Here is a 72,089-nt window from a genome sequence, read left to right as displayed (position 1 = left end):
ATCAAAAGCGGGATTTTTGAAAACCATATAAATGTGAATTGTGAACAATAAAGTTTGCTATTGCCGCTTGAACCTTGGAGTGTCATGTTGTGTCCATCTCTACTACTACATATGGTGACCCCGACGTGATAGGTAATAGCCAGACTCATGGAGAGCAGCGGAGACAGAGCCCAGCGGAGAAGGGCATCCTGGAGACCTGCAAGCAGTGTGGAGATCTGCAAAAGTCCTGACGTGTAAATAAGAAAGGTGAGCCACTGGGAACATGGGAGCCCAAGTCTCAACTGAAGAAAAAGCTATAGTGAATGTATGGACCCTTATATTGAGCAAACGAGGGATAAAATATGATGAACAGGCACTGTAAACTTTATTGCTGTGGTGCAAGAGCCAAGGAGAAGATGCCACCACAGAAGTCGCATTTAGTATGAAAAGCTGGGAATGGGCTGATTAATTGATTTTTGAGTTGGCCTCTTGGGGTAATGAGACTGCTAAAAATATTATGACTACCTGGAGGCTGATGCTGGATACCTTGAAACTGCTGAAAGCTGAGCAGAATGCAAAAGCAGCAGCTGAGGCACCGCGGGCACCACGTGCCAAAACACCCAGTGGCAGCAGAGGCGGCGGAGGGAAGGGTGGAGAGCACATGGCAAAGCTGCACCATGCTGTTGAGCACATGGCACAGCCAGGGGACCACGACAAACACCATGCCGGTGACACAGCGGGTCTGGCGGGATGCATGAGGCTCTCAGGATCTGGGCAGTGACATGATGACCCAGGCAGCCTGGCAGCACCAGCAAGGGCAGTGCTGCATGCCCGCTCCCCCTACGCAGCAGGCTTTGCTCGGGGAGGTGAGGCTGCCATCTTGTGCACCTGCAGAGCCTTGCGAGTTGCCTCAGCGCAGGCCCCGACCTGCGCTTCTCCCACTGCAGCCAGGGGTCCCATCTTGTGAGCTGATACTGTGCTTGAGAAGACCTGGGTAGATGGGTAACCCCTTTCTTCAGGGGAGCTGCAGCATTTGCATCAGCATGTGCAGGGGCGACTGCAAGCTGGGCATGTACTTCCTGCAGTTGGTCCGTGGAACTCTCCTGTTTTTACTATTCAGATGGCGATTGCTGCACGATCTTGGGGGAGGTTGGTACTGTTGCTGTGCCTATGCTTCCACTATCCTGGACCCTATCTCAAAATTGCTTTTTTAACACACCCTCGCCTTGTTCTAATTGCTTTTTGTTGTGGTTGCTCCTATAATAATCCTAAATTATAAGATATCCTTTCAAATGGAAATTACCTGATATATTTTTTCAAAGTATCCTTTTCCTACTTAAACAGAAAGAACAGCACCCACCTTGCAACTTCCCTGATGTAGAAATGGTTACCACTGGAATAAAAAACCGTAACCCTCTCATCCTGCAGCAACTTCTGACTCAAAGCTTGTTATCTTTTGAAACCAGTTAAGGAGTTAACATTAATATAATTGTAATATTTTGGACCTACATTTATATTTCCTCTGTGAAGGAAAATTGGTCAATTTAGGTATTGTTAAGTGACTTTTTGCTCTTGTTAAAAACTAACTTTATATTTTTCACTAAGCTGTAGATTTTGACATGATTGTTTATTAGAGAAATTAAGGGTTAGCTGTGTAATTGTAGTATATTTCTGGATCCAGATAGCATTAATACATAGTTTTTGTAAAGGGGTTTAACTGTAAGATAATTATTTGATGCTATATTAATAAAGGTTTGCTTGAAGGTATTTTAGGGAAACCCTCCCAGTCAAAGCTTGGGCCCTGGCTAAGCCCTGGTCCTGGCTGGTTGGGGAAGTATACCATCACACCCAGGTGTTTCTGCATTACAAGTGTAAACAAGCCATTTTGACTTGCTGATTTGGTCATACAAAACCTAGATTCCCTTTTAAAGTAAACTTGGAAATCTTGTCCAGAAAAGGTTCTCCAAGTCCTCACTGTGAAATGGGACTACCCAGCAATTGCAGGCTCTGGGTGATGGTAAAGTATTTAGGTAGCGGAAGGTGTTGCCTTGCTTATTTTTGCTCGGTATGTGCTTGCTGTTTTATTAGATATGTTGCTTTGCTGTTTGTAATAAGAGAAGTACATGTTATGTTATACATTTTCCTGAATTTAATAGGTTGAAATATTTATATTACAGTTGTTAAAACAAAAAAAGGGGGGGTGCAGATGATGCCTTAAGTTTTAAAATTATCATTCTGGTACAACAAGAATATTTTGAAAGGTGCTTTGCAAATTGCACAGCACTACAAAGTGCCTTACGAAACTTTGCAGGGCAAATTACCTATCACCTACCCAGTCACAAATTGTTGCAACTAAGTGGGACCACTGCATTGTCTTTTAAACCACTAAACAATTGCCCATCCTTGAAAGGTCTCACTGTTTTTACTGATGGGTCTGGGAAAACAGGGAAAGCCATCATGACCTGGAAAGATGACAATGGATGGCAAACACTAGAGGGTCACTTCAGTTAGTAGTGTTACATGCTGTAACCATGGCTTTTCAGCATTTCCCTCATGTTTTCTTAAATACTGTAACTGATTCTGCTTATGTTGCAGGCATCACACAACGACTGGACTGAGCACTGTTAAAAGAAACTGATAATGCTGCACTATTTGAATTGTTAAAAATTTTGTGGCATACAATCCAACCCAGAACTTGTCCCTATAATGTGCTGCATGTTTGGAGGCATACAAATTTGCCTAGCTTTATGGCAGAAGGTAATGTCTGAACTGATTGGTTAGCCAGCCCTGCCTAGACAGCACCCCAGCCAGACATGCTGGCACAAGCAAGACCATCACATGCCTTTTTTCACCAAGGTGTTTGAGCCCTACAAGACAAGTTTTGTTAACAAATATGGAGGCCTGCAATGTTGTTAATACTTGTTCTGATTGTCAAGGCCACACTGCGCCACTGCAGCTGGGTGTTAACCCCCATGGTCTGCGAACCTTACAAGTTTGGCAGACAGATGTCACACACATTTCTAAATTTGGTAGTCTAAAGTATGTACATGTTTCAGTGGACACCTTTTCATCTGCTATATGGGCCTCAGTTCATGCAGGAGAAAAAAGTCATGATGTTATAGCACATTGGCGACTAGCCTTTGTTGTCCCAGGCATTCACCATACTGTAGAAACTGATAATGGCCCTGCATATGTCTCGCAGAACACTCAACAGTTTATGCAACTCTGGGATGTGCCGCACCTCACTGGTATTCCTCATTCCCCTATGTTATAAATGCCAATACAGTAGTCCAATTAGAAATATAATTTTGGTTTATTAAAAAGGATCAAATTACAGAATTTCGGCAACCCCCCCCCCCAGTGGAGTTACACTGACGATTGACCTGGGGAATCGTCAAGGATGAACTGGGACGCAGCATCTGGCACACTGCTGTCCCCCCAGAGTTCACACATTGGCCTTGTTCAGGACTTAGATTTTATACACTTTATTCCACCTCTGGCAAAAATTCCCTCATAGTCCTTTTGTTTCCAGGCTGGTTATTCGAATTCATAGTCATTTCCTGCTTAGCTGAAAAGAGTTTCCTCCTCTGTTGTAAGATGTCCATTTCTGGTTTCCCGTGAGTGAATAGACACCAAAGTTTATGAATGGAAAGAGTTCATCTCCGGATATTTTGACGATGATGGCACTCTGATGATTCTACTGGTGTTCTGATGTCGGTGCTCTGATGGCTCTGCCACCCATGGAGGAAAGACTGATAGCTTATCTTAATGTGTCCTTCTTTCTGATGCCAAAGAGAAGGCCAGGGTTTCCCGTAAATCCTTTGTCTCCTTTCTAAATGGAAATTCCAGAGTGGTGCCTGCCTCTGTCTCAGTGAATTCCAAGACAGACTGAAACTAAAGCTATATTCTCATATAACATATATACAGTGGTTTTTATAATTTTTTAACATGCCATAACCTATAAGAACACGAATTAACATCTTACATTTTTCACACCCTACAGGCCAAGCCATTGTTCAGCTTGCCCATGGCACTTTGAAGTGCATCCTTGAAAAACAAAAAAAGGGAATGTGAGGTACAACCCCGCAAAGTAGGGTGGCCAAATCTCTGTATACGCTGAATCATCTTGTGGTATTGCCAAATTCCCAAAATCCTCTTATTTAAAATCATTTTTTGTCCTTGCAGTCTTCTAGTGACATCTAGCTGCCCAAGCCTAATGTATTAGTACAGGACTTCATTACCAATAAGTGGAAAGATCCTTGGGACCTTGTCACTTGGGAGTGTGGGAATACTTGTGTTTCTACAGATGCTGGCATTTGATGGGTAGCTGCCCGGTGTATGCACCCTGCTCTACGCTCTGCTCTGGATCACAACCAGCAATGCCTCCCTGATGGCCCTTCAGGTGACACCGTGGAACAGTAACAATGTTTGGGTATCATTGCTCCATGCATTGAATCAGACGCGATTTTTTATGTCTACGGCACAAGCAGAACAACCTTTTCGCACCTGCTTAGTGGCAGTACCCTTGAATGGCATGCAAAATATACAAGTAACACAAAATGTCAAAATGCGATGCCCTTCCCAGAACAATTGTAATACCACAACTCACTGTATGGAACTATGTCATCTTTGGGATGACAATTTACCAGTTGCTTCACTTGAACCCCAAGAGTAAGACATTTTAGAGACATTATCAGCAAAAGGATGTCTATTTTTTAAATTATACGCTGGGACATGATATGTGAGACCAAATAGAAAAAGGAAAGCAAAATGTTATGTTGTTATGGATTTCAGACAGCACAGAAATAACAACATGACTCTATGATGGCAAAGATGAGAGCAAACTTTATTCTTCTAAATTCTACTTTTATAGAGTAGTTTGGTACAAAGAACATGATTGGTTATTCAGCATCTACACCGTTTAGTAAACATTTCTTTCCAGTAAACATGTTGGAAAAACATCACCTGAGGATGGTTTCTCGCTTCCCAAGGCTTGTTTGAATTCCTCCTTTAGATTTCTCAGGCTAACATGAGAAAGTTGCTCACTTGCCTTTCACACAGACACTGACAGAGCCTGAAGCCTAAATTCAGATCAATGTCAAGCCCAGAATGTTACCCCTGATGAAAAGAACAGGGCATATGCCTTTATTAATATTCAGCTCTTTATTAAAGAGATTAGCTCATTATTAAAGTCATCCGCAGGATTGCAGAGTCCGATCGGAGCTTTCCATGCTGCTGCAGCCATCTGAAGGAGCAGGTGCTGTCCCAGTTCATCGTTCCACTGCAAACAGTAGAGGCTGAGTCCTTGTTCCCATAAGAACAGCTAGGAGTTCTCTCTGGTCAACCATCAGAAAGCAGGGCGGTGAGCAGTCTGCCACTGGCGTGCAAAGTCAGCTCTTTGCCCTCAGGGAAAACCTTCGAGAGTTTCCCGTTGTCTGAATCAGTCAGCTCAGCTGGCCAGTTCCCATTCCATTCAGGCTCCTCACAGGTCATGGTGAATCTTCAAACCAGGCCAGGGGGTGCATCCACCCCCCGCAAGGCCAGGGCACTATCCAATTCTCCTCTGACGAATCCAGCTCCCTGTCCCGGGGTGCAGTTTCCCCAAAAAACCCTCCCAGGATCCACCGGGGCGGCCCTATCTGCATATACAAATGCATATGCATTGGTCCTGGTCACAGCAGAGGCACTCCCGCTGAAGGAGGTAGTTACAAAGAACAATAACCGGGCAATCAAGGCCGGAGCCGCTCCTTTTCACTTTTTAATGAGGGAGGAAAGTGTTGCCAGGCAACTCCTCTTCAGGGCAGCTTCCCTCCCCACTCAAACTGGCTGGGGTGTGGGGGTTAAACAGGAAAAACCCCCATTCCTCCAAAAGGCTGGGCAACGGCACAAACCAGGAGGAGGGGGGCTGCACTCCCAGAGCTCTCCCAACATGCCAATGCGTGCTCCATGTTCTCCCCCAAGGGGAACGGAGCTGTCCCGCCACGGGGCTAGGACAGGGACAGCCCAGCTTTTTTTTTTTGACTGGGAAACTTGTTCATAACACTGATAGCTTCTGAATTAAATAAATTGGTTTGTTTGGTAGCAAAAAAAGATAGATGAAACTTCCTTAATTTTGAGTGCTTTGGCTATAGATGTAGAAAGCATGCAGCATGCTACCTTGCAAAATCATTCTGCTATTGATTTTCTCTGGTTAGCTCATGGACATGGCTGTAAAAATTTGATGGCATGTGTTGTATGAAAGATTTTCTGGGATAGATCACTGGCTGGAAGGGTTATCAAAATTATTTTGCTCATTGTGCCGTGTTTGTCATGCTGTCTGCAAAGGGCCCTGCAAAGGATGATAAAGACTGCCTTTGTAGTCAAAAAACAAAAAGAGGGAATTGTGACAGCTAACCGCTGGCCTGAAGGCCTCACAAACACAAGTAACCCTGACCTTGACTTGATCAGTCTGTACTTATGAGAAAAGGAAGTAAACACGTTTAAGGAAGAAAGCACTGAAAAGTGGAAGGACTTAACTGCAAGGAACGGATGCTGGCCAATCTTTGGCGAGCACATACACAAGCAGCTATTAGCCAGTGAAGTGGATGATAACAAGTTGTTAGCCAATTGGGATTGAACGTGCGATTTTTGAAAACCATATAAACGTGAGTTGTGAACAATAAAGTTTGCTATTGGCGCTTGAACCTTGGAGCATCATGTTGTGTCCATCTCTACTGTGACAAATCCCCACATACAAAATTCCTTTCTGGAGCCAAATGTTACAACAAACTGTAGAGTTCTTTTGTATAAATTGCCTAAGGTTTGGCTGCATCTTCTTCTCTTACTTTGATAAAACACTGATATGATGTTTACAAATGATAAATTTACCAGGAAAAGGATATGCACTTCATTAAGAGTGATTGCCTAGTCCTAATCCTTAAAAAGAATAGAAGCACTAGCACATTTCAGGATGTTTTACTTGTAAGGTTTGGGTCCTGTAAGAAGTTGTGCACATGCTCGCCTTCCTTTCTGCCAAGTGTTAGGAACTTAATGGATTAACTTAAATGTGTGTGTAGAATTTGACCGCTGCTCTTAAAAATCTCAAGCAAGTTTAGCAAACAAAGCCAAACAAAGATTAACATTTATTCTGACCAGTACAATATAAATTTGGTTGTGCTACAATGACAGAAAAAAAAATTGTGTAGAAGTCTTCAACAAAATTTAGTTATTGTCTTTAAAGCCCTATGTAGTTTTTAACAATGCAAATGTCATTCTTCTGAAGAAGAGGGAACACAGAGGATGTGAGGACACTTTAGTTTCTAGGATGTTGTGCTACTTATTTTGCATAATACATAATATTGAAAAAATGTCCCAATGGCCTCTTCTTTTGTTAGTGTGTCACTGTCGCCATGCTGAAATGACCACATGGACACTTGGAACTTTGCAGAGATCAGAGCAGGGGCCAAAAATCCCTGATTTGTTTATTTCATTCCATTATATACTTGTAGAAAGGTGGATTGGAGGGTGGAATTCCCACTTCTCAACCACATTGGTCAAAAGGACTGTCAATCAACACTCTCCTCCCATCAAGAAGAATGCAAAACAATGAAAGTGTTCACAAAATACAATCTCTTGTTTGCGTGAACAGAGCATGAGAAGTGAAAACTTCTACTTTAATATGAAAGCTCAGAAAACTAGAAAACTCATGGCGACATTAGTGTTTCTTTGTTTATTCTTGAAACCCCATAAACTGAACATATACTTGATAAATGAAGCCATTTCCTATAAATCATCATATCCAGGCTTAGTTGTTCTCTTTACCTCTCTCTGCAGTTTGTTAAAGGATTAATGCTGAGAGATATATGAAACAATCTTAAAGATCAAGCAAGGAATTAACAAGCTGAACTTTAATAAGATTCATATTTATACATTTTGATGTCAGTAATGTAATTGCACTTCATTTAGTAAAACATAGTCCTTAGCCCAACAGAAAAAATTAAACAGTTGGAATTTTAAAAAAGTTTTACTACTATAAATTATTTTTAAAACATTGACAGAAATTGTACACTCACAGTGAGATTAAGATTTTAGTACTTCCCTGCAGCTTTGCTGAAACAAAAGCAATCAGAAAATAAAAGCTACTCATTTTAAAACAGTAAGGTGTCTGAGAATTACCTTATTAAAAATAGTAATACATAAATAAAATAACAGAGCTTTGTGAAACTTTCACTGAAGTCTTTCATCATTCAGTTTTATCTTCTGTCTTCCAAATGACATAGAAGTTAGCTGAAAAATACCAGCTAAGTGGCTGCTCTTCCCTTAGCTTGTTACATGTCTGTGTAAAATCACACTTTCTTCCTATAAAGTGCCACAGATCTATGTAAAAAATGCCATAAAAAACTGCACAGAACAGAGCAATTGATGAAGGCACAGTCATATCCTACTAGTTGGTTCTTAGCTGCTAGTTGAAGCAGTGATGGTGTGACTTCCTGGTGTAGCATGGGCAGTGGCTGGAAACTTGTGGAGCAGGATTGACCTCCAGTGGTGGCAAAAAGTCTGAAGGAAACATGTCCCCTGGCTTCAAAAGAACCCCAACAAACCCGGTGGTTGCTATAGCAACAACGGCAAACAGCCCATTGGAGTTCCCTGCTTTCCCAAGGTCCTCAAGAATCCAGAGAGAACAAAAGACACCTTGTTGCGTGTCTGTTCCCTGTTTTTAAAGGGATCCAGCATGCCTTTCCTTCTGTGAACTGAGGTCAAACACAGAGGCTCTGCTTCTGACTTTGGGTCTTAAAGAGGCAGTAAACAAAATGCAAGGATTGACATAAAGAAGATATGGAATATATGATATTTTGGGTCACCTAGGACAACAGTCTGCAGTTGTTGCTTCTGACAATTCAGAATATTAATCTTCCCCTGAAGGGTCTTCCTGTGCAAGGACCAGTAGTTTCCTCTTCACTGGAACACCCTAAGAAAGAGAATATTGTAGCTAAATTAGCCCCTGTATTTCAGTTAAAAAAGACAGATTTGTGTCAATGTATGATGTTGGAGTCCATGTTTCCATGGATCCTCCGCAGAGAGTGAGAAGTACAGAGATAGAATTAAAACCTTTAGAAAAATTAGAATATATAAAGCTTTAGATGCATAAAGTAGAAATCTAACCCTCAGCTTTAAGTTTTACATGCTCTAAGTCCTAGTTGTTAGTGTACAAGGACAGAGCTTTAGGCCTAGTGATAGAGTATAAACACAACAAAAATAGAGTACTGTTTATAATTTTTAGTATGAATTTTACGTACAACAAGGTAGAACTTTATGCTAGTAAGACAGAGTTTTGTGTTAATAGATATGCTATGTGCGTAGGTTTTGACGCTGTTTTTCGTAGTTTTATGAACTTTAGAATTGTATCTAGATTGGCTAGTGTGTAGATAAAAAATATGAATATGCATTTTGTAATTTGGGATAAAAAGCCTCTGTGTCGGGCGGTCGATTGATCAATCCGATCTATCGATCCAACCTCCACCTCCTGCAGCCTGAGGAAGGAGCCCTGCTAGGGAGCCAAATGGGATTCTAAAGGTACCATCTATTGTTGCCTGGGATCTGGGCCCTGGGGTCCCATCCCTTCCCCCCCCTGCGAGGGTTCGGGACCCCGGGACCCCTCCTTGCCCCTGCGATCCCGTCCCTTCCCTTTCCCCCTCCGGCGTTTGCCCCGGAACTCTGTTCGGGGCTGCTGGGGAGTCTGCGAGGGTCCGGGACCCCGGGACCTCCTTCCTGTCTCTGCAACCGGGAACTGTGTGGGTTTGGGGCCCCGGGACCCCTCCTTGTCCCTGCGGCCCTGTGTTCGGGAACTCTGCCGAGTTCGGGACCCCCTCCATTGCCACTGTGATCCCCGCAGCCAGGACCCCTGTCTGGGATCTGTGATCTTGTGTTCCCTTTCTGTTATTGTGACCCCACGGTTGGAAAATCCTGCTTGGGGTCAGGAGATGGGAGGCTGATTTACCTAGAGGCTGTAATGTCAGATTTGTGCTTTGCTTATAGTCTTACTAGAGTTTTGCTTGTTAGGAATTCTATGCTTTGCTTGCTGTTTCATTAGAACTTTGTGTGTTAAGATTTCTATGCTTTGGCTATTGTTTTATTTAGACTTTGCTTGTTTATGTTTATAATTGATTGTATTGTAAGACCGCTCTTAGGACTCTCGCACCTTCAGATACATGCTTTGTAAATAAACCACTCTGCTTAGATACTAGAATGTTGTAAGACCTTATAAAGACTTTAACCCGTAACACAACCTCGGCAGTATACTTCATCATACATTTATTTTTTCATTGTTTTTCAGAGTGTGCAATTTCAGTATCATGAAACAAAACTTACTACTTTACATCCACGGTAACCAATCACTTAATTTCTTGAAAATGTGCACACAAAAAAATGTGTTACTAATACCATCTGATTGATTGGCAGTTCCCCAAACCACTTTAATGCCAGAACAGAATGGAACTTCTTGTGACCATGTTACCGAACAGGTTATTTTTTCTGTAAGACGACTACCCAGCAGTGGGAGAAGATGTTGAAAATTCTTTTAACTATAGCACATAGTGTATGATCCCTATGAGACACAGGGTTAGGAATTAGAGGGGTACTGATTAGAAATAGATATTTAGATGATGTACATTGCTTAATATTTGCTGCATTTTACTGTGCTAACTGCCTGCAAAGGAAGACAGGGTGTACGTGCAACAATATGAAAGAATGCAAGGATGTGTGATGAGGGAAGGATGATGTTCACCAAAAACAGGACAAAGTATGCTAAACTTACAAGGCTGCCAAGATAACAAGGCTCCTCAGACCCCCAGAACCAAATTAGACCAGTCTCATGGTTTGGACTGTGACCAAAGGATCAGTAAGTATGCACAAGGAGATGGGGTGAAATGGTCAACTTTGATGAAGACCACTAACTTCATCCCCTGCGATCCCTAAGACAACCTCCAGAGACAAAGTGCATAGATGAAAGGGACTGATAAGTGAATTAGCACACAAAGTGGGACAGGGTGGGGCCAGGAAATGGATATGCATAGATGTATTGCAAAACCCAATGTATACGTAACATTTCAGAGGATAAAAAGGAACGCTGAGAGCGAGTAGATGCGCATGTCTTTGCAGAGCGATCCCACGTGCACCCGGTCGAATAAACTACATACCTACTTTATAACTCACTTTGTCTTTGAGTTTTAGAGTCTTTCTGTGTATCACCTATATTAATGGTTAATGCTTAGTTTTGTACCATGCAGTGCTTAGTGCAAATACCAGATTAATGTGGCCTTGTGTTAACTCCCTACATCTGTGACTAAGTCTTGTGTCAGCTAATGCTTCCTTATTTACTTATATTAGTGATTAATATGTATTAGCTGATAGTTTTGAGAACAAGGATTGTGTCAGAGCAAAGAATGATGAAGTACATTATGACTTGACAACCTCTTTGACATATTCTCAGAGGAAAGATTCATCAGAAGATCCAGAACCATATCCAAATAAGTCCATGTAAATAATAAGCATATATGAATGTATTCAGGAAATGTGATGAATATGTATTAGTTTCAGGAATATAACCTGGTCGGTTAGGTTACTGATCATGCATTCTGTTAGGAGAATTCCCCATGCATCCAGCACTGCTAATAAATGTCAGCTTTCTAACCTAACAGTTAGGTTGGAGAATTTATTTCCCAGGTTTTGGTGACAGCCATAGCCAAGCTTCAGCTCTTCACACACACCCCTTATCCAAGCTAGAATACATATAAATATCTAAATATATTTCTGTGTATAGCTCATCTGGCATCACCCTCTGTACAAAACTACTGCAATGTATTTAAAGAACTTGTTCCTGAAAGCTGTTTTAGTAAAGCAACTATCTAATCTAATTAGCTATGTGCTACACAGTAAGGTATTCAGTATAATGCTGTTGTCAGTGTTTTAGAACCAGGAAGTACAAAGGATAAATTTTGCCACAGACCTATGGAATTTCAAGTTAAAGCTCATATTCTGTTTAGTATCCTGCCAAAAGGGAACTTTGCTTAATTTTTTAACGAAAATTTGATGAAAACTGACTTTGCTTACATTCTTTGCTTCTTTTAGAAGAAACTGTTGTCACTGTTGTGAAGGACACTACAGTCTTGACCTCTACACTTTGATGATTTAACTGAATTGTTAATTTCATTTAAACCTAAAAATTTAGCTATAGAATTCTTTTTAGCTCTAAGGTTAATATATATTTAATTCAGCTGCGTGACTATTTTCAAATAAACTTTACACTTTTTATAGTAAACACTTCTTCAGTCATTAAATAATGAACATAATCACAAAGCTAACAAAGGAATATTTTAACATATTGCCCTTCCTAAACAAAGGAACTTGATAATTTGTATCTTTTTCTCATTAACTTCTATCTCAATAACAGAAGTCTGAAAGGAGACTGCATTTTCATATATGCTTTTTGTACTGTATTTTAAATAATTTAACACTGCTAGCTGTTTCCCTACAGGGTTCAGAGAGATTTACATTTGCCCTTAGTGCATAATTTGGCTTTTAGGGAATGAAAGTAGGCAGGGTTACTTTGAAGCATCAGACAAACAACGGCCACAGAAAGTACTGGGCTGTTGAGGCAGAATTAACTAGTATTTTCGTGATATTGAAAAGAAACATTTCCTGGCCCCACTCAATTACTTAGGAAGGCCCTGATTGTCAGGTCTGGAGTAATGTCGATTCCTTTCCCCAAATTCAGTGTGTTGACAGTCTTTTCTGTTTTCTGCTTTTCTTTTTGGTGTAAGGCAGTGCTTACTTTCTAGGATTCCCAAGGCATTTTATCTTAACAAATGCTCTACTATTGTTAAAGTATCTTAACAAATGCTCTACTATTGTTAAAGTCATGGTTGGGACATGGGTGAAATATTTATCATTTCCTATTTTACTGTCCTATATTTTCCTTACTGATGTGAGTGGTTTTTTGGTTTTGTAGTGAATGTTTTGGGTTAGCTGTAGAGTGACAGAAACTTTTTAAAGGGTTTTAAGGTTTCATAGGTAAGTGCATGGTTGCATATTTAGGGTAGTCAGAACAGATATTTTTATAGACGGCAATGGAATATCTATTCATGGTGGACTATGTTGATTCCAACTCCCTCCAAAGATCCCGAGGAATATGGCTGATGTAGTTGCGTAGCAGGGCATCTTGGCCCCCACAAGAGCTTATCTGTTGCTTGTTAACTAGTGAGATAAATCAAACAGGACAAGCTGTCTTGTAGTGAGTTATTACACTTCATCTGTCAGACAGATCACCACCTCTAACATTAAAAAGAAAAGAAGGGTAGTTGTGGTAGGTGACTCCCTTCTGAGAGGAACAGAGTGTCCCACATGTTGACCAGACCCAACCCACAGGGAGGTCTGTTGCATTCCCTGGGGCCTGGGTACTGGATATTACCAAGAGACTCCCTGGGCTGATTGAGCCCTCTTATTATTACCCACGGCTGATACTCCAGGTTGGCAGTGATGAGATTGAAGAGGAGTGTTAGGGCAACTAAAAGGGACTTAAGGGCACTGGGTCAAGTGGTTGATAGGGCAGGAGCACAAGTCCCTTTGGTGACAGAGAAAAATGATGAAAGGAATGGGAGAGCCCACATTACCAACAAGTGGCTCAAGGGTTGGTGTCATCAGCAAAATTTTGTGTTCTTTGACCATGGGGCAACTTTTCCGGCACCTGGCCTGCTGGAACTGGATGCTCCATCTCTCTGTTAAGGGCAAAAGGATTTTACCTCATGAACTGGCAGAACTCATTGAAAGGGCTTTAAACTAGGTTTGAAGGGGGAGAGGGATGCACCTGGGCTATCTGGAAGCAGGCCCAAGGGTGATAAACCTGAGTTAGTGGTGAAATCAGTAGCCTAGCTGATGTGGATGTATATTAATGAATGCAGCATGGGTAACAAACAAGAAGAGCTGGAAGCCATGGTGCAACAGTAAAGTTATGATGTAGTCACCATCCCGGGATGACTCACATAGCTGGAACGCTGCACTGGATGGCTACAAGCTCTTAGGAGAGATAGGAAAGGGAGAAGAGGTGGAGGGGTGGCCCTTTATCTTAGGGAGGCTTTTGATGTCATGAGTATTGAAACTAATGACAATGAAGTTGAATGCCTATGGGTAAGAATTAAGAGGAAGGCCAAGAAGTCTGACATCCTACCGGGAGTCTGTTATCGTCCATTCAGCCAGGAAGAAGTAGACAACTTATTCTATAAGCAGCTGGAGAATGTTTCAGGATCACCAGCCCTTGTTCTTGTAGGTGACTTTAATCTACCAGACATCTGCTGGGAACTTACACCAGAAAAGAGACAGTCCACAAAGTCTTAGAGTGTGTGGAGGACAACTTTTTATCACAGCTGGTGAGTGAGCCCACCATGGGAGGGACTATGTTAGACCTGTTGTTTGCAAATAGAGATGGGCTGGTGGGAGATGTGGTGGTCAGAGGCCACTAAGGGCATAGTGATCATGAAATTATAGAGTTCTCGATATTTGGTGAAATCAAACATCAATAAGACTTTTACATTGGCCTTCCGGAGGGCAGACTTTGGCCTATTTAGGAGACTTATACAGAGAGTTGTTGGGAAGCAGCCCTTAAAAACAAAGGAGTCCAGGAAAGGTGGGCATGCTTCAAAGCAGAGATCTTAAGGGCACAGAAACAGACTGGCCCTGTGTGCCGAAAGATGAGTCGACAAGGCAAACGTCCAGCCTGGATGGGCAATGAGGTTTTGAAGGAACTTAGGAATAAAAAGAGGATGCATCATCTTTGGAAGGAAGGTCAGGTCTCACAGGAACTATTTAAGGGGGCTGCTAGGGCACGTAGGAAAAAATTTATTATATCCTGGTGGATGTGGGAAAGGCTGTGGATGTTGTCTATTTGGACTTCAGCAGGGCCTTTGACACTGTCTCCCACAGTAAACTCCTGGAAAAGCTGGCAGCCCATGGCTTAGACAGGAGCACTCTTTGCTGGGTTAAGAACTGGCTGGATGGCCAGGTCCACAGAATGGTGGTGAAATTCGCTGCATGCAGTTGGCGGCCAGTCACTAGTGGGGTCCCCCAGGAGTCTGTGCTGGGGCCAGTCCTGTTTAGTATTTTTATTGATGACATAGATGAGAGTATTGAGTCTTTCATTAGTAAATTTGCAGATGACACTAAGCTGGGAACGTGTGTTGAACTGTTGGAAGGTAGGAGGGCTCTGCAGAGAGACCTGGAACAGTTGGATAGATGGGCAGAGTCCAATAGGATGAGGTTAATAAGTCCAAGTACCGAGTCCTGCATTTTGGCCACACTAACTCCCTGCAACATTATAGGCTGGGGACGGTGTGGCTGGACAGTGCCCAGGCAGAAATGGACGTGGGGGTACTGGTCGACAGCTGACGGAACACGAGCCAGCAGTGTGCCCTGGTGGCCAAGAAGGCAAACAGCATTCTGGCCTGTATCAGGAATAGTGTGGCCAGCAGGACCAGGGAGGTCATTCTTCCCTTGTGCTTGGCACTGGTGAAGCTGCACTCTGAGTACTGTGTCCAGTTCTGGGCCCCTCAGTTTAGGAAGGATGTTGAGACGCTTTAGCACGTCCAGGGGAAGGTAACAAGGCTGGTGAGGGGTTTGGAACAGAAGCCCTATGAGGAACAGCTGAGGGAGCTGGGTTTGTTTATCCTGGAGAAAAGGAGACTCAGAGGTGACCTTATCACTCTCTACAACTTCCTGAAAGATGGTTGTAGTCAGGTGAGGGATGGTCTCTTTCTCCAGGCAGCAACTGACAGAACAAGAGGACACAGTCTTAAGCTGTGCCAAGGGAAATATAGGTTGGCTATTAGGAAAAAGGTTTTTATGGAAAGAGTGATAAAGTACTGGAATGATCTGCCCGGGGAGGTGATGGAGTAACCATCTCTGTATGGAGGCCCTTGAGCCTGTCAGGGAAACTTCTAGACCGATGCCTTGGAAGAATCTACCATAAGCTTCGGAAAAGCCTCATAGCTTAGGGTGAGCAAAAAGGCTTCCCCTCGGGGTGCTCTGCTGCACGATGTTAATCTACCTCAGTTTTGCTTTCCCCATTGGCCTGTGGGCCTTGCCAATTTCTATTGTTCATATATGTCCCCAGTTTGAGAAGGTTTCTCCTTTCGCTGTTTCCCCACTTGTTGTGGTATCTCTGATGGTCTGCCCCTGTATCCTCTATAGGTCATTGCCCTTTGCCCTGCCCTCGTACTGCCTGTGTTCAGACCATTGGCTCCTGACCCCCATACTTAAACCTGCACATTCCTTTGATCTGAGTCTTTCTGTCCCTGAAACCTTTGACGTGTGTCTGCAAAACAAACTTCGCTGGAAGTTTATATAGGAGCCCCTTACTGTCTTTGCTGAGGTAGCCTTGGAGTGTGTGTGTGGACTTGAGTGCCTTGCCTGTGTGCCCACCTGAGTGGCTTTTGCAGAAGAGATACTTTTCAGGGAGAGGTAGAAGCAACCACCATCCATCTCCACATTGCTACATCACTGGATATGTTTAAAGAAAGACTGGATGTGGCACTTGGTGCCATGATTTAGTTGAGGTGTTAGGGCATGGGTTGGACTTGATCTTGAAGGTCTCCTCCAACCTAGTGATTCTGTGATTCTGTGATTCTGTAACTGTTACTAGAGGAGCTCGACAGACAGCACAGTATCCAGGAACGCAAGCAGGAGATCAGTGTGTGGTATTGTAATAATGCCGTTTGGTTTTTGTTTTGTTTTGTTTTTTTTCTTTTTTATGTTCTCTGTATTCTTCACACACTTGCAGCTCTAGCCTATTGTATTAGTGGCTAGTTTTCTCAGTACTTTTCCATGGCCTTTCCCTAGGCAGACAGACAAAACAAATTCCAGAGCTCCAAGCCCCAGGGGGGTACAAGGCCCCAATGCTATCTTGGTTCTTCCTGAGAACCAAGGCCGAGAACAGCTCTTAGAGATACATTTTCATGGACAAAGTACAGCTAGTGCCAAGGGGAGCACTCCAGAAAAGGGGCTTGACCTGGGTGGGAATTGCATCACTACTTGTCCTCCTAATTGGTGCTTTTTATCAATTGTTGCCATGAGGTTTTTTCCTGGTTTGCCGAACGTTCATGTTGAAGGAGAGACGTGCAGTTTCTCACGCTCGTGAATGTAAACACTGGCCATGTTTTGCTAACTGCCTTTCATTGTTTACATATTTCTAGGTGGAAGGAGAAAGGTGATTGACAGTTGGTTTGACCAGTGTGGATTGAGAGGTGGAATTCCATCCTCCAATCCACGGGCCTCATAGGAAATGTATAAAAGTAGGTTTTTGTAAATAAAGTTGTCTTCCTGCCCTGCATGCTCTGAACCCAGAACTGTGTCCCGAGTCTCATTCTAGTCAGGCCCCGCGGTGATAATCAATTATGCTAATTTCCTGAAATCTTTAAAAATGTACTCATCCCTGGGTGGGGGGGGTGGGCTTTTGTGGATATCTTTCCATAACTACCCCTGAAGGCCTTCAAATAAAGATCTGTTCTTATATTACCTCCTTACTAAAATTATCTCAAGTTTCATTTCCAGTTTGGGAAAATGCAACAGTACACTGTCCCAGGCTGAGTGACAGCCTGCCTTCAGGCTCTGCAAGAGGAAGGTAAGCTGGACTGCAACCTCGAGGTGACTGACACAAGTAACTCCTGAGATGAAGGAGACTGGACACTTGTCTGTGCTCAGGTAGAAGGAAGAACCCTCCCCCATCTCCTGAAGTGCCCCTACAGAACAGACAGGATGCTCCAAGGTTGGAGACTAAAGAGTACACAAGTAATGGACAGGACCCAGGACAAGCCAACCATGCAAAGCTGACCTAACCACCTGCCCACGTTAGAACCAGTGCAACCAGAGAAGCACATAAAGGTATTAGAAATTGTAGATTCCCTCCTGAGAGGCAGAGGCACACAGTTGCCACCCCAAACGATTTCTCCAGAGAACTCTGCTGCCTACCAGGAGCTTGCATTCATGGTGTCACTGAGAGGCTGCTGAGTCTGATGAACCCTACAGATTATCATCTGCTCCTACTCTTCTCTGTAGAGTCTGACAAGGCAACTAAGAACCCTCCCAGGAGTCTAAGTCTGTTGGAGCAATGTTAAAAGGATCAGGAGCACAGTCTCTATTGGTGTCTGGTCTGAGGAAGGGGTGCAGGAAGGAGGAGATGGACTGAACAGCTGAATGCTGGGCTGCGTAGCTGGTGCTATACCCAAGGTTTTAGCTTTTATGATCATGGATCTGCCTTTAAGAAGCCGCATCTGTTTGAAGCTGATGGGATTCACACGATCAAGTGGGGCAAGATCATCTTCACCAGTAAGCTGGCCAGACTTACAAGAAGGGCTTTAAACAAGATTCAGCAGGGAAAGACGATGAAGTTTTGAGCAACAGAGAAGAGCCAGGTGCTGCTAATGCATTGGGAAGCAAGAGGGGAATACCTGAGAAAGGCCACAAAGGAATTGAGGCTTGATCCTCCAAAAAAGTGACACAGTCAACAGCCCAACAGAAGTGCCTCTGTACCAATGCTCACAGCACATGTAAGAAAGAGGAGTAGCTGGAAGCCACCATGCAGCCAGAAAGCAAATGATATAATCACCATAGCAGAAATGTGCTGGAAAACTCTGCAATCAATGGCTATAAACTGGTAAGAAGGAAGGAGAGGCAAGGGTTGCCCTCTTATGTAAACTGAAAATAAGAGGGATTGACTGCATAGAGCTGTCTTTGAAAGACAGCGATGAACAGGTTGAGAGCTTATGGGTGAAAATTAGAAGCCAAGCTGTTGCGTTAAGAGTAAGAAATTTGGCAGAAAATAAAGCCCCTTGCATTCCAGCTGGTCCTCAGAGATCAGAGGGACTGGATGGGGTTAGGCTTCATTTCCTATTACAACCAATTCAGCACTATAAGTCTGGTTGCATTCTCTAAAAACCTTTGCGAGCATGGATTCACCAATAGTGCGGTGCATTGAAGCTACAGAAATACTGATTCAGAAATGCACTAGCTGTGATAGAGCTCTAATAACATTGTGCTAACTCAGGTAACAATAATAATAATAATAACGACAACAACAACAATTGTATGCAGAAGCTTCCCAAGGTGTCCCTGCTTGGGAGGAGGGAGAAGAGAGCAGCCTGTCGACTGTCTCCTAGGTCTTTTGGGATGTGCTCCTAAGTAGGTGAAATTTCGACCCTCCTTATATATAGCATGATCTCAGAAGACAGCTGAGTAATATAGTCGTAAATGTGATAGCATGTATTTCATTCAGCTTATTGGCATACTCAGGGGTCTGCATCTTAATACTTAAATGACCCGTAATTGGCCAAAGGTTACTTTTTTGGCTGTGGTGTCCTTCAAATTCTGGTCATAAGATTTTGTTCCATTCTGTGCCATTCATCAGAGCTAAAAGAGGACTATCCTAGCTGTCCAGGACCTCCCCCTTCGGCCAACTTGCCCTTTCCTAACATCAGCTATGCAGTTCTCCATTCACAAAGATAATATGGAAGATACACAGTGTAGGGCATATGCCCTTTCCTGGGTCTCTAGTCATCATCCCACACAAGCCAACAAAGGAAACCTCATGGTCTGTGTCTACTATAGGCTGCCCGATCAAGAGGAGGAGGAGGTCAACATAAGAAATCAGCCAAGAGAGGCAGGAGCCCAGCATTGCTGAATAAGGGCCTTCTTTTCTGGTTGAGCTGAAGCACAAAGTGGAAATGCATAGGTAGTGGAAGCAGAAACACACATCCTGGGAGGAATCTAAAGAAGCCTCCCGGGTCTGTAGGGATAGGATCAGGAAAGATGAGGAACGCCTGGAGCTCAATTTGGCAAGGGATGTGAAGAATCATAACATGCGCTTCTACAGGTGCATTGGTAAAAAAAGGAAGACTAAAGAAAGTGTACACCACCCACATGCCCCCCCTTCCTTTCCCCGCCAATAAATAAGCCAGAAATTTTAGTGACAAGACACATGGAGAAGGCTGTGGTACTCGGTAATTTATTTTCCCGTTTTCACTGGCAATCACTGTTCCCACATCTCTCCAGACCCTGAACCTGAAGGCGGGCACTGGGGGAACAAAGTCCTTCCCATCACAGGAAACAATCTGGTTTGCGACCACCCAAGGAACCTGTGGATACACAAGTCCTGCACCTGGGGAGGCACAACGCCATGCACCAATACATGCTGAAGGCCGATTGGCTGTAAAGCAGCTTTGCAAAATAGGACAATGTGCCCTTGCTGCAAAGGTGGCAAAGGATATACTTAGCCCAATATAGAGGAAAGCAGGGTTTATATATGTTACAAGACAGATGTGTCGACCATTAAAAGTGATTTATTCAAATATGAATATCGATCTAATATCAATATTCAACTGTGACGGACAAAAACTCTCTAACAGTTAAAGTTAGAAAGTGAATGTTTATTTCGACCCCTGGGCAGGGCAATGCGTGGGATAGCTCCCTAATGCACACTGCCAAGATCACAAAGCCTTTTATTTACAAAAATGTTGAATACACAAAATACAAATGCATATTCATACCCCTGTCACTTCCTCTTCTCCGCTTCATATGCTAATTGACAAAAAGGCTATTAAGCATGTGTAGTTTGTTCCCTGAAATGGGTCGGTGGTCCTTTTGTGAGGAGTGGTTGTTGTAGTTTAAATTTTGGGGGGGATCCCGGGGAGGGTTCCCCGGGAGCCCCCCGGGCTCTAGGGTCGTGGGTGTTCGCGTGCTGGCAGGCAAAGAGACTCCAGACGGCTGCTGAGGTGCTGATGAGATGAGGGTTTATTCAGAGTCTTACCCCAGGAAGGCAGCATGTCCACTGAGGAAGAGGGGGAGAGGAAGGGGGGAGAGGGAGAAGGGGAGAGGGAAGGGGAGAGAGCAGTCTCTGGAGACTACCAGGGCAAAAGAGCAGGAGCCCTCTCCGTTTGCACCCTTAACACAGAGGTTCAAAGTGGGCGCGGTAACATTCTCCAGCCAATGAGGTTACAGATACACGATACTTCAGGGAGGGTACAGACTTGGGATAAACCACACATTTTCCAGGGGTGAACCAGAGCATACCATTTCAATAAAATGCAATCCCACAAGTGGTCACCAAAAGAAGGAAGTAAAACGAGTCTTCCTCCTTCTAAACTTTCAACCTTTTCAATGCAGATGTGATTGATGGATGGTAGAACTCCTTCTTTCCTGTTTTCCAGGACTATTTCAATGAGTTTCTGGAAACAGGAGGTTTGTAATTGTCTTGTGTTCTACTAATTAGTTTCTCTATTTTTCATAACACACCAACATAAAGTTGACAAGCAATGAGTTACTAGATCCGGGGTAGCCTATCTTAAATCCGGTTTCTTTTAACCATCCTCTAACTTTTAACTGATCTCAGCAAAGCTTATCTATTCATTTCAGCTAAATCAGCAACATCTATTGTTAACTATAACCTTAGCTTTTCTAAAATCTTCAAAATTAGTGTCTCAAAAGTGCTCACTGTCCCCGGGGTACAGGACACCACAGACCACCCTTGGGCAGCTTTGGGGGCACTGCTCATTTTTCTAAAAGCCTCCTACCCAGCTTAGCCCAAATCCTACCTGGAGCCCTTAAGCCAGCAGCGCCAAACACACATTTTGTATTGTATTTTTTCCCAGGAGGCGTGCAGCTTAGAAAGGTCTGCAACTGAAGTGGGGCTTTTAGGGAACAATGTAGAAAAAAATTATGTTGGTTCTGCGAAATGTCCTGAGAAGTTAAGACCAGGCCTGCCCTGCCCTAAGCAGTCGTATGACTAGAGTGAGCAGCACCAAATAGGCACAGGCACCTTTGGGGTGGACTTGATGCGGTAACAAATAACAAGAAATCGTACCTGTAGCTACTATAGCCTCTTCTGCGACCTCGTAGCCCGCCCTCAGGGTCGCAGCACTACATCAGGAAGATCCCTCCGCAGACTCGCCGAAGTCGGATCCCTCCACCCCCCGAGGGCACCAGCTCGACGAGGGCGGACACGCAGACGAGGCGGAGACAAACGAAAACGACAGACAAGACAGCCAATCGAGTCGCGGGATCGGCCGGCGGCGATCCGGCCGCCCAATGGGCGCCGCAGAGGGCCTGGCCCAATGGAGGAAGCGCGGGGGAGACAACGGGGCGTTGTCTTTTGCTGACGAGAGTATCGGCGTGTGGGTCGTCCGGTCTGGTGGCGTTACTATTGTCTTCGGAAAGATCATCGGCAAGGCGGTTCTGCGGTACCGACAGCGACGAGAACGAGGAGGTAGCCGCGGCTTTCCTCGCTGTTCCCCTGCCTGCCTGCTTGCCTGCCTGCCTTCCCGCCTTCCCGAGGACCCGGTGTTCGGTACGTGGGAGCGCGTCAGGGCGGGTGGCGACGCTGCTGCTGCGGGTGGGTGGAGGGACGGGGGACGGACGGGGCCTCTGAGTTGTGGCGCTCTCTACTGCAGCACCCCAAAGCTTCTTCCGTGCCCGCCCCCCACCCCCACTCCTCCGGCTGCCGCGGCGCGTGGTGGTTGTCAGGTGCTGTCCGGGCTCGCCTCGGATCCCACCCCCGCCCTGTCGTGTGCGCGTATAGAGAAGGGCTTTCGACGCTAACGCGTTTGGTGTCAGCCGCAAACGTTTGCCGTGTGATGTCCCTTTGGTGTTGCAAGTCGTGCAAAGTTTGCTGCCGAGGAATGGTGATGGTTTTACCTCGTGTAGGATGATAGTTTTGAAAGCTTATTTTAGGTACACGCAGTCTCCTGGGGATTCCGCGTGTATGTGTGTGTGCGTGAACAGTGAATGTCTGTGTAGCGACCGTAATGAATTGGCTCTGCTTATGAGAAATGCAGGTCTTGATGTGTTATGTAATAACATTGAAGAGGTTTCATAGCTGCGCTGTGCTAGGCTTTGGTTCTGAACCCCCAAACTGGATTATGAAGGCAAGGAATTATAGCTTTTTCTGACTTTTCTTTAAAAATCTAGAAAGTAGTCATCCTGCAGGCTGCAAAAGCTTCCCCGATCTTGTTTCTGTGGGGAATTGGGATCGTGATAACAGCGTGCTTGCAAGGGTCAAGGGTGCTGGTGCTGGGAACTAGAGTGAGCTGCTTAGACCAGGGGTAAACAATGCAGGCGTTGCCTATGCGATGTTAACTTCAAGGTAATATCCCCTATGATGTAGTTATTAAAATGCTGAAAGTTAACAGTTAAGGATGCCTTCTGCTTTTGAAGGTAGGGTTTGCATACAGTATAGAAGACAGACTCATCTTATGTACTTGCAGACTTTCTGTCATTATAGTTTGTTTAATACTTGAGTTCCCTGTACTGTGAGAAGTGAATGGCCACTGCTCTTCCACTTAGCTAAACTCTGCTGATTCAGTTAAGCCATTTGTCTCCTGTCTCTGTATGGACCACATCCAATAGAAGAACTGCTGAAGAAAAAATCGGCCCAAACTAAAACATACTGGAGATTGTTAATGGCAAGTAGTGGCCTATCTCCTTCACCCATCATCTTCCATGCTGTATTCCACTTCTGCAGGGGGATCTGTAAATATCTTGTGTTTTGGGTATAGAAAGAATTACTATCACACAAGAAAAAGCAATGTTCTGGCCTGTGTTTGGGGTATCTCGTAATCTGCTTCTGTAGGAGTTCAGTGGGGCAGATGGATTTGCTTAAACTATTACTTTTCTCTGAAGCCAGTTATAACTGTTTACTTTTCCTCCAGAGCCGTGTATTCCATGATCTTTCACCCCAAGCTGGGATGCTTTTCGTAGTTGTGCCTAAGGAGCCAATTATCAGGTTGTCTGAAGCAGGAGATTCTGGTAAATCTGTAAGTACTGTGGAAGCTGTCTGTACACTAAACTGTACCTGTGGATAGTTCCTCATTTACTACCTTTCCCATCCCCCCTTTCCCTCTTGACAGGGCACAGTAGGCTACTTTGGGTTTTCTGGCGCTATCATCTTTTGCCTCTAGCTTGTAATGGAGTTGAGCTTTTTGACTAAAAGCAGTGCGATAAAGCAGTGCTGGTCCCTGGGTATGTTCTTCTGGTGCAAAAATGCAGTGTTTTTCTGGAGTGCAATCTGGTGCCTATCATAATGGTTTAGAGTCAGAGTAGTAGTACTTCTAACATGGAAAAGAGAGCTTGGGGTTTTTGGCACGTCATGGGTGAGGAAGGATAAAGCTTGTTGTGAGGTGCTGGATGCTTCAGTTCAAAGACTTTGTAAACCCACACAAAAGGCAGCCTAAAATTTATTTTCCAGCAGGATTGGTTATGTTGCCTGAAGACACAATGGGGGCTTTAACCCGGAGACAGTGTCAGCTTCTGTGGCTGTTTTGTAGTCCTTTGGTGTCTATCTTGAGAAAAATTGCCTAGCTCTCTTTTGCCCCTATAGCGTGCATAATTGGTCTTTGTAGCTTTGCTTGGAAAGCTTTAGTTGCCAGCGGTCGGACAGCCATTAATTTGACATGCGGTGGTTGAACTGCTAGGAATTGGCTAGCTGCTTTCTCTGGGTGGTTCTCTGCTCATTCCTTCTCTTCCTGCTCTCTCCCCTCGTTGTGTGTTCCTTTTTTCTTATTTTACTTATTTATGGGTTTGTACTTCCTTCTCCAGCTTCTTGGGCATGTCGTGATTGTTGGCGAGATGTGTGTTGCTCACCTGGGCCTGACCAATGGATTCCGGATGGTTGTGGATGAAGGGCCCGAAGGTGGGCAGTCTGCCTATCGTATACATCTACCCGTTCTGGATGGCCGTCAGTTGGGCTGGCCGCCTGGCTAAGATTTTTGCATTGCAAGAGTTGCTGCACATGTACAAATCACCACTGAATGGATTTCGTCTGTTGCCCGTCAGTCTAGCCACTGTTGGTGTGTAATTTTTTGTGACATGTCTGTGAAAGCTTTGAGCAGCAGTTGCACAATAAAGATTTGTCATGGGGATATCATCTCCGTCTTGCGCGTCTTACTGAGGGCAAGTAGTTCTGCAACTTCAAACGCTGTCTCTTTGGAGTGCAAGTATGTGGAATGTTTCAGCCTGATAACAGTATTTCAGAGATAGTGATTTTCTTGTTCATTTGAAGCATGGTGCTGAAAGCACTTAGCAGTCTCTCGCATCTTGTAGGAAGCAAAGTCTTATCTCTTTGGCAGTGGTACACCAAAGCCTGTGTAGACTGCTGCTGAAACTTTGGAAGGTAGTACATATCTAGAAGCATATAATCTATATAATGCTTCTAGCTGTGACTGCAAAGCACAGCACTGTGAGGGCTACTATGGGGAATGTAACCTCCATCCCAAGCCAGACCGAAACTACAACTACCTTGCAAGGGAGACAGCAAACTTCAGCTTACTTTAAGAGCTATTTAAAAAGGGAGATGGGTGTGGGAAAACCAGACAGTCCTTTGTTGCCCTTGAACACTGTCGCTGAAGCGCCCACTGAAAGGTGTCTTCATCTCTTCGATACCCCCAACGATTGTGTGAAGTTTTGTGATGCAGGCATGTAAGTAACCCTAGGACTTCTTTATTTAATCATCCCAGGGAGGAGATAGAAATGATTTATCTGAAGTAGATGGAAACTGCGCTAGTGCAGTGTTTGCTTACTGAATGATTGAGGTAGGTAACATCTATTCTGTCTGTGTAAACTCTCTAAGGTATCTGGAAGCTGTTCCTGCTTTCGGGGGGCAGGAAATTTTGGAGAAGCTAGGTATGGCTTAATACATTCCAAGAGAATGGGTGATTGCCCTAGGCTTTAGAAGTCCGAGGCACCTGGTGGAATTTTGTCTCACCTTGCAGGCAATGTTTCCAATACTTTGCTCCAAACTGGAGGGAGCCAAGGGTTATGAAACTGAGATCAACTGGAGAACTGTAGAATCCTAGAGCAGCCCAGGTGGGAAGAGACCTCAAAAGATCATCTCGTCGAGCCCTTTTATTGCAAAGGGAGCCTAGATGAGATTATCTAGCACCCTTTCCAATTGCATCTTGAAAACCTCCAGCAATGGGGACTGGTGCAACTTTTTCCAATGATACCAAAGTTGGCTGAAAAGAAACTTTTCAAGAGTTCTGAGTGTTAGAAAGCACACATTCTTTATTGCAGCATGCTCGTCATTCGGAGCATATTTGCTCCAATCAAGTGTGCCGAGCATTGGGTGAACAGAGTTTTTTATCATACGCACTGATTACATATTTATTAACTATCCCCACTTCCTTGACTTTATTTTATATAGTCACTCCTTATCATAAATCCTTATATGGTTCTTTGTGGTCTGTCTTAGACATCAGGTGTCCTTTTTAGGTGGATGTTGCTCGACCACCACTTTCAAGTAAGAGCAATAATATTTCTGCATAATTTCTACTTAGTCTTGTAGAGGTTAGCTGGCATTCAGCTTGCATTTTGCATGACTTCTCTTTTCTTAAGTTACGTCCTTTATCTATTTCTTCAAGGCTGTGCTTTTCTGTTCTACTGTCCTAGATAAGAGTAAAATGTTGTTTAGTTCTACTGTCCTTAACACCAGTTGTTCCTTGTCTTCTCCATGTGGCTCCTTGTGAAGAGAAAGCCTCTGTCCTCTTTGTAGCCTCCTTTAAGTACTGAAATACTGTGAGGAGGTTCCCTCTGAGCCTAGACAGGTGCCTAACATTTTGTAAATAATTATTTTCTCTTTGCTAGCCTTCATGTGGCCCTCAGCTGCTTTTACATGTTCCTCCACAGCTTTCCAATTGTGCCTAGCTCATTTGTCTGAGAACCTAGGACTTGGAATTATTCCATGTTTCTGTAAGTAGTCAGTGCTATTGCTTGCCATCCTGCCAACTATGCCAATTTGTTGCAAATGGGTGTTTTAGGTCGCTTAAAGAATCACCAGCGAAGGTATTGGCAAAAATCAGCTTCATTATAAAAGTGAAAGTACAGGAAAGTTCATTGGCAAGGTTCATTCTACTGCTACTAAATGTTTAAAGCACTCAGAGAAAAAGCAAAATTAAATTCAAAATCAATCAATCTAAAACCAAAATCAACTCACAAATTATCTATGTGGAGGCTGGGGGGCGAGGAAAGGGAGGAAAGACTAAGGATATAAAGGAATTAGAAATGCCCCCCATTGAGTCTCCTATATGTGGCTCATTGTGAAAAGGGAGCCTTTGTCCTTTTTTCAGCTGCCTTTTGAGAGCCAGAATACTGTGATGTCGTTCTTCTTGAGCCTCCTCTTTTCCAAGGGAAAGGAGACCTAACTCCTTTAGGCTTTCTTCATAGGGCAGGTTCTCCAGCCCTTTGATCATCTTCATGGCCCTCCTTGGGACCCTCTCCAGCCTATAATTTTTTTTTAAATTGTGGGGACCAGAACTGGACACAGCGCTCCAGGTGCAGCCTGTGGACATGGCCTCTTTGAGATGAAGCCAGGATCTGCCCTGCTAAGGATAAAGCTAATTCCTGCCAATTAAGCACGTGACTCCCTGAGAGCAAAAGCTGAGCAACTCAGCAAAGCTGGTGGCACCCCTGCGTAAGCATATTTAAGAAAGGGTAAAGCACTGTCTGGGGCAGGTATTTCTCTGCTGCCCTTAGATCTGGCAGGTGGCTATGTCCCGAAGGAACTTTTTCATCTTATTTTCTTCCCCTGTCCTGTTGAAGAGAGGCCATTGGTGAAGAGCTGGTTTGTCGAGCTGTTCATGGGTTTAGGGTCTCAAAAGTCCAAGAGCATTTTCTGGTTATTGCAAAGTTGTTTATTATATAAATGCATCAGTATCGAAGGCAAGAGTTCTAAGCATGCGGTCTTACTAAAAGTTATAAAGCTTAAAGTCCCACTGGGGTGTAACAGCAAACTGACAGAGAGGCCCGACCATGGGGGAAGAACAAACTGACAAGGGGTCCCAGCTACGGGGGAAAGACAGATGGACAAGGGGTCCCAGCCACAGGGAGAGGCAGATGGACAAGGGGTCCTGGCCGCAAGGAAAGAGATTCCCAGCCCAGAGTCCCATTCCCGAGCAGTGCTCTCTGCAGCAGCGGCCGAAACAGCAAAGCTACTGCCGAAGTAGCAGCAACAGCGGCTCCAGCTGCACCCCCCAAGCAGCAGCAGCAGAGACAGCAGAATGTTTTGGTTTGAGAAGACAGGTGTCTGCTAGGGAAACCTGGAGTTTCCCTTCGAATGGAGAATGTAAACCCCCCTCCCACCAGATTATTATAATTTTGCAGTTAAAGGCTTTCAGGCAAAGTTTTGGGAAATGGAATAACAGTTCTTTACTAGGAATATTAAAAATACAAATGTAGTAGTACAAAAACAAACAAACAAACCCTAGAAACCCTGACAGTCAGAAATACTACCTGATATCCTGTTGGTCAGCATGTTGGAAGCAGTCCAAATAAATCCTTCTGGTGAAACAGATGTGGTTCTGTTGGAGTAGAGATGATCCTGTAGGAAAAAAGGTCCAGTGCTGGCGATATGGGTCTGGTCTTCCTCTGGGAAGCCAGTGGAAAACAGGCTGCTTGGTGTTCCTACGTCTCAGTTTTTATCTTGGTAGGTGTCTTGGTTTGAAAGACAGGTATCTGCTAGGGAGGGGCAGGACCTCCCTAGAGATGGAGAATTCAAATCCCCTCCCTCCAAATTATTATAATTTAGGAAAATTAAAGGAGCTTTTAGGCAGAGGTATGGGGAGAGGAATAACAGTTCTTTACTGGTATGTATGACAAAGCAAACAAACAACAACTGCAGCATTAATAATAAACAGAACCAGGAACCTCGAGGGCTTTTTTTCACAAAAGCCTGGGGCAGTTTGGTCTCGGTGCCCCTGCAGGACTCCAAGAGGCCAAGCTGGAAGGGTGGGAAAGTCCCGGGCTGGTGGATGAGATCAGATGCTTTGCTCTGGTAGCTGGAGCAGCAGGGATGTCCCGGCAGGGCAGTGCGGGGCTACAGAGTAGCAGGAAAGCCTCAGAGCTCCGAAGAAGCAGTGGCGGTGGGGGCAGGGCCGTAGAGTGCGAGCTCAGGATTCCTGGGTACACGAGCAAATGATGGTAGATTTCCCAGGATGAGACAGTGATGACCATGATCTCTTCCTGCAGCGAGCGGCAGCCTGACCGTCCTCTCCCATGCCAAGAGCAAGAGAGACAAGCTGCTCCCAGCTCTGTCCTTTACCTCCCCCAAAACTCGCGTTATCTCCCGCCTCTGAGAGAAACTCCCAGAGACCCAAAAACGATAGGTGTAGCCCGGTGCTACAATCTCCTTTGGCCACTTCTTTGTTTTGGTCAAGCACCCACAAGCACCCAGTAGTTAGTCTCTTAGAAACTTATGGGGAAAATTTCTATAAGTAAAAAAAAAAAAACAAATCTAACCCCCAACAGTAGGAATGACTGGCTCCCCCCCCACTGGATGGAGCATCTCACAATGGGATGATGTGTCATGTCATTGGTGAGCTGTAAGAGAAGTCCCGGTGAGAGTAGTCAGAGAGAGATGCAGATCTCCAGGCGGCTCTGTTCCAAAATGCTGTTTATTGCAGTGATGGTGTTACAGCAGTCCTGGGTCATGGGTGATACAGAGCCCAGCCTAAAAGCTGCCAGCTGCAGCTTATAGGCATGCCTGGGAGACCTCTAAGTTCCTGTTACAATACATTATATCTTTTTCTGTACTGAATATGCTAATTTACAACATCCAACCAATAAAAGACACAAATTCTATATGTAATAAATGTCGAGCCAATTCCAAATTAATAAATTATTTTATTAATTTTAGTAAAATCACTGACCAGTACTTCGGGTAAACCAACAATCAAAGAATCAGTGTCGAGTCCCAGGATCGGCACTGGGTGAACCTTAGCTGCGGCCTCTATTGCACCGCAGCTCCCCATGCTTTCGGTTCTGTGAGTCCAGTTTTTATACAGTTTCTTTAGCGAGACTGAGCATTAATTCATGCTTTCTTTGTCCCTTCAGTTTTCCTTCATATTCATGGAGATTCATCCTCGCCGTTCGGTCAGTTGAATAGTTCTTCCATGGGGAGATGAATATTAGATACGACTTCTGGGAATCACGTATTGAGATGCGTGTCCCTGATGGCGGAACAAGGCTCATTTCGGTGGTAATGGTTGGGTTGTTCGCAATCCCATCTCTGGAGAGGACCCATCTTCCTCGGACCCCCTCTCCTTTTCTCTTGTAAATTCGGTCATTCCCCAGTTCTCGGCAAGGATCGTTCTCCGATTCCTGAATCTGTCTACCCCCAGTCTCGTATGATTTTACCATTTATTTCAAAGGGCACAACTTGATTTATATTATACATACGTTATAAACACAAATTATCCCACATCATTTATCACATATAGAATCTACATACAGCCTATTAGAAGTCCTACATTACCATACTGTGTTACATTTTAAACCCTGAAAACTACTTTCTAGATCCTTTTTCTCTTCCCTGCCACATTGGCAGAGTCTCTCCGACCCTTGGACTCTTGGCATCCCTTAATTTGCTAAGGGTATTGTTCAATCAAGAGGGAATTCGCCTTCAGCTGGCCAAACCATAGTTTTGCAGTTGTACAGTAACTGACGGCTCGGTATCCTACATCTCAAAGCTTGCTTTCATTTCTACTTTGCTTATAGGTTTCATATCCTCAAAATCTTTTGCCAAGCAACCATATTTATAAGGCTTTCCTGTTTCATCTTTCCCAACAGTGAGCCTTAATGGCCCATTACCAGAAGATATCCCCCCCCCCCCCCCGATGGTGGGCAGTGGTGAAGGAGATAAGAAACACTGCCCCGCCTGGTTTTAACAGCTGGCCTATTATCAGAAGGCATCTGCCCTCTCCCCCCTGGAGTTACAAGAGAAAGAAAAACATCTCCCCAACTGCTTTCAACAGGTGAAATAGAATACACATTTTTTTGGTTACATAACCCAAGACAGCAGAAGCACCCCCCAAGTGATATAATACCCGACAAAGTCCTGACAATGGCTCCCTGGCCACGGCTTCCTGGCAAAGCCCCATTCTCTCTTGTTGTAGATGGTAGGAGGATGAATCAATCATCAAAGAATCAATGAATTGATACCATTGCCCCAAAACCAGGGGATTTTTATCCATAAACTATAAATGCGTATTCATATCCCTATCTATAGGTTAGGCAATCAACTAAGAACACAACTCTAAAACATTCTTTCTACACCAATCTAAACTTAGTTTTGAAAATACGTAAAATTACGAAAAACTACAAAGGATGGTATCAAAACCTACGCATATAGCATATCTATTAATGTAAAAAGCTGTATCTTATGCCATATATATTAACGTAAAAGATTCTATCTCATTCACGTAAAAATTGTACCTGCTCTATCTAGTATTGTGATGTTCTACTTTGTTTTTGTTATGTCTAAAGCTAGGTTGTCAGGCCTCAGGACTCTGGGCCTTGTGCTGGCTAGCAAATTCTTAAGGCACTTAGAGTCTGCTTGTTTACTTGCTTAAAGCTAAGGTCTATACTTCGAATTCATATTTACATGGTTTAATATATTTTAGTTTCTCTAAAGGCTTCAATTCAACCCCTGCATCTTTCTCTCTCCCTGAGGAACCCAGGGGGGCATGCACTCCAACACTGGTTGGGCCCCTGGCAGTCGGCCAAGGTCTGGCATCAGAAAGCCTAGAAGGTGGATTTCTCCATGTAGAATGGGCTTGATGGTTTAGACTGATAGTGAGCAGGGTAGGAACACAATGTTTTGGAAGTAGCAAATTCCATCAATATCTGGGGATCCAGTCACTTTGAGAGGGGGAAATTTTCAATGGAAAAGCCTTCTTTCTGAGCAATAAGAGATTCTTGTGAGAAAAAGGATCTGGTCTCCATTTTTTCTCACTTGATAATACAAGCGGCCAAGATCTGGAACTCCTGCATTGGAAGGGATGCCACTGAGCAGAGCCTGTTGGGTGCTCTTTGTGTGTTTGTGTGTGTGTGTGTTGGAAACCCAGGACCAGCTATAAAGACGCCATGAAGGATATGTGAGGGTGATCTGGCTAACCTTGATTAGGACAGGGCCTTACAGAAGGCAATGCCTCAAGGATGTGAAGGGTAAAAGGACAATTAGTAAGACTGGCAATATTGTTCCCAATCCTCTTTTTCAGGAAGGATTAGGACTGGATATTGATTTGACTAAAGTACAAGCAACAATTTGTCTTCCAAAACTGCAGCTTCAGCAGCAAAGGACACCCAAAGCTGAGAATCAGGCACCTATGATGCTATATTGAGTGTGGCTGAGATGGAGTTTATTTCCTTAAAGGGGCTCTCACAGTGCTTTGCTTTGCATTGGTAGCTAGAAAGGTGCTGATATCACACCAGTGTTTTGGCTACTACTGAGCAGTGTTGGCACAGCATCAGCACTGCCTTTCCAACATTCTGCCCCCCATTGGTAGGCTATGGGTGGGCAAGATCCTAGGAGGACACACAACCAGGACAGCTGACCCAAACTAGCCAGAGGGATTTTTCCATTCCATATGACATCAGGTCAGAAATAAAAGCTAAGAAAAGGAGGAGGAAAAGAGGGGCATTCCTTCAGAGCAACCGCTATGTGTGCTGAAGCCCTACTTCCCATTAAGTTGCCAGACAGTGCTTGATAGGAACTAGAGGATAATTTTTTTTCCTCTTTGCTTGTTCACATGAAAACTTTTGCTTTTGCTTTAGTAAACTATCTTATCTCAATCTCCAAGTTGTTTTCTGTAATATTTTCTCTCCCCTCTTCAGATGAGAAGGGGAATGTTTAGAGCATCTTGGTGGGTACCTGGCATCCTGGTAAGATCAACCCACCATAGTCCTTTTTGGCACCCAGTGTGGGCCAAGACAATAGCAGTTATATATCTTGCATGGTGTAGTAATAGTAGGTATTGAGTAGCAAGCTTCTGTACGGGACATGGAGTTTGTCAGGTACGCAGCTTATCTCTGTTTTATTGAGTTTGGGAACATGTTAATACAAACAATGTCTCTGTGCTTTGCTGTAACATTAATGGCTTTGTCATGCTAAGAGAATCTGTTTTCTGGGGATGATGAGAGAATACCTCTCCCTATTTGGGACTGATGTAGATTGTTTTAGAATGCAGGCTGTCGAATTCCTTGTTCATCCTTATGTAAGCTGTTGGATACTGTTAATACTATTAACTAATGCTTTTGGTACACTACGGGGTTTGTGTAATCTGGTGTCATCCTCCTGTAAGACAAAACAAACTGTAGGTGAAGAGATATTGAAGTGTGCCCTGAAGCGGCTGGTCCCTGGGTGGCAGGGTGTGCAGAAGGATTTGAGCAGGTTCCTAGAGTGGTTATCACCTCCCCTTGCCTGGGACTCTACACCTAAATAGGTAATGAAGCCTGGCAAACTGACACATCACCTGATACAAGGGTGCCTTACCTACCCTGATGAAACCCAGCAGATTCTCGCCCTGCACAAGGGCCTGGCCTATGCCTATTGAGCCACAGTTCAGTACTGTCAGAAGAGTGTGGCTGAGGCAGGGACCCAAACTGCATTTGAGGACACTATGGCTGAGATAGGAACTCAAACAATAACTACAGTAATGGCCCCCAGAAGTGACAAAGAAAAGGTGGATAAGGAGAGCCAAGGAGCGATCAGCAAGACTCACTCACCTTTTAGTAGTGCCATGTGGCCAGTGCAAAAGTCTGATGGAGGGTGGAGGTTAACAGTAGACCATCGTGGCCTGAATGAAGTAACGCCCCCACTGAGTGCTGCTGTACTGGACATGTTAGAGCTCTAATATGAACTGGAGTCAAAGGCAGCCAGGTGGTATGCTGCACTTGGCATTGCCAATGCATTTTTCTCAATTCCTTTGGCAGCAGAGTGCAGATCACAGTTTGCTTTCATGTGGCAGGGTGTCCAATACACCTGGAATCGACTGCCCCAGGGGTGGAAACACAGCCCTACCATCTCTCATGGACTGATCCAAAGTGTACTGGAAATGGATGATGCCCCACAACATCTATAATACGTTCATGACATCACTGTGCGTGGCAGTAAGGCAGAAGTGTTTGAGAAGGGAAAAAGAATAGTTCAGAATGTTCTGAAAACTGGGTTTGCCATAAAGAAAAGCAAGGTCAAGGGACCTGCATGGGACATCCAGTTCTTTGGAGTCAAATGGAAGGATTGACACAGTCATGTGCCTATGGATGTGGTTAACAAGATAGTGATCAGGACAGTAGAACAGAACAGAACCTTGGAGAAGTTCATAAAGGGTGTAACTTAGGCAAACAGAAGTCATTCAAAACGCAAGTAGGATGCCAGCTCAGCTCTGCAAGGCTGACAAAGCAGAAGTTATACAAAACAACAGGGGTCGAGGAACAGCCACTTCAGAAGGACACTGGGCATTAAAGACCACCAAAGACCCTCAAAGAACCATGCAAGGACTTCCAATAAGGAGTGCAATTATGTAAAATTCAGTAATACATACATGGGAAGTAAGGGGGGGGTATAGCTAATGAATATGCAATCAGTGTGTATGACAAAGGCTTGTTGGGGTTTAGGATTTGTCCTTTTGTTCCTTTCTCTCATGGAATTTTGTCCCATTTCTCAGTAAGGAACCATAAGGACTGGGTACTTAAGAGAGACAAAAGAAGTGGCAAAGATCAGGGGAGGAGGGCATCTGGCTGCACTTCTCTTATCTGAGGGTTTCTCTCAGAGGGGCAGAGACACTGTGAGAATTGGGTGGCAAAAGAAGGGGCTGGGGCAGCTCCTAGCTCTCTTGCACTCCCCGCATTCAGAGGGGAAGGAGGCTGCAGTCGTGGGAAGAATTCACCACCACTGTGGGGTTTTGTCTTCTTCTGCCTTCTACCATGAGTGGAGCTCTGCTCATAAGAGCAGCTGTTGCACTGGGACCTTATTAAGACCCTACCTCACTAAGAAAAAACTTTCAGTGTCTTCTCAGGTGCCTCAGGGGAAAACCCCATGATCCCGACCCCTTTCCCCTCCCAGGGAGCTTTGCCCTTGCCCTGCTTGGAGCCGAGATGCCCCTGCCCCACCCCTGCTGTTTTTCGTCACTGCTCTGAGGTTTTTCTTTGATACACTGTAATGTGCACCCTCTGCCCTGCCAGGAATACCCGTGGTTTCAGCTATAGCTTCTGAGTTTCTGATACATCTCATCTACCACTCCAAGACTTTGCTCATCCCTGCCTTCCCAGCTTGCTACTCCAAGGTTCCTGCTACAGCTACTTTTGCTATCTGTAATAAATGTAGCAGGTTAATTCGTGTTTTTTGGGGATAATAATATAATAAAATCATGGTTTGGTAAAATGTAAAATAAATTGTAACTTAAATTCCAGCCAGGCATGGAATTAGAATTCCTAGGCCGGCACCACCCAGTAACTACTATTCAGGGGGACACAATAAGGTGCTGGGAACTGAAGATGAGGAGATTGGCATCTGAAAGAAGGACACATTAAGATAAGAAATCAGTTCTCCTCCCGTGGGCAGCAGAGCCATCAGAGCACCATCATCACCTAGATCCCTGGAGAAGAACGCCCTTCCATTCACAAACCTCAGTTTCCATTCACCCATGGGAAGCCCGAAATTGGCACCTCACACTACCAGAGGAAAATCTTTTCAACAGACCAAGGACCACTATGAATTCGAATAACCAGTCCCGGGAACAAAGAGACTGTGGGGAGATCTTGTGCCAGGGACAAAATAAAGTGTATAAAACCTGAGCCCCAAACGAGGCAAATTTGTGAACTTTGGGGGGGGCGGCAGTGTGCCAGATACTGCGTCCCAGTTCACCCTTTGACGATTTCCTGGGTCATCGTCAACGTAACTCCGCTGGAGTTTTTACCGAAATTCTGTAATTTGATTTTTTTAATAAACCAAATTATATTTTTAATTGGACTTTTGGATTGGCATTTATAACACTATCCAAGGAGGGCACCAGGATCAGCTCCCCTTGTGAGTTCATAAAGGAAGCCTTCTCTCCATCCATTTCTGCCGGCTGCGTCTGCCATTACCACGTAGAAAGAGATGGCTGAAACTCGTGCCACAGCGCCCCCTACAGCAACGGAGGAGTCATCACACCCACCTTGCCTAAATGGGAGCCACCAGCACCCTTAACAGCTGTGACTGTAACTACACCAAAGGGGAAAGTGCTTGCAGTCAAGAAGCCTGCTACTGGGTTTCTGGTTTTGTTTGTTATCACTGCCACTGCTGTTGTTTGTTTACCTTGTTTTACATACTAGTAAAGAACTGTTCTTTCTTTTCCCATATCTTTGCCTGAAAATCCCTTAATTTCAAAATTATAATAATTCAGAGGGAAGGGGGTCATATTTTCAATTCCAAGGGAGGCTCCTGCCTTCCTTAGCAGACACCCGTCTTACAAACCAAGACAACGCTGTTTACCCAATGCTCTGGGCACTTGATTAATGAAAGGATCCTCTGAATGACCAGTTGTACTAGTTTGAAAACAAACCAGCGGGAGATTCCAAGTCAGAGGTACAATTTAATAGGAAAATTAAAATAAAAGCAACAGTACAGAAACACTGACTTTAACTGACAGACTCAGAATACAACCTGACACCCTGTTGATCAGGGTGGTGGTAGCAGTCTGATTAAATGGTGGCTACAGTCCTGCTGGAGTTATGGATGTGGTTTTGTCGAAGTGGTGATCCTGTAAAAAGATCTGGTCTCTCTCTGGAGGTCCAGTGGTGAGTATTGAACTCTTGTCCTCTTGTTAGCATAGGAAAACACATAACCACACAAAGGCGATCATATGCAGTTCTTTATTTGAGCACGCGGGACACAGGGGTGATGGGACACCCAAATCTTGTGCCCGAGGATACAAAGTTGGTTTGTGATTTTATACCTTCAAGTCACGCATACGTTAACTAGCACCCTCCCCCCTTAGCTACTGGCTCTAATCCTTAGTTACTATCTTAAATCATGCTTATGCTTTACCCTGAGTTATACTTGATTTGGTTAAAACAATGCTTCCCAATCATCTCCCAGGCTGGAGTCACACTTGAATCAATTAAAACAATAGTATGAGGCTGGTTGCAGTAAGCTGACGTCTGTTCCAAGGCCAGGCTGCGTCAGGTTTCAGGCCGTGTGTCTTCTAGCTCCCCACCACCCGTAGTTAGCCATACAGAATTTTTTTTTTTTTTTTTACCCTCCACTATCACTCTGGGAATCCAGTGGTAGTGCTCCCGTGGTGTTCTATGTCTCAGATTATATACAGGTAGGAATGTTTGAGTCTTCCCCCTGAGTGGGTCATCTCAGAATGGGATTATGTAATTCTGTAAATCATGCTATGAGACCTTGATGGCCCATTAGCAGAGATAGCTCTCCAGAGGGAGTTATCAGGACTGACTCATGGAGAAGATAAAGAACACTTCTCCACCTATTTTAACAGTTTATGGAGATAGTAATAGAATGCATACTTTTGGTTACACCTTTTCATTGTAACCCAAGACACCAGTGCACTGCAATAAAGAATGCCTACTTTCTAATACTCAAAACTGTGTTAGAAAGTTTCTTTCTGGTCAATTTCAGTATCATTTTTGGCACCTCTAGATGGGACACTCTACCTGATCTCCCGTGGATCCAAGGGATCTCTGGATCTTTACCAGCACCAGGACTTTCCTGAAGAATACCACAGATCCCTGGATCAGTCTGGAGCTCAAGTAAGATCCCATCTATTAATAAGGGATTCTTTTGGGAATGCTGCCCTTGTAAGGCGTGTGGATCTTCCAGCGCATTAGGTGGGTTATTTGGTATTCTGGAATTTTGTATTTAACTTGGTTTTATCAATCGTTGTTTTTTATTTGTATCCATATTGTAACATTTTGGGTCTACTATTTGGAGATGGGTAGTGGACAATCTTAAGGAATCATTCTGAAAAAATCCCCACTTGGTTGCATTTTGTGACATAGGAGAAAGATCAGAAAGCCCCCGGGGGAACAGCTACCAGGGAGAATTTGATTAAGTATTGTAATTAATGGTGGCCATTGTACAAACTAAACTCTGCAGAAAAATGGCCACTAAATGGAACCTTGAACTATAATGCATTGGTACAGCTAATGTTGTTTTTAAGATGAGAACAGAAATGGGATGAGGTTGTGTATGCTGATATGTTTTTCTCTTTAAGGAATCATCCAGAATGGTAGAAAGATTGTGGCTTGAATTCAGTCCCCTCAGACCCTTTTGTGCTGGCTCTTAAAAAGGAGAATCAAGGAAAATGGTTAAAGTGTTGATGTTCTATATTCAGCATAGGACAAATTTGTTCTAAACATCATCTCGATTAGGAGGAGTATTTAGATCTTATGGTCCTAATTGCAGGTGTGAGGGGGCAACAGACAATCAAGCTACTGAGACTGATATTATGAGGGAACTGGGGCATAAAGAGGCTCCTCTCCATCGTGTAGTAGGTGCAGATGGTGTAATATTAGTAAAAGTTCTGTTTTCAATAACAGACCTTAATAAATGAAAGTTGATGGCTGGCACTTATGTTCCTATGGCACCTAGGAAAGCTTCCGTTTCCTTCCTGCTGGTTGGTGGAGACATTGCTGTGATCTTGTTGATGACCTTGGTGCATATCTGATGCCATCTGTCTTGCCGCTTTACTCCCAGGAACTGTATTTCTTGGGCAGGTCCCTTGACCTTACTCTTTTTGATGGCAAAGCTGGCTTCCAGGAGAATCTGAATGATCTTTTCTTCTTTCTCAAATACTTCTGTTGCTGTGTTCCCTCTGTGAGAGTCGGTCCAAAGACCCTTCATTTGCCTCCCGATTGCCACAGAAGGATGGGGGGGAAAGGGGGCTGAGACCATAGAGACCCCTGACTCAGTCCACCTGGCTTGGCATAGGCTGAGATGGAAACCTGCCAAAGTCCTGCAGGTGTGCCCACTAGCCCGTGGGAAGAACAATGGACCCGTCACAGGTGCCTGGGCTGTGTTTGCTGCTGGACGAACTAGCTGTGCTGTACTGACCTGTTGTTGTTTAAATTTATGGGGGGTCCCCGGGGAGTGCCCCCCGGAGACCCCCGGGGTCTTTTGGGGTCGTGGTGTTCCCGCGCTGGCAGGCAAAGAGACTCAGATGCCGGTGGGATGCTGATGAGGTGAGGGTTTATTCACTCAGGGAGAGGGGAAGGGAAAGGGGGGGGAAGGGAGGAGAGGGAAAGGGAGCATCAGGAGGCCTCCAGGGGTAGAGGGGCAAGAGGGGCAGAGCCTTCTGCCTTAGCATTCTTATCACAGAGGTTCAAAGGGGCGCGGTAACATTCTCCAGCCAATGAGGTTACAGATACAGGATACTGCAGGGAGGATCCAGACTTGGGATAAACCGTACATTTCCCAGGGGTGAGCCAGAACAAACCATTTCCATAAAATGCAATCCCACACCGACCTGTTCCCTCAATGGAGCAACAAGACGGCACCGCTCACGAGATCTACCACTCCTCCTGGCAAGCTGCCCCTCGCCCTGAAAAGGACTATAAGAAGCCCCAACAACTTTACCACCTCTGAGACCTCCCCGACAGAGAAGATGGATCTATTGGCACGTGCCACAAGGACTTTGAAGGTGGTCTATTGGCTCAGTGTCAGGAGGACTCGCGTCTCCCATTGGTAGCTATAACCCCCTTGTTTTCTCTTTTCTCTCCTCTCCCTTTCTCTTTCTCTCCTTTTTCCTCTGTTGCACATTGATTGTGGGTACCAGTAAAAGATACATTGATTTTTGGTTAAAACTGAGTTCTCTTTGCCTCTTTTTGCACTTTGAAATCAAAACGAACCATCACAACCATTAAACAGATCGTGACACCCCCATACAATGATGTCATCAATGTAGTGCAGATGTTCCGGAGCCTCACCCTTCACTAGTGCAGCCTGGATCAATCCATGGCAGATGGTGGGACTGTGTTTTCACCCCTGGAGCAATCAGTTCCACATGTACTGCACACCCCTCCAGGTGAAAGCAAACTGTGGCCTACACTCTATTGCTAACGGGATGGAGAAGAACACATTTGCAGTATCAGTAGTGGCATACCACTTCTCTGCCTCGGACTCCAGTTCATACTGAACCTCCAGCATGTCTGACGTAGCCGCACTCAGTGGTGGGGTAACTTCATTCAAGCCACAATAGTCCACTGTCAATCGCCATTGTCCATCCGACTTGTGCACAGGTCAAATGGGGCTGTTGAAAGGTGAGTGGGTCTTGCTGACCACTCCTTGGCTCTCCAATGTAGCAATGAGACACAGACCTCCTTCTTGCTTGTTCTGAAGAAAATGGTTTATTGCAAAAAACCAATATTTTTGTCCTCTAAACTTAGGCAAAACAAGCATGCATTGGCTGCCTGCCACTGCAGTTGCCGCTGTTCACCTGTCCTTTTACCCAACCACCTTTTAGATCACGCTGTGTCCCCGCATCTCCCCAACCAATCACTGCCCCACACATAACACACTAGTTATACAATTTGTTCTCTGGTTATATAACCTGTTTTTTACCTTGCTGTTAGCTGAACCTTTCCCAGAATGCTTTCTGGTGAACAAGAGTGAACAGAAGTGAACAGGATTAAACAAAGGTGGAAAAGGTCCTTATTCTATAAGGCTTTTCTTCCCTCCCACATCTCTCCCTTCTTTGTTTAATCAATAAAAACACACCAAAGACAATTAGGCTGTATACTACTAAACATTTAAACCATACCTCGAATCCAAGGTCATCTAACCAAGAAAATAAACACCACAAATCACCTTCATCACAATGTTGCAGCTATCCAGTAAGCTGTTTAAGGTTTCTGATGCTTTTATGATTTTTTATTTGCCCATTTCCAAATAATCAAATTTACTTCTAGTTATTACTGTATGATCACTTCAGAATAAAAACACGTTCTCAATACAAGTGTTACACAAAAGTCTGGCCTACTTTACTGAACACTGTGAATAAAAACATGCTTGTTGTGATTCTCAAGTGATGAAGGGCATCACCTGTAGCCCTGATTTCATGCCTAGGATGTTTTGGTTTGTGAAATTTCTTTCCCAGACGGTTTTCTGCAAACAAGAAGAGATGTTTTCTTAACTATATCTTTGTAGTCGTTCTTTTTAGAGGAGGGACTTCTTGATGGCCCTCTGGTTTAACCAGTGTGGTTGAAGACATGTTAATTTTGCCCACCAATCATATTGGTCTCTGTAAAAAGAATATAAAGAAATCATATTTTAAATAAAACGCTCTCTAGCCTTCTGATAATTCATGGAGTCAATGTGATTCATTGCGTGTCCTATAGCGACATCTGATGGCCCCAAGGGAGTGACCCCATCTGGTGGCCACCACCATGGTCTACAGCCATGGGACAAGGTAAATCGCCTGTCGGTTCACCTTTTGTAAGGGAGACCAAATTTTTTGGCAAAATGATAACTCCTACATTAGATGTACAGGAGGAGTTGGTGCTCATAATATGGGGAGACATTTTGGAGCAAGAAACTGCTAATATCCCCAGAGAAATTTTCAAAACTCTGTATCTGTGGGAAAAAGAGCACGGTGTCTTTTCTAATGCCAAGAAAGTATTTTCTAAGAGGAAACGGCAATTATTATGAGACACTCTGCTTGAGACCTTGTATGCAGGAGATGCAGGAGTGGCAGATTTGATTATATCCTGGAAGAAGATCGTTACGGTCCTCCACAGTTATGGAGGAACGTCCAACTATGAAAATTCCACGAATCAAGAAAGCTCCCAGAGTGATCCAGAATTGTCGGAGTCTAGAACATCCCTCTGGCCACCCTGGAGGGTTTGGAGACCAGACAGGGGGGTCTGGGATCTGTACAAGGGGGTCAACCAGCCTCACACAGAGCCCAGGAGGACACTGCCTCTGATCCCTGGCCATGGGAGTGAATGCCCACATTGTATGAAGAATCACAAGCTGAGAGAATTCAAAATAAGTAGTAGTTAGTTTATCATAGAATGTAAATGTAGAATCTAGGATTTTTAGTATATGGGGTTGAAGAGACAAGATGGAGGAATTGGGGAGTGGCCCCTGTGCTCCTTGTTCTTGCTCTCGTCCCCCATCTTTTGCTGAGTTGGATTTTAGAGACTGGTTTAGAGTAGAAACGACATGTTAGCATAGGTAGTAGGCATTGGAAAAATTTTGTAAATAAAAAGTATGTTTTGGCCGGTGGTTGGGTCAAGGGTACCGTACATAAGGTGCGGGGCTCTCTGATCTGCCCAGTCCGCCGCGTGTCCTGCTCTGCTGGGGAGGCCTGGCAGAGCTGAGAAAGAACTGAGATAATGTACCCTGCCAGGGAGGCCTGGCAGAGCTGAGAAAGAACTGAGAGATAATGAAGAATAAACAACCTTGGTAACATGCACTGGCGGACTCAGCTTGTCGTCTCTGGCTTCGGTGTGAAACACTTAGGGCAAAGAGAAGACAAAAAACCTTCTTACCTCTGGGAACAGCAACCCTGAGGAGACTCCCAGGGAACAGCAACCTTGGGAGAAAACCTTCTTACCTCTGGGAACAGCAACCCCGAGGAGAATCTCAGGGAACAGCAACCCTGAGACAGAATCAGATGCAGAGATGTAGGACAGCATCCTGGTGGACGTGGACACCACAGAAGTTCAGGCGGGCTTTTAATTTAGCGGCACTTTGGAACCCCTCCCTCCCACCCAGCTTGCTGTGTTTGGTTCGGATTCCGTTTTTTGTCCTGGATTTGACCCTTGGAAAGGGGTTTGGGCTCCCTTGCAGAGCGTGGCAGGCAGCCAAAAGGGGTGGGGTGGGCTCGGGACTTCTGGAATTCCCCCTGACCTGGCCCCGCTCCCGGTTCCACTCCCAGCTCCGCAGGAACCATTTCCCCCCATGCTCAGAAGTCTGGGAAGCGGCGGGGACCAGCCCACCCTCCATGCATTTCCGGCAGGTGGGGGGGGGGTAGGTGGCAGCTCCTCCCACACCAATGGTGGAATTGGGATCGCAGGGTTAAGTCACCACACGCTGCCCCAACTGTGGAGTTTCTACGCACTACCCCCTCGGCTTTGCCGGTGCCACCGTGGCGCCCCCATTGCAGCCAGCCCCCACCAGGGAGGGGGCAGGCACGTATGCCACCTACTCCTCACTGCCTCCTGTGCAGGCAAGAGGGCCTGTGCAGTCAGCGGGAATGCCAGTGAGCGCAGTTTTGCTCGATCTGCTCTCAGATCCGGCCCCCGTGGGGGGGCAGCCTGTGTCCCTCCATCCAGTGCAAGCGGCGCCTTCAGTGACCGCTTGTGTCTTGGCTCCACCACCCCCCATCCCGTCTCCTTCTGCAGCGCCGGGCGGGGGTGGAGCCCAGGCTCACCTGGCCACTCGTGCTGAATCTTTTCCGGTGCCTTGTCTGCCTGCGCCAGGTCTGGAGGCATTGTCTGCTTGTGTGCCTGCCGCAGGGTCTACTACCATGGTTCCTGTAGCCAGCGGCTCCGTGACGCATGGCGCCTGCAAACCCCACAGTGGTTGGTGTGGCTCTGGCAACTGCCGCCATGGCTTCACACCCCCCCACCCTCTGGTGAGCCCAGGAATGCCGTGTCCATGGCCCCCCCCCAGTATTCACCATTGGATCAGGTGGCAATACAGCCGTCAAGACGCAGGCAGCTGCTACAAGTAGGGGACCCCGAGCTAGTGGTCTCTCCTCAGCCAACTATTGGATTGATGCTTCTCCCTTGTCAGATTACCGTCCGCCCCAGGGACCTGAAGCATTTCTGGGATGAAGTAAAAGCCAAAGTGGTAGAAATGGGTGACTGGGACATGGTGGATCGCCTCATGGGGCCTGGAGATGGTTCTTCTGGCTCTCCAGGTGCCTAAAGGAATGTGTTATTGGGTGCTGTTGGTATGAATCCCAGACAGGCATCTGTCTCTGCTCCTGTGACCCCCACGGAGCAGAACCAAATGGATGCTGTCACCTTCCAAGGAGGTGTTCCATCTTTTCCTGAGTTAGGGGTAATCCTAACTCAGGACAAGATGGGACTCATCACATTTTGTCATGGAAAGCATTGATAGACATACGAGATAAGGTGGCCAAGTGAGGCCTGGGTTCTACTGAAATGATGCAGATGATTCGTGTCCTCAATAGGGACATATTAGCACCTTATGACATCAGGCACCTGGCTTAGGTGCTGTTTCAACCAGTACAGCTTGAGGTTTTTGAATCTAATTTGAATCAGTTATCCTTCAGAGTGATAGCAAAAAATACTCCATTGCCTCTGAACAACCCCAGGCATGCAGCTGGAATTGATGTGTTCACAGGGATTGGCACTTACGCTGACCCTGATATTCAGGCTACCTTTGACCCTCTTGTGCTGGACCAGTGCCAGAAGACAGGCATGGCAGCATTGGTGAAAACCATAGAACTGGCCGCTCCTAAACAGAGGTTTGTGACCATAGTCCAAGGGCCGAAGGACCCTTTTTTGATATTTGTTGAGAGGCTTTCTGCAGCTGTGGAGTAGTAGGTGAAGGATGTAGATATGAGATCACTTTTGCTCAAACAGCTTGTTAGAGCTAACTCCAGTGTAGATTGCAGAAAGCTCATTGAGGCCCTCCCTGGAGATCCTTCCTTACCAGACATGGTCCAGGTTTGTACTAATGTAGGCACCACGGATCATAAGACGGCTGCCTTCGCTTCTGCCCTACAGTCGGCCTGGAAAGGACCAAAGGGCAGACAGCAGAAACAGGGAAATGCACAAACCAGCAAGAAGCAGGGAAAACAAAAGCAGAGAGCAAAAGCTCCCTTGTTTTTGTGCAGTCAGTGTGGAAAGCCAAACCATATGGCAGATGCTTGTACGGCAAAGGTCCATGCCACTGGTCAGCCTTTGCCAGGACCAGAAAAAAGGAAGCTGAGCGCATGGGGGAGACCCACCCACACACAAGCATTTCCCTAAGTCCTGATGCCAATGCAGGCTTGCTTAGCCAGCTTGCAGCCAGCACTTGCGGCTCAGCCGGTGTTGATGTCTGCACAGCAGCAACAGTTGTCCTAGACTCTTGCAAAGTGCACAAAGTCCCTCGAGATACCTTTGGACCCTTGGGTGAGGGCAAAAGTGCCCTCCTCATAGGGAGGTCTAGTGCCACCCTTCAGGGCATCATTGTGCATCTAGGAGTCATTGATGCAGACTACACGGGACAATTTTGGGCCATGCTTTCCACACCCACCCCCCATCACTATCCCTGAGAAGACTCGAATTGCTCAACTTGTGCCTTTTAAGTCTTCTGTTTCCAGGACAGAGAACCGGTGGCGAGGAGACGGCTGCTTCGGATCTACCGAGCCACCTCAAGTGCACTGGACTGCTGTCCTGACTGACCAATGTCCCGTAATGCTGTGTATCCTGTCCATCCCTGGTGCCACACCATCAGAGATCTGCCTTCAAGGCCTGATTGACTCGGGCCCAGACCTAACCATCCTCTCCATCTCAGTGTGGCCTCCACAGTGGCCTCTGGATCCTGTGGAGTCACCCATTGCAGGATTGGGTGGAATGGCACTGTGCTACGTGAGCCAACAGCCTGTGTTGATCACGAACTGAGAGGGACAGTCAGGCATGGTTTGGCCTTATGTCACTGCAGCTATTGCTAACCTCTGGGGGAGAGATGTACTGTTGGCTTGGGGGGTACAGATTGGGACAGATTTTTGATGGGGGCCACTGTGATGAAGGGTGTACATTGTTCTATGTCTCCTTTACGTTGGCTGGTGGACAAACCTGTCTTGGAGAACCAGTGGCCCCTCCCTAAAGACAAACTAGTCACCCTTCAAAAATTAGTTCAGGAGCAATTGGACCAGGGTCATCCTGAGTCTTCTACCAGTCCCTGGAACACTCCTGTCTTTTGCATAAAAAAGAAATCTGGGAAATGGTGGTTGTTACAAGACCTTTGGAAGGTTAATGCCATGATGGGGATGTTGTAGGCTGGTATGCCGTCACCCACCATGCTTCCCACCGATTGGCCAGTTCTCATTGTTAATCTGAAGGATTTTTTTTTACAATTCCTTTGCATCCCGATGACAAACACAAATTCGCCTTCACGGTGCCAGCAATCAACAATGCTGAGCCCGCACAGAGATATCAGTGGAGGGTCTTGCCGCAAGGCACGCAAAACTCGCCTGCCGTATGCCAAAGGCATGTGGCCCGGGCCTTGTCTGGAGTTCTCATGCAATTTCCTGATGCCCGTTTCTATCATTACATGGATGACATCCTGGTGGCAGCATCCACTCAGGATGAGCTGCTGAGGATACAGCCTCAGCTGCTCAATGCTTTGCATTCTCATGGGCTGCAGGTGGCTCCAGAGAAGGTCCAACAGCAACCTCCTTGGAAATATTTGGTGGTCAAAATTTTGGAATGAACAATCCAACACCAAGAGGTGCAATTTGTGCATGCAGTTAAGACACTCAATGATGCACAGAAACTGGTAGGTGTCATCACTTGGTTACGTTCATATTTGGGACTGACCATGACACAACTGGATCTTTTAAAGGGAGACTGATTTGAAGTCACCTCGCACATTGACCCCTGAGGCACGACGAGCGCTGGAGGAGGTTCAGCAAACTGTTTCCACTTGCCAAGTCTATTGGATTGATCCCTCCGTTGATGTCACTGTCTTCATCACCATTCCAGATTTACATCCCACAGGCATCATTGGCCAATGGAGTGACAAATGGTCAGATTCCTTGCACATCTTGGGATGGGTTGTCTTGCCCCATCAGCCACAGAAGATGGCAACCACATGAACTGAATTGATCGCTCGCTTGATAATCAAATTCCGGCAACGGTGTTTGCAATTGATGGGAGCAGATCCTGCAAAGATCGTGCTACTGGTGCAACGGGAGGATTTTGACTGGAGCTTTGCAAACAGTGTGTCTCTGCAAAGTGCTCTGGAAAACCTTTCAGGGCAGATCACTTATCATCTGCCCAGCCACAAGCTACTGCACATGGCAAAACTGACACAAATTTCTTTGAGGCCCAAAAATAGTCGGGAGCCAGTGCAAAGACCCACTGTCTTTACTGATGGTTCAGGAAGAATGGGAAAAGCCATTGTTACTTGGAGGGATGGATCTGAGTGCCAGGAGCTTGAAGGTCATGAGACTGGCTCAACCCAATTGGTTGAATTAAGGGCTGCTGTCATGGCATTTCAAAGATTTTTCCCAGGTACCTATCTTGGTTTGAAAGACAGATATCTGCTAGGAAGGGGGCAGGACCTCTTTAGAGGTGGAGCAAATCCCCTCCCTCCAAACTATTCTAATGAAAAAAAATTAAAGGAGCTTTCAGACAGAGGTATGGGGATAGGAATAACAGTTCTTTACTAGTATATATGACAAAACAATCAACAAACAAAAAATACAGCATCAATAATAAACAGAACCAAGAACCTTGAGGGCTTTCACAGAAAGCCCGAGACAGTTTGATCTCGATGCCCCTGCAGGACTCCGAGAGGCCGAGCTGGAAGGGAGGAAAGTCCCGGGCCGGTGGATGAGATGAGGAGCTCTGTGCTGGCAGCTGAAGCGGCAGGGGTGTCCCGGCAGGGCTGGGCAGTGCAGGGCTACAGAGTAGCAGGGGAACCTCAAAGCTCTGAAGAAGCAGCAGTGGTGGGGGGAGGGCTGGAGAAAGCGAGCTCAGGATTCCCGGGTACAGGAGCAGATGACGATAGATTTCCCAGGACGAGACAGAGGCAGAGTGAGGGCCGCGAACGCTTCCTGTAGCAGAGGGCAGCCTGACCGTCCTCCTCGGCGCTGAGAGCAAGAGTGCCTCCCCCTCCCCCAGATCTGTCTTTTTGCCTTTCCCAAAGCTCATCATCTCTCCCCTCTGAGGGACACTCCCAGGGACTCAAAAACAATAGGTGTAGCCTTGTGCTGCCATGTCCGTCAAGTACTCCTTTTTGTTCTAAGTAGTCATCAAGGCCTCTTGGAAACTTATGGGAAAAATTCTGTGAGAAGAAAAACAAATCTAACCCCCAACAGTACCTTTCAATCTGGTCACGGATTCTGCCTATGTGGCAGACATAGCTCAACAATTGGTTTACTCAGTTTTGAAGGAAGTCAGCAATGCTGCTTTGTTTCATTTGCTGAAAACCTTGTGGTATGCCATTCAGGCCTGAGTTAATCCGTATTACATTCTGCATGTTAGAAATCACACCAGTTTGCCAAGTTTCATAGTGGAGGGTAACGCAAGGGCTGACAAGTTGTCTAACCCTGCATGGGTAGTGCCTCAGCCTGATACACTAGTGCAAGCCAAGGCATCGCATGAATTTTTACATCAAAATGCACATACCCTGCAGAAGCAGTTTCAGCTGACCCCAGCTGAGGCTCGTGACATTGTCAATTCTTGTGATGACTGTCACGTGCTTGTGTGAGGCCCAAAGGCCTCAAGGCCTTGAAGATTTCACAGACAGATGTCACCCAAATTGCTGAATTTTGCCGGTTCAAGTATGTGCACTTGTCTGTCGACACCTTTTCCTCTGCTGTGTGGGCTTCTGCTCACACTGGAGAGAAGACCCGCAATGTCATTGCCCACTGGAGGCAGGCTTTTGCCATTCTAGGCATACCTTCTACTGTGAAGACTGACAATGGTCCTGCTTACACCTTACAGAAGGTACGGCAGTTCCTGCAGTTGTGGGGTGTTTCGCACAAGTTTGGTATTCCTCATTCTCCAACCGGTCAAGCTATTGTTCAATGCGCTCATTGTACTCTAAAGCAGATTCTTCAAAAACAAAAACAGAGAATGCAGGGTGAAACCCAGCACAGTCGGTTGGCAAAGGCTTTGTATACCATCAATCACCTTACAGTGCCGCAGAATTCAAATAACCCTGTAATTTTAAACCATCACTGACACTGCTGGTAGAACCCCAGCTAGCTCTGATTCCTGGCTGTGCCAAGGGCCATTCCCAAATCTGCCAGCAGATTCAGGTAACAGTACAGAACAAGGCTGTTCTTCTGTGGCAAACAGGTGTTGCGGTGTCTAGACTTCGGAGCAAGGACTAGAGAAGACCCTTTTCATACATTTTCTCAGAGACCTTTATACCCCAGGAGGGGGGGTACGAAAAAGAGCAAGAGACAAAGCCTGCGCCCGCTTTTAAAACCGAGGGGTGGGGGATGTGAAACAAGTACGTGATTGGTCCCAGGACAGATGGACAGGGGTTTTTCCATAACATAGGGCAGGGTCAGGGGAAACATGGACAGTTGACCAAAGCTGCTAGGGACAGGGCAGGGGCAGGAGAGGCAAACAAAGAGACAAAGGAGGAGACATGCCTGGACAGCACCTGACCCATCAGGCAGGGGGAAACAGGGAAGAACCATTGAGATACAGAACTCAAAACAGCTTAACCAAAACCCACCACCACAATTCATCCATCCCTTTTTGTTTAATTTGAAACAAAAGGAGAGACAGAACTAACTCTTCAAACTCCTGTCTGTGGCTCTTCCCACCATCTTTCAGCGGCAGCCACAGTGAATTTGGAAGGAGCCAATTTTTTCGCTCTTTTAGCTAGAATTCCCTTCAGCACTTTAAAGGTTAGGGAAATTAAAAGGATAATGAGAAAAACTATTAAAATATCTTTTACAACTAATGACATGCACCCTGGCAACCCCCAGTCTCTAAAGATGTTTTTCAGCTAGTCTCCCAATTCTCGCTTTATTTCTTCAATCATGTTCTTCATTTCTTGGATGGAATTGAAGATGCTCTGGCCTCCGCTGGATAAATTGAGGCAAGGCATCACTCTGAAGTCGTCATGTTCTTGTTCATGCTCTGCTGACAGCATTAGCAGGAACAAAAACCACAGGAGTTCTGGCTTCATTCTGGGGAATAGGAGGATGTCTAAAAACAACATACACATATAAGTAGGAAAATAACATTTAACACTCATCATAAGAACTTATTAAACACTCTGGATCTGGGAAAATACAGGATTTGGGTTTCCTACTTCCTTTGCGTTGTCTTCGAGAGGAAGCAACAGCTACATCATTGGGTAGGGAAGGTAAAGGTGGTTCTGCATTTAGGTTGTCTTCCTTTAGGTGGAACACAAGGTTTGACCCATTTTTGCAGGACCCATTTCAAACCTGAGGGGGTGGACACGCAGGCATATCCTCGACCCCAAGTGACTAAATCAAAGGGCCCCTGGACCTTCTAGGTCTCAGGATCTTTCACCAGGACTGGTGGTGTCTCTTCAAACTTCAACCGCTGACTCCGTTTGAAATGCCTGACAACAGGAGGGTTGAGATTTTCAAATGAACTGTTGAGAAAGTTCATTGTAAAAAAAGCTTTACAAAGTCGTTGGTGTGGACTGTTGATTTTGACATCTCCTCTCTGTTGTTCTATGTTTTTTTTGAGAGTGTGATGGGTTCTTTCTATTACTGCCTGACCGGTGGGGGAGTAAGGGATACCCTTGCAATGTTCAACCCCCCACTCTTGCAGGAAATTACTGAACTCCTTGGAGACATAAGTCGGACCATTATCAGTTTTGATCATTTTGTGGATCCCCAAAGTGGAGAAGGTCTGCACAAGGTATTTCTGTGCATCTGTGGTCTTCTCCCCTGTGTGGGCTGAGGCATAAACTGCACCAGAGAAGGTATCAACTGAAATGTGGACGTATTTAAACTTTCCAAACTGGGGTATGTGGGTGACATCTGTTTGCCACACCTCAAAACTGCCAAGCCCTCTTGGATTAACTCCTGATCCTAACGATGGTAGGGAGATCTTTTGGCAGTTCAGACAGGTATCTATGATTGCTTTGGCTTGATCTCGCCTTAGACGGCATTGGCGGATCAGACCTACAACATTTTGATGGAACTGTTGATGGCTTAACTTGGCTTGTTGGAAGATGTTAGGAAGACCAACTAGCTGCACAGGAGCTGCTAGGGCATCTGCTCTGTGGTTGCCCTCTGCAATGAAACCTGGAAGATGTGTGTGATCTTACATGCATTATGTAATATTGTTGCTATTGGTGGGAAACTAGATGGATTAGTTTTGAGAGCAAGTTAAAGATGACTGGATTTGAAACTTCTTTGAGAACTGCATTTTCAGCTCTTGACACTAGCCCTGCTACATAGGCCAAATCAGTAACAGTATTAATTGGTTCAGAGAACTTCTCAGAGACCCTGACTACTGCGGCCAACTCAGCAACTTGAGGGGAACCCTCAACTTTCTCTGCATGTCTTCCACTGCTGAGTCTGAGGATCTTTCCAAGTCATTATGGACTTGTGGGACCTTCCGGATGCATCTGTGAAAATTATCAAGGCTTTGAGAGGCTTGCGACTTTGCTTTTCTTTTGGGATCAAATTAAATTCAGAGTTGAACAATTTGTGGCCAGGACAATGAATTGAAATTTTCCCTGGGTAGCTGTCTAGAGCAAACTGTAACATTTCATTTTCAAGGAGCAATTGCTCTAAAGCCTCATTTGTGAACTATCTAGTTGACAATTTAATTGGTACATGAATGCATGTAAACTCACACCCCGCTAGCAGTCGCATTTTGAGCCTAGCTTTGCTGATCAGCTGGGCCATCAACTCTTGTGGTTTGGTGATACTTTTGGACATTTGGTGACCAAGGAACAGCCACTCTGTGATCAAGAGAGGGTCCTTCTGGTCCTTGTCCCACTGAAAGATGAGCCCATGGAAGTGTGGTAATTTCCCCAGAATGATGAAATTTATTGGGAGATCTGGCCGTCAGTGATGGGCTTGCAGACTTGACATTACTGACTGTACCTTCTCTAATGCCTGCTGGGCCTCCTGATTTAGAGCCCTCGGAGAATCTAGCTCTTCTCCCCCCTTTAACAAATTGAAGAGAGGGGTTAAGTCTTCTGTAGTGAGGCCTAGCCAGGGCCTGACTCAATTCAAGGACCCACACAGCTGTTGGAGGTCTCTCAAAGTCTTAGGCCTATCACTGATCACCAACTTTTGGGGTGTTATTGTTCGGTTGGCAATCTCAAGCTTTAAGTACTTCCAAGGCAGCAGCCTCTGCACTTTTTCTTGCTGCAAATCAAATCCCGCAGTGGTCAGAGCAGTAATAGTTTCATCTAATACTTCTGCGAGCATGTCACTATTAGGGACACACACTAGGACGTCATCCATATAGTGAAGAATGACAGCTTCTTCTGCTTTGGCACGCACTGGGGATAGTATTTTGGCAATGTACCACCGATAAATAGTTGGACTGTTTTTTATCCATTGTGGTAAAACCTTCCAGTGGTAGTGCCTCCAGGGATCTTCCTTATTGATGGAAGGAACAGAGAAAGCAAACTGTGGAGCATTGACTGGGTCTACAGGAATTTGGAAGAAACAATCTTTTATACCGATGACGACTAGATCCCAATCTTGGGGGAGCATGGAAGGGGACAGATTACCTGGTTAAAGGGACCCCAGACTCAATGACTTCATTGATTTTTCGCAGATCATGGAGGAGGCACTATGGGTGCTGAAAATGGTCTGAATGTAGGCATCAGGCAGCTGCAGTGTCTGTGTGAAATCATTCAAATACCACCTTTACACAGGCTTGAGAAAGGTAAGCAGCTTTCTCATTCTGGCCTGGGAATATCTCAAATAACAAAACAATCCTTGGGAAGCGAAAACCATCAGACGGTGGTGTTTTTCCAACATGTTTACTGGAAAAAGTGTTTACAAAAGGGTGTAGGCTCTAAGGACCAATCATATTAATTGTACCAAAGTACTCTATAAAAAGAGAATGTAGAAGAATAAAGATTGCTCTCATTTTCTACATCATATCAAGAGACATGTTATTTCCATGCCGTCCAAAAACCATAATGACAAGATGCCACTTGTCTTTCCCCGGTTTTTTGATGACAAACACCGGAGAATTCCACGGCCTGTTAGTTTTGGCATTGTGGCCTTTAGCTAGCTGCTCCTCCATGAGCTAGTCGAGCACCTTCAATTTTTGCTTGTTCAGCGGCCACTGGTCCAGCCAAACTGGAGTATCTGTCAGCCAATTCAGTTTTTGGATGGGGCACTCTTGAGTGGTGGCAACTAAAAATCCTGGAGTTTTTTCTGAATTTGTAATTCAACCCCCGACTGGGAAATGGCATCTCTTCCCCAGAGGGTATAACCAGAATCGACAACAAATGGAAGTAAATAAGCCAGTTTTCTATCCGGTCCTTCAATTTGTACAATACTCTTTGATCTCTTGGCCCATTCTTTCCCCCCGACGCCTGAAACCTTTCTGGCCATGGGTTGCAGCTCCCAGTGTGATGGCCATTTGTGTGGTGGAATAAGAGTTACAATAGACCCAGTGTCCATCGTTCCTTGGATCTGAACAAGGTCTTCTTCCCTTCTTAGTGCACACCAGATTAAAGGCTTTTGTTCACCCACAACCTCAGCCCAATAGACAGAAAGATCAATATCATCATGAGGTTTGGGTGCTGATTGCAGTAAATAGGGAATTGGAATCACCTGCACTATTACTTGACCTTTAGGAAGGAAAAGGGGAGGATGGACACCACGTGGCAAGGGAACAATTTGCTCTGGCTGTGATGGTAAAATGCCAGGAGCAATCTTGATCTCAGAGGGTATGTGTTTTATGTCTCCAACAGCAAGATGCTCACTGTCAGCCTGGTGTAAGGCTGAAACGTGTTCAAGGACAAATGTTATTGTGTGCCAGTCAGGTGAAGAAAAGACTATGGGAGTAGTAAGTTCGAACTTAAAAGGCTCATACTTACTTTTTGTGGTAAAGAAACCTGAAAGTTTTTGAGGATCTTGCACATTTAAAGAATCCCTCTCTTTTTCAACTGCCACAACCTGGCGACCTGTCCCATTTTTTTCATCACACAGGACAGGTCTGCGCTCCCCTTTTAGTTTTTTGATGTTGGAGCAGGCTCCCCTTCTCCTCCCCTCTCCCCCCTTGGTGTGTGTGATGTTTTGTTTTTGAAGGGACACAACCGCATTATGTTTCCCTCCCACCCACACTGGTGACGTGTGACACTCTTAGCCACTGGTGGTTGAGGTAGGATGGTGGTTGGCGCTGCAGTCCTGCTTCTGAGCCCAGGTCCTTTTCACAATTCTTCTGGGTCTATGATGGCTTGCTTCGTGCCCATCTCAACGAGGAGGTCCAGGGTTGGAGGTGGATCAACAGGGAGTCAGTCCCAGGATGACTCTTTTGCAAACCTCATTAGCATTGGTTTGCGCCACTTCTAGAATCATCTTTTGTTGTAACTCTAGGTCTTCTATTTGACTCTTTACCACAGCATGAAGCCCGTCTATAAAATCTAGGAAGGGCTCAGAAGGAGACTGTTTAATAAAAATATAACTTATTTGAGCATCTTTGGTAGGCATAATTTGAAAAGCTTTTTTGGAAGTTCCTTTCATGCGCTGGAGAACAGGCTGAGGTACACACCTGATAGTGGAGGGTTAAAAAAATAATAATTTCTCTATAAGCTAACTGCGTGTGGTGGGGGGAAGGTAGAAGACGCATGGCCTGAAACCTGACGCAGCCTGGCCTTGGAACAAAAGTCAGCTTTCTGCAACCAGCCTCATACTATTGTTTTAATTGAATCAAGTGTGACTCCAGCCCAGGAGATAATTGAGAAGCATTGTTTTAACCAAATCAAGTATAACTCAGGGTAAAGCATAGGTATGATTTGAGATAGTAACTAAGAAATAGGAGAACCAGTATCTAGGGGTGGATGCTAGTTAACGTATGTATAACTAGAAGCTATAAAAACACAAAGCACCTCTGTATCCTTGGGCACAAGATTTGGGCATTCCATGCCCTGTGTCCCGTGCACGCTCAAATAAAGAACCGCATATGATCGCCTTTGTGTGGTTATATGTTTTCCTACGCTAACATTTTGGTGACGCAGATGGGACCTTGTGGGCGCAGCCAGGACCCTGCCACCCGATCACGCTCCAGCCGGCACTGCGTGATTTCTTGGGGAGCCCATCGGCGCCACGACCCTCACCGCTCACAACGACCCCTGGTGAGAGGTAAGGTTCTTTATTTTCTGGTCTGGTCTGGGGGGCCTGCCAAATAAGATGCAGAAAAGCTGCGCTTGGTTGGGCTAAAAGAATTTTTGGTGGTATTGCCTAGGCAGCCGTCCGTCAGACATCGCGAAAGCGTTACAGGTTCGGCATCTGTGGGTTTTTTTAATGCATCTGTAATATGGAGAAACTAAAAGGGTTAAAAGGGGTTTTGGGCAGCAATAATGCCTCTATACCCAGTTCTTCTCCTTTGGGTTGTTTGTTGGCACATTGGAAAGAGGGGAATTTTGGTCAGGAATTATGAAAAGATAAATTGATTGAGTACTGTAATGTGAGCTGGCCAAAATATGCTTTGCCTGAGAACCAGAGCTGGCCACAGAACGGGCCTTTTGATGTGTAGGTTATTATGCAACTTAGATCGCTTTGTACACAAGATGGAATGTTAGAACAGATCCCATAGCTGGATTTATTTCTATGCTTGCTTAAGAAACCATTTTGGTGGGAGGATAGCAGCCTAGAAGCAGTTAGGCTTGAAAATAAGTGCCTGGCTTGGGTCCAAGATAAATGTTGTATGCAGCATGCAATTTTAAGTGAAGCTTTGGGAGGAGGAGGAGATGAACTGGACCCAGATTTATTAGTAGCCCCTATGGCCCCTGAATCCACCACAGCCCCCTCGACACTGAATTCTACCCCACTCACCCTGACCCCACCTGATTCTCTTACCCCTCCCTCGCTCATGCCAGCAAAATATGTTTCCCCCCAATCTTTGTTTGCTGAAGGTAATTATCCTCCTTTGCCTGTGCCTGCTCCTCCTCCGCCTGCTCAGAGAAACCCCCCTTCTCCACATATACCTGCTCAAAGCTATCCTGCCCCCCGCCGACGCCTGCACAAAGATTTATTCCTCCTCCAACACCGGTTCAAGGGTACACTCCGCTCCCACCTACACCTCCTTTGCCAGCTCCTGTCTCCTCTGCCCCCCTGTACTCTCCTCTGCCAGATTCGCCTGTCCAGAATGTGATTGTGAGGCGGAAGCAAAGGGAGGATGCAGAGAAGGAAGATAGAATAGAAAGTAGTGACAGTGAAGCAGATAGGTTAGATGTCCCAGTAGCTCACCGAACACGAGGAAAACTGGCCCCGGCGTGGCCTAAGGCAAGAAAGGGTATATTAAAATCAGGCAAACAAAAGAGAACAATTATTGCACCACTAAGGCAAAGGGTGGGAACTAATGGACCTGTCATTGTAAAGGTACCCTGCTGAGGTCGTTTTTCGGATAAAAAGTCTTTATAGGTCTTACAGCATTTTAGTATCTAAGCAGAGTGGTTTATTATATAAAAGCATGTATCTGAAGGTGCGAGAGTTCTAAGAGTGGCTTTACAATACAATCAATTATAAACATAAACAAGCAAAGTCTAAATAAAACAATAGCTAAAGCACAGAAATCTTAACATGCGAAGTTCTAATGAAACAGCAAGCAAAGCATAGAATTCCTAACAAGCAAAACTAGTAAGACTATAAGCAAAGCACAAATCTGACATTACAGCCTCTAGGTAAATCAGTCTCCCATCTCCTGACCCCAAGCAGGATCTTCTAACCGTGGGGTCACAATAACAGAAAGGGATCACAAGATCACAGATCCCAGACAGGGGTCCCAGCCGCGGGGATCACAACAACAGAAAGGGGCCCCAAAATTCCAAACTCAAGCAGAGCCCTCGTTCGCGGGGTCACGATGACAGTGAGGGATCCCAAACCACACAGAGTTCCCGTCCGGGGGGTCACAGGGACAAGGAGGGGTCCCGGGGTCCCAAACCCACACAATTCCCGGTTGCAGAGACAGGAAGGAGATCCCGGGGTCCTGGACCCTCGCAGACTCCCCAGCAGCCCCGAACAGAGTTCCAGGGCAAACACGGAGGGGGAAAGGGAAGGGGCGAGATTGCAGGGGCAAGGAGGGGTCCCAGGGTCCCGAACCCTCGCAGGGGGAAGGGACGGGACCCCAGGGCCCAGATCCCAGGCAACAATAGATGGTACCTTTAGAATCCCATTCGGCTCCCTGGCAGGGCTCTTTTCTCAGGCTGCGGAAGGTGGAGGTTGGATCGATAGATCGGATTGATCAATCGACCCTTAACTTCCAACTCAGAGGCTTTTTATGCATAAGTTAGAAATGCATATTCATATTTTTTATCTACACACTAGCCAATCTAGATACAATTCTAAAGTTCGTAAAAACTACGAAAAACAGCGTCAAAACCTACGCACATAGCATATCTATTAATGTAAAACTCTGTCTTACTAGCATAAAGTTCTATCTTGTTATGTAGAAAAATTCTATCTTAGCATATATGAAAAACTCTGTCTTCCCTACATAAAGTTCATACAAATTACAAACAGCACTCTACCCTATTTTTGTTATGTCTATACTCTATCACTAGGCCTGAAGCTGTGTCCTTCTACACTGACAACTAGGACTTAGGGCATGTAAAACTTAAGGCTGAGGGTTAGATTTCTATTTTATGCATCTAAAGCTTTATATATTCTAATTTTTCTAAAGGTTTTAATTCTGTCTCTGTACTTCTCACTCTCTGCGGAGGATCCATGGAAACATGGACTCCAACAGTACCCTTTTCACCAGCTGATTTAGTCATATGGAAACAATCAGCTGGAACACATAGAGAAAACCCAGATAAAGTAGCTCGCGTGGTTAAGATGATAATGAAAACTCAGAACCCTGATTGGGAAGATGTTCATGTGATATTAGACACTGATGGATGAGACAGAAAGGGACATGGTACTTTGGGCAGCAAGAGAAAGAGCTAGAGAAGACATACGAAATGGTTTGGTGACAGGGAATTTGGATTACAATTTTCCCACTGCAGATCCGGAGTAGGATGCTAATGACCTATCTAGAGTAGATATGCTGAGGCTAAAGGGATATCAGGAGCGGATTTCAATCAGTGTTCAACAGGCAATACCTAAGAGTATGAACTGGTCTAAGCTGTATGAAATTCGACAGGAAAAGAAAGAATCTCCCACTGCCTTTCTAGAAAGACTTAAGGAAGCAGCTAGAAGATATACTGATCTTCAGGTAGACAGTGAGCAAGGAAGAACTCAGCTTGCCTTTATTTTTCTGGGCCAAGCACAGGAAGATATTGGGAAAAAGCTACAGAAACTAGAAGGTGAAGAGTTAAGAAACCTGGATAAACTCCGACAGGTTGCCTGGAAGGTTTATAATAACAGAGACAGAGAAGTTGCCAAGAAACAGGGGCAAAGTCTTTTGGCAGTTTTACAGAGACAGGGGCGAGGACGTGGAAGAGTCGGTTGTGGTGGTAATAGAGGTGGCTTTGGCAGAGGTTCTGGTCATGGCAGACTAGGTCTGAATCAGTGTGCATATTGTCGGATGGAGGGACACTGGAAAAGGGAGTGTCCAAACCAGTTTAGCCAGAATGGTCAGCCTCAGTTAGACAGTATGTTTAATCAGAGTGGTGAGCATCAGCTGGATGGTGTAGCCAGGGTCATGGTTTTACAAGGGAGAGAGCCAGGATCAAGGGAGCCCATGGTGACTTTGCATTTAGAAAGAAAAGACGTAGATTTTCTCATTGACACAGGGGCCACACATTCTGTACTAAATTATCTTGCGGGGAAAATCGAAAACAAGTCAGCAGCAGTCATTAAAGCCACAGGGAAGGAGGAGGTACAGCCATTCTTGCAACCTCTAGAACTGAGCTTTGAAGATAAGATCTTGACCCATGAATTCTTATATATGCCAGACTGCCCAACTCCGCTCTTAGGGCGCGATCTACTGGCAGCACTAGAGGCAGTAATTACTTTTGAGAATGGTGAACTCGTAATGACAAGAAAGATTTTGATGATAAAAGAAAAACCAATTTCTAATATTCCTAAAGAAGTAGAGGATGCAGTAATTCCCTCTGTCTAGGAAACAGATGTACCTGGAAAATCCAAATTGGCACAACCGGTACATGTAGAGTTAAAAGAAGGAGCAAAGGCTGTACGAATCAAACAATACCCTATAAAACCAGAAGCACGACAGGAAATAGCAAAGACCATTGATAAATTTTTAAAATATCGAATTCTAGAGGAATGTGAATCAGAATACAACACCCCAATTTTCCCAGTGAAGAAACCCAATGGTGAGTATAGACTTGTACAGGATTTAAGAGGTATAAATGAAATAACCAAAGACATCCAGTGGTTGCCACTGCCTATACATTGTTAGCATCCGTAAAAGAGATATATAAATGGTTTACTGTAATTGACTTAAAAGATGCTTTCTTCTGTATACCCCTTGACCAAGAAAGTAGGAAACTATTTGCCTTTGAGTGGGAACATCCAGAAAGTGGAAGAAAAACTCAGCTCACCTGGACTCTATTACCGATGGGGTACAAGGGGTCCCCCACTCTCTTTGGAAGTCAACTGGCAAAAGAACTGGAAATCTGGACCAGAGAAGGGCAAGTACCAAGAGACCAGTATTTATTACTCCAGTATGTAGATGACATTTTGATTGCAACAGAGGAAGAAATGACCTGCATAAAGGTAACCATTGAGATCTTAAATTTATTAGGAATGGGAGGGTATAAGGTATCCAGAGAAAAAGCACAAATTGCCCAACAGACTGTGATTTACCTGGGATGTGAAATCTCACAAGGGCAGAGAAAACTGGGTACTAATCGTATTCAAGCTATCTGTGCTATTCCAGAGCCCCAGAATCCACACGAGCTGCGGATCTTCCTCGGAATGACAGGGTGGTGTCGCCTGTGGATCATGGACTATGGACTGATTGCAAAACCCTTGTACGAGGCTCAGAAGACGCAGCCGTTCACCTGGGGCAAACCACAGAAAGAGGCCTTCCAGAAGTTAAAGGAAGCACTGACAACTGCTCCTGCTTTGGGGTTACCTGATCTGTCTAAAGACTTTCAGCTGTACGTGCATGAAAGGCAGCGACTGGCACTGGGAGTCCTGACCCAACGACTGGGAAGCTGGAAAAGGCCGGTGGGTTACTTTTCCAAACAACTCGACAACGTAAGTGCCGGATGGCCTTCATGTCTGCGGGCAGTGGCAGCTACCGTGCTGCTGATACAGGAAGCCAGGAAGCTCACGATGGGAAGACACATAGATGTCTATGTGCCACACATGGTAACTACAGTCCTGAAACAAAAGGGGGGCCATTGGCTCTCTCCAAGCCGGATGATGAAATTTCAAGTAACTCTGACTGAGCAGGATGACGTTGCACTAAAAACAACTAACCTCTTGAATCCAGCTCTATATCTAGGTGCCACAGCTGAGGAAGGTCCATTAGAGCATAACTGTCTAGAATTCATCGAGCACACCTATTCAGCAAGAACAGATCTGAAGGATGTCCGCCTAGAGTAACCAGAGTGGGAACTCTTTACAGATGGAAGCAGCTTCATGGAAAACGGAACCAGATACGCGGGATATGCGGTAACCACAATTGATGTAGTAATAGAGGCAAAAGCACTACCACCTAACGCGTCTGCACAAAGGGCAGAACTAATCGCATTAACCAGAGCACTCGAGCTGAGTGAAGGGAAGACAGTGAATATATGGACTGATTCCAAATATGCCTTCGGAGTAGTGCATGTACACGGAGCTTTATGGAAAGAAAGAGGACTGCTGTCCTCCCAAGGGACAAATATTAAACATCAAGATGCAGTCCTACAACTGATAGATGCAGTACAAAAACCTGAACAAGTAGCAATCATGCACTGCAAGGCACATCAATCAAGCAACTCCAAAATTTGTGAAGGAAATCGAAGAGAAGATTGGGCAGCCCGTCAGGTAGCGCGAGAGGTGCAGAAAACAATGGCATTGATACCATCAAGACTTAATATCTCTCAATTTAATTTGCCTCCGAAGCCAAAATATACAATAGAAGATGACAGACTAGCACAACTGCCAGAGGCACAGAAGAACGCAGAAGGGTGGTATGTAACTGCACAAGGGCAAATAGTGGTACCTCCTTTGGTAATGAGAGTAATTTTACAGGTAAAACATAATGAGTGTCACTGGGGTGCAGAGGCGTTGGTAAAGTGGTTGAGACAACACCCAATCTCAGTACGGATGCAAACAATGGCCAAGTCAGTAATGTCTAAATGTGAAATCTGTCTGAAAAACAATCCCGTAGCTAGACGACAGGCACAGTTAGGCAGAATTCGGATAGGAATAGAACCAGGAGATTATTGGCAAGTGGATTTTGCAGAACTGCCAAGAACTCGGGGATACAAATACCTGTTAGTAGGGGTTGACACGTTTTCTGGATGGCCAGAAGCCCTTCCCTGTCGCACAAACCAAGCAAAGGAAACAGTTAAGTGGTTATTACAGGAGATCATTCCCAGGTTTGGGGTGCCCCTAGGGATATCATCAGACAGAGGCCCACACTTCATAGCCACGATGGTACAAGAGGTAAGCAAGTTATTGGGAATATCTTGGGACCTCCACACACCATGGAGACCCCAGTCAAGTGGGCAAGTAGAAAGAATGAACCAGACACTGAAGAGGCAGATCAGTAAAATATGCCAGGAAGCCAAACTGCAGTGGCCACAGGCTTTGCCAATCGCATTGCTGAGGGTTCAGATAAAGCCTAGGAGTGGGATGTCAGTTAGTCCTTATGAAATATTGTATGGGAAACCATATGAATCTCCTAACCCCAGTCCAAATGTTCATGTCACAGGGAAACAAGATGTGTACAATTATGTTCTGTCCCTCGGAAAAACTCTAGCTCGGCTTCGAAGTGTTCTCGTGTGGAACAGACCACTGGCCCTGGAGAATCCAGTCCACAATACCGAACCAGGAGATGAAGTATACATCAGAACCTAGAACGAAGAACCACTAAAAGAGAAGTGGACTGGTCCCCATCGGGTACTGCTAACCACCTTTACAGCAGTCAAAGTGGCTGGAGTGGAACCCTGGATACACTACACGCACGTGAAGAAGGTCCCTTGTGGAGTCCAATCGTGGGCTATAGAAACTATAGGACCGACAAAGCTGAGGCTAAAACGTCTGTAACTGTTCAAATGGTATTGGTAACTGTGCTCATGCTCTTCTTGTGGGTAATGTTAATTTCATGGATACTCATGTCACCAGTAGGGATTGCTGTTACTTTGGGATATGGGATACAGAAGGGTCAACTAACAACTCTTCATTCTAGAATGAAGAGAGAGATACAGGCAAAGACACAAGTAATGGAAATTTCTAATGAAATTCGGGCTGAGAATGTAATGATTGGATTGGTCAGAGACTTTGCCAAAATGCATAATACCAGCAGAATAACGGCCTGTCTGCCAATACCAAAGGCAGCAGGAGACCCAGTAAGCCAGAGAATAACAACATCAAAATTACCTGAAATAGGAGGGAACAAAACAGTCAAATGTAAACAAGTACCAGAGTCAAGGGCAGTGGTCAGAGAGTACTGGAAGATAACAGAGAGTTCCTATATGCAACCTATGAGAAAATCAGAGTGCATTCTTAGAAGTGGCAAATTAGGAGAAATAGTAGAGTGGGGGGTTAAGGACCAAGACCTTGCAAAATGGCAATGTTGGTTTCTACGCTATCAAAAGATCAGGGACAACGCTACAGAGAGTGTTGTGGTGTGGAAATGTGAAGAAAAGGATTGGAAAGGACTGGAACCCTGGGACAGTGCATGGTCTATGAGCATCCTCCAGAAATTCCAATATATGGAAAGCACACCCTGGTGCATTAAATGGAAAGGCTCTGAAAATGAGACAGATCCCACAGTGACGAATACTGGTACTAGCAGTCAGAAAGAGGCAAATAAGGTAAGTTGGTGGGTATGTAATAAAATTTATGATTGCACCTCTGATAATCTGGAAATAAAACAGTGGTCACCATTGGCAGTAGCCTTATGAATTGGCTGTGCCTGCAGGAAAATTAAACACAAACAAGGCAAAATAGATTCCAAGATTATAGTAGGATGTAGCAGGAGTACAATTCGAAGTCCAGGACCATTTGTATGGGCAATGAGTGATGGCACATGGACAACACACTTGCCTATGGACGGGGAGGTAAGAGAAATCACCCTGGGCCTTCCCACTTTATGTCCAATTTGGAAGAAATCCCCATTTAATGGGAGCAGTGAACCCTTGCAAATAAAAGCAAAATGAGATGTCTCAGAGGACAAGAACCCAGATGACACATGGGAGGAACCCTCTAGTGGAGTAAAGATTGGGTGGGCCCTAGAATCCTTGTTTGGTCCCATTGCAAATTATCGAAATCGAGAAATGCTATATAGACTCACAGGTCAGGTAGACAGATTAGCAAGAATCACACGAGAGGGATTTAGGGAACTCAATGTGCAATTACAGGCCACCACCAAAATGACCCTGCAAAATCGTTTGGCTTTAGATATGTTAATTTTGAAAGAGCACGGAGTGTGTGGATATTTAAAGGGACAAATCGACCATTGCTGCATCCACATCCCAAATGTAACTGCAGATGTAGAACATGACATCAGTCAGTTAAAACAAATAGAGCATGAGGCACAAAAGGAACAAAAGGATTTAGCTACTAGCTGGTTGGGTAAAATCTTTGAAGGATTAGGATGGAATGTGAGTTCATGGATGAAGTCTATCCTTGAAAATCTGATAATTTTACTAATTATATTTTTAGTAATTTGATTAGTTAACAGAATCCTGGAAAGAGAGATACAGAAAAAGGCATCTTGGAACCGGACCATAATGAAGGCATTGGCACGGAATCCATATCCAGCGGCTTCAATCCGCAACAACATCCCGGACAAAGCCTCTGACAACAGAGGATTTGAAGATGAACATCCAGTATAAACTCTGAAGCCTAATGGACTGTATTAGGTGAAAGCATTTACACTTAGTATATTAGAGGGAAAATACTTTCAAAGGGGGGAATGTTGGTGGAGGGTTAAAAAATATAATTTCTGTATAGGTTAGCCACGGGGTTAAGTTGAGGTATGTATGGGGGGAGGAAGGTAGAGAACGTACAACTGGAACTTGACGCAGCTCGGCTTTGGAACAAGCGTCAGCTTCTGCAACCAGCTCCATGCCATTGTAATGACCGAATCAAGTGTGACTGCAACTCAGGGGATAATTGAGAAGCGTTGTTTTAACCAAATCAAGTGTGGATCAGGGTAGAAGCGTAGGTATGATTTAAGATAGTAACTAAGGAATAGGATAATCAGTATCTAGGGGTGGAGGTTAGTTAACATGTGTATAATTTAAACTATAAAAATCACAAATCGACTGTATTTTCCGACACAAGATTTGGGCACTGTATGCCCCTGTGTCCCCGCGCGTTTGAATAAAGAACCGTATATGACCGTCTTCGTGTGGTTATATGTTTTCCTACGCTAACAGCTCTGCCATGGCTGGACCCAGCCAGCCCTTCCTCCCCAGACATTGGAATGTTGCCATCATCATTCTGGGGAAGGACACAATTCTCAGGTGCTATTGTTAGCGTAGGAAAACATATAACCACACGAAGGCGATCATATGCGGTTCTTTATTCAAGCGCGCGGGACACAGGGGTGATAATACACCCAAATCTGATGTCCAGAGAATACAGAGTGCTTTTATTTGCAAGGCTTCACTGCTCCCATTAAATGGGGATTTCTTCCAAATTGGACATAAAGTGGGAAGGCCCAGGGTGATTTCTCTTACCTCCCCGTCCATAGGCAAGTGTGTTGTCCATGTGCCATCACTCATTGCCCATACAAACGGTCCTGGACTTCGAATTGTACTCCTGCTACATCCTACTATAATCTTAGAATCTATTTTGCCTTGTTTATGTTTAATTTTCCTGCAGGCACAACCAATTCGTAAGGCTATTTCCAATGGTGACCACTGTTTCATTTCCAGATTATCAGAGGTGCAATCATAAACTTTATTACATACCCACCAACTTACCTTATTTGCCTCTTTCTGACTGCTAGTACCAGTATTCGTCACTGTGGTATCTGTCTCATTTTCAGAGCCTTTCCATTTAATGCACCAGGGTGTGCTTTCCATATATTGGAATTTCTGGAGGATGCTCACAGACCATGCACTGTCCCAAGGTTCCAGTCCTTTCCAATCCTTCTCTTCACATTTCCACACCACAACGCTTTCTGTAGCGTTGTCCCTGATCTTTTGATAGTGTAGAAACCAACATTGCCATTTTGCAAGGTCTTGGTCCTTAACCCACCACTCTATGATTTGTCCCAATTTGCCATTACTAAGAATGCACTCTGACTTTCTCATGGGTTGCATATAGGAATTCTCTGTTATCTTCCAGTATTCTCTGACCACCACCCTTGACTCTGGTACTTGTTTACAGTTAATTGTTTTGTTCCCTCCTATTTCAGGTAATTTTGATGTTATTATTCCTCAGCTTACTGGGTCTCCTGCTGCCTTTGGTATTGGCAGACAGGCCGTTATTCTGCTGGTATTATGCATTTTGGCAAAGTCTCTGACCAATCCAATCATTACATTCTCAGCCCGAATTTCATTAGAAATTTCTATTACTTGTGTTTTTGCCTGTATCTCTCTCTTCATTCTAGAATGAAGAGTTGTTAGTTGACCCTTCTGTATCCCATATCCCAAAGTAACAGCAATCCCTACTGGTGACATTAGTATCCATGAAATTAACATTACCTGCAGGAAGAGCATGAGCTCAGTTACCAATACCATTTGAACAGTTACAGACGTTTCAGCCTCAGCTTTGTTGGTCCAAAAGTTTCTACAGCCCACGACTGGACTCCACACGGGACCTTCTTCACGTGCGTGTAGTGTATCCAGGGTTCCACTCCAGCCACTTTGACTGCTGTAAAGGTGGTTAGCAGTACCTGATGGGGACCAGTCCACTTCTCTTTTAGTGGTTCTTCGTTCCAGGTTTTGATGTATACCTCATCTCCTGGTTCGATATTGTGGACTGGATTCTCCAGGGCCAGTGGTCTGTTCCACACGAGAACACTTCGAAGCCAAGCTAGAGTTTTCCCGAGGGACAGAACATAATTATACACATCTTGTTTCCCTGTGACATGAACATTTGGACTGGGGTTAGGAGATTCATATGGTTTCCCATACAATATTTCATAAGGACTAACTGACATCCCACTCCTAGGCTTTATCCGAACCCTCAGCAATGCGATTGGCAAAGCCTGTGGCCACTGCAGTTTGGCTTCCTGGCATATTTTACTGATCTGCCTCTTCAGTGTCTGGTTCATTCTTTCTACTTGCCCACTTGACTGGGGTCTCCATGGTGTGTGGAGGTCCCAAGATATTCCCAATAACTTGCTTACTACTTGTACCATCGTGGCTATGAAGTGTGGGCCTCTGTCTGATGATATCCCTAGGGGCACCCCAAACCTGGGAATGATCTCCTGTAATAACCACTTAACTGTTTCCTTTGCTTGGTTTGTGCGACAGGGAAGGGCTTCTGGTCATCCAGAAAACGTGTCAACCCCTACTAACAGGTATTTGTATCCCCGAGTTCTTGGCAGTTCTGCAAAATCCACTTGCCAATAATCTCCTGGTTCTATTCCTATCCGAATTCTGCCTAACTGTGCCTGTCGTCTAGCTACGGGATTGTTTTTCAGACAGATTTCACATTTAGACATTACTGACTTGGCCATTGTTTGCATCCGTACTGAGATTAGGTATTGTCTTAACCACTTTACCAACGCCTCTGCACCCCAGTGACACTCATTATGTTTTACCTGTAAAATTTCTCTCATTACCAAAGGAGGTACCACTATTTGCCCTTGTGCGGTTACATACCACCCTTCTGCGTTCTTCTGTGCCTCTGGCAGTTGTGCTAGTCTGTCATCTTCGATTGTATATTTTTGCTTAGGAGGCAAATTAAATTGAGAGATATTAAGTCTTGATGGTATCAACGCCATTGTTTTCTGCACCTCTCGCGCTACCTGACGGGCTGCCCAATCTGCTTTTCGATTTCCTTCACAAATTTTGGAGTTGCCTGATTGATGTGCCTTGCAGTGCATGATTGCTACTTGTTCAGGTTTTTGTACTGCATCTATCAGTTGTAGGACTGCATCTTGATGTTTAATATTTGTCCCTTGGGAGGACAGCAGTCCTCTTTCTTTCCATAAAGCTCCGTGTACATGCACTACTCCGAAGGCATATTTGGAATCAGTCCATATATTCACTGTCTTCCCTTCACTCAGCTCGAGTGCTCTGGTTAATGCGATTAGTTCTGCCCTTTGTGCAGACGTGTTAGGTGGTAGTGATTTTGCCTCTATTACTACATCAATTGTAGTTACTGCATATCCCGCGTATCTGGCTCTGTTTTCCATGAAGCTGCTTCCATCTGTAAAGAGTTCCCACTCTGGTTGCTCCAGGGGGACATCCTTCAGATCTGTTCTTGCTGAATAAGTGTGCTCGATGACTTCTAGACAGTCATGCTCTAATGGACCTTCCTCAGCTGTGGCACCTAGATATAGAGCTGGATTCAAGAGGTTAGTTGTTTTTAGTGCAACGTCATCCTGCTCAGTCAGAGTTACTTGAAATTTCATCATCCGGCTTGGAGAGAGCCAATGGCCCCCCTTTTGTTTCAGGACTGTAGTTACCATGTGTGGCACATAGACATCTATGTGTCTTCCCATCGTGAGCTTCCTGGCTTCCTGTATCAGCAGCACGGTAGCTGCCACTGCCCGCAGACATGAAGGCCATCCGGCACTTACGTTGTCGAGTTGTTTGGAAAAGTAACCCACCGGCCTTTTCCAGCTTCCCAGTCGTTGGGTCAGGACTCCCAGTGCCAGTCGCTGCCTTTCATGCACGTACAGCTGAAAGTCTTTAGACAGATCAGGTAACCCCAAAGCAGGAGCAGTTGTCAGTGCTTCCTTTAACTTCTGGAAGGCCTCTTTCTGTGGTTTGCCCCAGGTGAACGGCTGCGTCTTCTGAGCCTCGTACAAGGGTTTTGCAATCAGTCCATAGTCCATGATCCACAGGCGACACCACCCTGTCATTCCGAGGAAGATCCGCAGTTTGTGTAGATTCTGGGGCTCTGGAATAGCACAGATAGCTTGAATACGATTAGTACCCAGTTTTCTCTGCCCTTGTGAGATTTCACATCCCAGGTAAATCACAGTCTGTTGGGCAATTTGTGCTTTTTCTCTGGATACCTTATACCCTCCCATTCCTAATAAATTTAAGATCTCAATGGTTACCTTTATGCAGGTCATTTCTTCCTCTGTTGCAATCAAAATGTCATCTACATACTGGAGTAATAGATATTGGTCTCTTGGTACTTGCCCTTCTCTGGTCCAGATTTCCAGTTCTTTTGCCAGTTGACTTCCAAAGAGAGTGGGGGACCCCTTGTACCCCATCGGTAATAGAGTCCAGGTGAGCTGAGTTTTTCTTCCACTTTCTGGATGTTCCCACTCAAAGGCAAATAGTTTCCTACTTTCTTGGTCAAGGGGTATACAGAAGAAAGCATCTTTTAAGTCAATTACAGTAAACCATTTATATATCTCTTTTACGGATGCTAACAATGTATAGGCAGTGGCAACCACTGGATGAATGTCTTTGGTTATTTCATTTATACCTCTTAAATCCTGTACAAGTCTATACTCACCATTGGGTTTCTTCACTGGGAAAATTGGGGTGTTGTATTCCGATTTACATTCCTCTAGAATTCGATATTTTAAAAATTTATCAATGGTCTTTGCTATTTCCTGTCGTGCTTCTGGTTTTATAGGGTATTGTTTGATTCGTACAGCCTTTGCTCCTTCTTTTAACTCTACATGTACCGGTTGTGCCAATTTAGATTTTCCAGGTACATCTGTTTCCCAGACAGAGGGAATTACTGCATCTTCTACTTCTTTAGGAATATTAGAAATTGGTTTTTCTTTTATCATCAAAATCTTTCCTGTCTTAGACTCCGGAATTTTCATTACGAGTTCACCATTCTCAAAAGTAATTACTGCCTCTAGTGCTGCCAGTAGATCGCGCCCTAAGAGCGGAGTTGGGCAGTCTGGCATGTATAAGAATTCATGGGTCAAGATCTTATCTTCAAAGCTCAGTTCTAGAGGTTGCAAGAATGGCTGTACCTCCTCCTTCCCTGTGGCTCCAATGACTGCTGCTGACTTGTTTTCGATTTTCCCCTCAAGATAATTTAGTACAGAATGTGTGGCCCCCCGTGTCAATGAGAAAATCTACGTCTTTTCCTTCTAAATGCAAAGTCACCATGGGCTCCCTTGATCCTGGCTCTCTCTCATGTAAAACCATGACCCTGGCTACACCATCCAGCTGATGCTCACTACTTTGATTAAACATACTGTCTAACTGAGGCTGACCATTCTGGCTAAACCGGTTTGGACACTCCCTTTTCCAGTGTCCCTCCATCCGACAATATGCACACTGATTCAGACCTAATCTACCATGACCAGAGCCTCTGCCAAAGCCACCCCTATTAACGCCACGACCACCTCTACCACGTCCTCGCCCCTGTCTCTGTAGAACTGCCAAAAGGCTTTGCCCCTGTTTCTTGACAATTTCTCTGTCCCTGTTATTATAAACTTTCCAGGCAACCTCTAGGAGTTTATCTAAGTTTCTTAACTCTTCACCTTCTAGTTTCTGTAGCTTTTTCCTAATATCTTCCTGTGCCTGACCCAGAAAAATAAAGGCAAGCTGAGTTCTTCCTTGCTCACTGTCTACTTGAAGATCAGTATATCTTCTAGCTGCTTCCTTAAGTCTTTCTAGAAAAGCAGTGGGAGATTCTTTTCCTGTCGAATTTCATACAACTTAGACCAGTTCATACTCTTAGGTATTGCCTGTTGAGCACCAACTGAAATCCACTCCTGATATCTATTTAGCCTTAACATATCCACTCCAGAGGGGTCATTAGCATCCCACTCTGGGTCTGCAGTGGGAAAATTATAATCCAGTGTCCCTGTCACCAAACCATTTCGTATGTCTTCTCTAGCTCTTTCTCTTGCTGCTCGAAGAACCATATCTCTCTCTGTCTCATCCATCAGAGTGTCTAATATGACATGAATATCTTCCCAATCAGGGTTCTGAGTTTTCATTATCATCTTAACCACACGAGCTACCTTATCTGGGTTTTCTCTATACGTTCCAGCTGATTGTTTCCATATAACTAAATCAGCAGGTGAAAAGGGTACCTTTACAAAGACGGGTTCGTTAGTTCCCACCCCTTGCCTTAGTGGTGCAATAATTGTTCTCTTTTGTTTGCCTGATTTTAATATACCCTTTCCTGCCTGAGGCCACTCCAGGGCCAGTTTTCCTCGTGTTCGGTGAGCTACTGGGGCGTCTAGTTCATCTGCTTCACTGTCACTACTTTCCATTCTATCTGTCTTCTTCACATTCCCCCTTTGCTTCCGCCTCACAATCACATCCTGGAAAGGTGAATCTGGAAGGGGGGGGGGCAGACGGGACAGAAGCTGGTGAAGGAGGTGTAGGTGGGAGCGGAGGGTACCCTTGAGCTGGTGTTAGAGGGGGGATAAATCTTTTAGCGGGTGTGGGCGGGGGAGCAGGATAGCTTTGGGCAGGTGTATGTGGAGAAGGGGGGGTTCTCTGAGCAGGCGGAGGAGGGACAGGCACCTGGGCAGGCGGAGGAGGGACTGGCACAGGCAGAGGAGGATAATTACCTTCAGCAGACAAAGGTGGGGGTGAAACATATTGTGCTGGCGCGAGCGAGGGGGGTGTAAGAGAATCAGGTGGGGTCAGGGTGAGCGGGGTAGAACTTGGTGTTGAGGGGGCCGTGGTGGTTCCGGGAGCCATGGGAGATACCAATAATTCCGATTCCAGTTCATCTCTTTTTTCCCCTAAAATTTCACTTAAAACTGCATGTTCTATACAATGCTCATTTTGGACGCAAGCCAGACATTATTCTCAAGCTTCATTGCTTTCATTTTGTCAAGCCACAAAACCGGTTTCTCAAGCAAGCACAGAAATAAGTCAATATATGGTATTTGTTCTACCCTTCCATCTTGTGTACAAAGCGATCTAAGTTGCATAATAACCTTCACATCAAAAGACCCGTTTTTTGGCCACCTCTGATTTTCAGGCAAAGCGTATTTTGGCCAGTGAACATTACAATATTCAATCAACTTATCTTTTCGTAATTCCTGACCGAAGTTCCCCTCTTTCCAATGTGCCAACAAACAACCCATCGGAGAAGAACTTGGTATAGAGGCATTATTGCTGCCCAAAACCTCTTTTAACCCTTTTAGTTTCTCCATATTACAGATACATAAAAACCACAGATGCCCAACCTGCAACGCTTTCGCGATGTCTGACGGACGGCTGCCTAGGCAATACCACCAGGAATTCCTTTTGCCCAACCAAGCGTAGCTTTAGCTGCGTCTTAATGGCAGGCTCCCAGACCAGAGAATAAAGAACCTTACCTTCTCACCAGGGGTCGTTGTGAGCGGCGAGGGTCGCGGCTCCGATGGGCTCCCCGAGAAATCACCCGGTGCCGGCTGGAGCGTGATCGGGTCGCGGGGTCCTGGCTGCGCCCACAAGGTCCAGTCCTGGGTCGCCAAAAATGTTAGCGTAGGAAAACATATAACCACACGAAGGCGATCATATGCGGTTCTTTATTCAAGCGCGCGGGATACAGGGGTGATAATACACCCAAATCTGATGTCCAGAGAATACAGAGTCGATTTGTGATTTTTATAGTTTAAATTATACACATGTTGACTAACCCCCACCCCTAGATACTGATTATCCTATTCCTTAGTTACTATCTTATATCATACCTACGCTTCTACCCTGATCCACACTTGATTTGGTTAAAACAATGCTTCTCAATTATCCCCTGAGTTGCAGTCACACTTGATTCGGTCATTACCATAGCATGGAGCTGTTTGCAGAAGCTGACGCTTGTTCCGAGCTAGCTGCGTCAAGTTCCAGTTGTACGTTCTCTGCTTTCCTCCCCCCACACATAACTCAACCCAGAAATTATATTTTTTAACCCTCCACCAACACTATCAGTAGAAATTCTCTGAAGGAGCAGTTGAAGGAAGAGGCAAGGGGGACACAGCTGTAGCAGGGGAGTTGGCTGCTGGAGCAGTGGCTGTAACTGGGACAGAGGGAGAGGCAGCAGCGGCTGCTGCTTCTCTGTCAGCATGCACTTGCAACAACATGTCCTGAACCAAACGTCATGTGGTAAGTGATCTTGTGGCTGTCTTATCTCCTGTTGTGGCCACCTCCCACAGCGCGTGCCTTGCTTCCTCCCAAGGTTCAACAAAAAAGGCAGTCTGTGTATCTGCCTGGACGCCATTTCTCAGGCACCATATAAGAAAGCTACATAGCTCCC

At 45.2% G+C, this 72,089-nt stretch overlaps 1 protein-coding gene and 1 long non-coding RNA gene across 2 annotated transcripts; one reads left to right on the top strand and one right to left on the bottom strand.

The window, feature by feature from the left end:
- Positions 1-18,246: 18,246 nt before the first annotated feature.
- On the top strand, positions 18,247-24,913 carry LOC134565227 (uncharacterized). Its single transcript, XM_063424722.1, has 4 exons — positions 18,247-18,327; positions 21,872-22,339; positions 23,700-23,804; positions 24,586-24,913. Exons 1-4 carry the CDS (start codon positions 18,247-18,249, stop codon positions 24,748-24,750), a joined length of 819 nt encoding a protein of 272 aa, XP_063280792.1. The 3' UTR covers positions 24,751-24,913.
- An 11,483-nt stretch (positions 24,914-36,396) lies between these two features.
- On the bottom strand, positions 36,397-43,319 carry LOC134565230 (uncharacterized). Its single transcript, XR_010083824.1, has 4 exons — positions 43,197-43,319; positions 42,378-42,422; positions 42,223-42,278; positions 36,397-41,060 (listed from the first exon to the last, which is right to left on the bottom strand). It is a non-coding gene; the product is annotated as an uncharacterized LOC134565230 (long non-coding RNA).
- Positions 43,320-72,089: the final 28,770 nt, after the last annotated feature.

This window comes from Prinia subflava (genome assembly GCF_021018805.1).
Source record: "Prinia subflava isolate CZ2003 ecotype Zambia chromosome W unlocalized genomic scaffold, Cam_Psub_1.2 scaffold_41_NEW, whole genome shotgun sequence".
NCBI classification, from domain to species: Eukaryota; Metazoa; Chordata; class Aves; order Passeriformes; family Cisticolidae; genus Prinia; species Prinia subflava.
The sequence above is the reverse complement of the archived record's forward strand: the minus strand, read 5'-3'. Positions and strand labels throughout refer to the sequence as shown.

Bases quoted from the DNA above. Each gene is read 5' to 3' on its own strand.
- LOC134565227 (XM_063424722.1), top strand. From the start codon at position 18,247: ATGGATCTGCCTTTAAGAAGCCGCATCTGTTTGAAGCTGATGGGATTC. The intron at 18,328-21,871 runs GTAAGCTGGCCA...TAGCTACTATAG, and splicing joins GGGCAAGATCATCTTCACCA to CCTCTTCTGCGACCTCGTAG. The intron at 23,805-24,585 runs GTAAGTACTGTG...TTCCTTCTCCAG, and splicing joins CAGGAGATTCTGGTAAATCT to CTTCTTGGGCATGTCGTGAT.